Below are 71,909 nucleotides of genomic sequence, written 5' to 3'. Positions count from 1 at the left end.
TGAAGTTGGAATTAATTAGAGAATCCCTGGTCTGTGACAGTCACCCTGTTTTCTCTGGACATTCACTGGTTTTGGGAAGATAATGGTTATTGGCACACACAGGGTGCAATAGACCCATAACCAGGTTTTTCCACTTTCTCCAGAAATGAACACTGTGCTGCAGCAGTGCAGGGCACTGAAATATGGAGAAGCCCCAGGAATGTGGATGGGACATTTTTCAGAATGGGGGGAACAGCTGGACTTGGTGACCTTTGAGGTCTTTTCCAAACACAGGTAAGCACAGAAAGGTCACCTGTGATCAGAACTCAGACCCTGCCCAAGCCCTGCTCCTCCAGCTAACATTAAACACATAAAGTCCCTTCTGGGAAAGGGAATTACCAAACCTGAAATAGTTGTGCAGCTCAGCTTTCAGGTACCATTTCCCTTTGCATCCCTAATAATCCCTGAAGCTGTTGTCTTGGTAATAATCTAGCAATTAAAGGAAAATATTGGTATTTAATTAAATTTGTCAATCAACCAGGAATGAGCTTTCCTTATCAAGAGTAGCTGGATTTGATTTTGCCACTTAGAACTGAATGTTAAAGACTCTTGTAGAGTAAAACTTTAATTAGGAGAGGAGATTTGGATTAGCATGGAAGGCAGAGAGAGAACGAAAGGTCCTCAAAAATCATCTGAGTATGATTCACAGGAAGAGAGGAACCTAAATATGGGAACAGATTTTTTTTTTTTTTTTTTTTTTTTTTTAAGAAAAGAGCAGCTATATGGTGCTAAATCCCATGGGTAGAAGAGGAACAGGAGGGATTTTGATGAGGCTAGGATATCTCTATTCAATCCACTTTCCTGATCTTAATATTTAGTCATTTCAGATATTCAGAATGTACACACATACACTGCATTAGAAAATCCTCAGGATTTGAATGCCTGACTCTCATAAATTTAGATTGCAGAGGAACAAATGTCTCTTCTGAGAGATTTGAAAAAGGTGATTTTTTGTCACTATCTGGGGTGTTGGTAACACAGAGGATGCTGCCCACCTGCACCTCCCTCCCAAACCCACAGAGCCCTGGTCCTGCTGGCATATCCACACCAGGATCTGCACCAGGTGACTGCACCCTGATAAATCCTAATCTGCTAAACCCAGTGCTCAGCTCTTTGTTTTTTTCAGACTTGTTCCCAAGAAATACTGAATTTCATGGCATTGTCTCCTGATCCTTGGATGGTTTCTTCATTCCTTCACAGGTATGTCTCCAAAGCTTGGTGCCTCAGGGATTCATAGTAAAATTATTTGCATTTTTCTTTTCTTTTGGGTCCTTTTATTTTATTTTGGGTTTCATGGGAAGGAGGAAAAAATTGAAAATGCACTCAGAAAAATCATAATTCGTGAAAGTCTGCTCTGCACACTGAGTCAGAACCAGGCTGGATGCAGGGAGGTGTTGCCTGGAGGATAGCAGTGCTGCTTACTGTGTAAACTGGAAAACAGCTCTGCTGTCACTCCAGGATTCTTCCAACTGGGGGATGTTGAAATCCATGTTCTGAATTCTTGGGTATTGCTGCAATGTGCCCAAAAATACAGTTTTCCACAGAGCAAACTGGCAAATATCATAAGGCAAGATGAAATCCCATAGGAATGTACTGAGTGGCCATTGTAAATGGAAATGTACTTCATACATTGCCAGAGATATTTCCAGGCAGAACAAAAGCCCAAGCCCCACTTCCCAAAAGAATTACTTCCCACTGCTTGGAGTTCTTTAGCTCTTCCCTCTGAAAACAAGTGCAGGAATCAGACCCCAAGGATGTAATGAATCCCATTAGCAATCTGGGGGGATGCTGCTGGAGCAGGCAGGGGTAGTGTAGGAAGGTGTGACTGCTCCCCCAGTAACTGAGCAGTGTGGGGCTGGGCTGCAAGGTTTCTGCCATGTTAAGGATGTTTTTAAACTTTCATCAAGTACTCTCCTGCTCAGTCATTGGTTTCTCCATTGAGCACATTACCTCCTAAAATATGATTTTTAAATCAGCCTGCCTGGACATGCTTCTGGATATTTGTATTCTATCACCTGTGATCACTGTAAAATTTGCCTGTTCCAAAAACTACGGGAAATATTCAGTTTTATAGCTGAGAAAAAAATGTCTGTCACTTGTGTGATCTAACCTGAAAGAAATTTGCCCTGAAGAAATTTTGCTTAAAAGTCTGACAAAATATTTTAATGGCATTAGTGGAGACCTCATGCCAGGGCTGCCTCAGCAGGACAAGCAGCTTGCTCCTTGAACACCTCTGGGCAGAGAGCTCGGGTTTGGGGAATGGAGGCTTTGGTTTTTTTCTCATTTTATCTGTGGTGCTCACAATTCACCTCTGCTAGGAGCTGTTCAATGCACCAAGATGCAGCAGGGCTCTGGGGCTGGACTTTTGAAGGTTCAGGCAATTCCCTCTGGTTCATCAGCCAACAAAACAGGGATGGGGAGAAGCTCTGCCCAGCCATAGGGAACAGCAGCTCCTCTCTGAATCTCAGCTGGAAAAGCAACACCCAACACTGTCTCCCTGGCCACTCATACATTCAGAATCACAGAATCATAAAGGTTGGAAAAGCTCTCAAAGATCATCTAGTCCAGCCATTAACCCAGCACTGCCAGGGCCACCAATAAACCATGTCCCCAGGTGCCACACTTACATAGTTTTTGAACACTTCCATGGACAGTGATTCCACCACTTCCCTGGTCAGTGCATTCTAATGCTTGACCACTCTTTCCACGAAGAAATTTTTCCCTAATATCCAATCTAAATGTCCCCTGGCACAACTGGAGTCCATTTTATCTTGTCCTATCTCTCATTACACGGGAGAAGAGCCCCATCCCCACTTGGCTACAGGCTCCTGTCAGGGAGTTGTAGAGAGGAAAGGTCCATCCTGAGCCTCCTTTCTCCAGGCTGAGCCCCCCCAGTTCCCTCAGCTGCTCCTCATCCCACTTGTGCTCCAGCCCCTTCCCACTGCCCTTCTCTGGACACACTCCCATTCCCATTGCTGCTTTGTTGCTTCTTCATCTGCAAAGCCTGGACTTCAACCCCACAGCCTGGACAAGATAGCCATTAATCTGCAGGCACATACAGACTTTCCTTCTTTCCTCACATTTGTTTTCCTTTGATGATTATTTTAGATACATCTGTGTTTGCTTTAGGACTCAGACCAGAGATATGTACTCTTCAGCAGACGCTGGGGCTTATCCTGAGGTCTTCCATGTGTTGTTTTCATTAGAATCCTGCTTGTATCCTGGTTGCAGAAAAAAAAAAATCAGTATTGGAAATACCATTTGGCCAACAGGATCACACATTCATATTATACAGCCCAGCAGTGGGGTTCCCTTTTTCTGGGAATTCTTTGTTCTGGAGAAGTAGTGCCAAGGCAGTGAGATTGATTTATGTCACCAATAGAAACCAAACACTCATTGCAACATTTGACAAACAGCAAACAGCTCCAAGGGCCTTGGTATGGAGGTGACTAATGCTGCTGTTCCTGAGCCCCACAGCTCATCCCTCTGCAACCAGACACAGGAACTAAATCTGGACACACCATGCTGCCAATTATAAAATCCTGCCTATAACCTGGGAAAGCAAACTGGGGGCACACACTCACCTTGTTCCTGCAGTCAGGTCTGTGGTCCTCAGGCTGCAGGTGACCACAGGCTCCCAGGGTACTTAAACACTCAGTGCCCCACTGCAGCCTTCCTTACATTTTTACATTAATCCATTTGTCTTACTGCCAGGATGAAATACATTTCCCCATCCTGATTTTCCTTATCCTGGCTATTCCACCCTCAGCCTGTTTGAATCCCTCTTTTAGTCCCTATGTTCTTTATCTATATGATGGGACTCATGCAAGGCTTTCAGTGGTACTGCCTCCTACCATCTACCCCAATCCACACACCTGGGTAAACCCTCTGCAAGTCCAGTGTGGACATGGATTGCAGCAGATGGCCTTGGAGCACCAGAGAGGATCAGATCACAGGGCACATCCTGCTCCTGTGAGTTCATGCACCAGGTACAGACACTGAGCTCTGCCTGACTCACTCAAGGTGTGGTGCCTGCATCCTGACCCCTGAGAGCACCACATATGTTTGCTGTATTTAATAAAATCACAGCTTATAATATTAGGGGTCAGAATATTTTAGGTGATCCTGGAGCAGCACAAGGAAGCTGTTTGCTCCTGGGTTCCCTCTGTGCAGTGTCTGTTGTGTGGCCAGGTCTGATCCCCAGATGGAGGGGGCGGGCAGGGCTGCTGGATCAAAGCACCTCTGAGCATCCCTCCTGCACCAGGCACTGGGGCTGCCTGCCCTTGGCCACCACAGAAGGCAGCACAACCCAGCTGCACATCTCAGCATCAGGAAGCTGTGCTTGGGATGGAAAACATAAGGATTTAACTAACAGGTGTTGGCTGGGGAAGCATTATACCAGCAAAGCTTGAGAACACAGAGAAGCACCTTTCCTCTGTTGGTATTGAAATTCCTGCAAGGTTTTCTACTTGAAACACAAAAAGGAAGAAGAACAGTGCCTAAACAATGAATTTGTTTGCTTTGCAAACAAAAGCAGAGGTCAAGGAAATGTCACAATGTGATCTAATTCACTGGCTGGCGTGACTTCCACAGCTATAATAAATATCATATAATGCCAGAAGTGGATGTAAGCTATTTACCATGCTGAGGTAGGAAATCCAGGGATCAGGAGCTAAGTGACTATATTAAACATTTTATTTGAGATTCAGATGTCTCATGGAAGAACACAGAGCCTTGAAATGAGATCCAGACCAGCTGATGGCTTGGATGGGCCAGGCTGGATGCAGCTCTGGGCAATCTGATCTAGTGGGTGTCATCCCTGCCCAGGGCAGGTGTTTCAATCTTTAAGGTCCCTTCCAACCCAAACTGCTCTGTGATTCTGTGAAGACACCAGTTTGCACACCACTGGAACCACTCTTATTGCTCCAACAGGGAATGTGGCACTTACAGCTGTGGGTGCAGGAAAGGAAAATAAGTGTTTCAAGAGATGCATCTTCAGCATTTCTGATGAGAACAGAGTGAAAACAACAGATTTCCTCTCACACACCAGCCTGAAGAGAACTAGGTGTCTTTTGCACAGTGCTCACCAAGAAGTCTCCAGAGAGAAGTCCAGCTCAAGAGGAATTCCACACAGGACAATTATGAGCCAGTCAAGGGCAAAGGGATGATAAGAGGAAGGTGTGTTTGAGCAGTGTTCACAAGTAATGGGACTGGCAGTGTTGCACACTCATGTGCCAGAGGCTTTTCTTCCCTACTGAGGCAGCAAAAGAATAGTTTTAGCATATTCTGCCATTAATTGAAAATGCATTCGTGGCTGAAAGCAAACATTAGCTCTTGGTCTTGAGAAATTTCCTTTGTCACAAGCATAATTGTAATAAAAACTGAAACACCAAAATAAATGTTAGAACGCTTAAAAATCATAAAGCCTTCCCTATTTCCACTTTTCTTCTGCAATAAATTAAAAGCATGAGAAATTTCCCCTGCAGACACAAACATTAGGAAATCATTTGGTAAATGACTTTTTTTCAAGCCTGGCATCTCTAGCCTGGGGAGAGCTTGGAAAGGTCAGGAAGATTTGTCCCATGCACAGCCTGTGTTCAAGCCTGGGGGGTAAATCTGTGGATCTGGGGCACTGTGATGTTGGCCTGGCAAGGACAGCAGGGCAGATTGTGGGAATGATGCCTGTTCTTTGCCAGGTGAGCTGTGCCACCTCCTCACCTTTATCATGTGCATAGGTACCTTTGCTCCAGGAGGCACCTGAGCTGTGTGTACAAGTCTCATTTCAGAGGAATGTTAGTCCTTTCCTAGAGATCTTCCCTGAACAGCAGCCAGGAGTGATGACACAGGTTGCTGTGCTGCCTTGGGCAGAGACAGGAGCAGCCTGTGAGTGCCAGGACTGACACTGCCAGCAAGTCTGGACACACAGGCTGCTGTGCCCTGAGGATGGACAGACTCTGCCCAGCAGGTCAGGAGGAGGCAGCAGGTTTCACACAACCCACAGATCTCAGCACCAGCCTTGGCATGTTCCCCTTCACCAGGAAAGAATGGGAAATGCAGGACTGACAACAATGAAGATACTCCAAGCTCACATTTGGCATGCTACCTGCAGATCTCATGATCTCAGTGGTCTCCTCTTCAGGTGCTTGAGTTTAAAAACCCAGCCTCTCTGTGTGTACAATAATTTTTTCTGGCAATAAAGTCCCCTTTGTTTCATTCTGTGTGCTCTGTGTCAGAGGGACCTGCGCACATTCTGCATCTTGGTGTCTCTAAATTGTTTCTCTCTCACAATAAACATGGGGATGTGCAGACACATTTTTGTCTTTACTTCTCATTGTACCCTTCTTGTGGCTGGCTCTTTGTTATTGCTGCCAGATTTAAAATGCTGCTGAGTTTCTACCCTGTTCAGGATTGGTGTCCCTCAGAGTCCTAAATGTGGAGTTCCCTCTGTAAAGTGAATTTTTATGGGGAAAGTATTAAGAAGAATTCTTATGTGTACAGCCATCAGAAAGAATATTCTATGTCCAGAATCAAAGAAGGGCCATTTCAAAGGAATGATTACCCAACTTTGTATCATCCATAATCCCACACATTCTCCATGGGATGTGGGTGGAACTGCAATCCCCCAAGAGTGACAAGCGTGGCCTTCCCTTAGCCAGCAAACATGGCTCCAGGTTTCCTAGAAGCCATCTGTTTATGACTGAGCTAGAAAAACTGTTGGAACAAGCTGTTTCCACCCCTGGGACAATGCTTTCTCCTACCATGTGGCTGGGGAGGGTGGCCCCTGTCAGGCTGGCAGCCAGCTGGGTGGCACCACAGCTCCCAGAGAGGCCACCAAGCAAAGCAGCAAGGTGGAATATCTTCCCATGACCCTCAGGTTTGGGGATCCTTTCCCATTTACCTGCCGGGCAGCAGCTGTAATTTCAGCATGTCCCACTGGATTAACACGTGGAACTCCCCTCCCCAGCAGAGGAGGTCCAGGGTGATTCAGTCCAGGTGTGACGTGGACTTTGAAGACTCCTGGCTTAGGAGCACCTCCTTTCTTGCCTAAACAGAAGAACAAACTGAAGCAAAACTAAAAAAAACACTAGTCCTCAATGCAGGAAAAAGGGAAGTGTCACAGACCCATGGGACATTGCAAAAAATGGAAAAATAAATAAAAGACCCAAAGATGACTTTTATGTTATGGTGGATCAAGACAGAATCAAAGTGTCTCTGTAACTGGAGGGAAATGACATTTGAGCAAAAGTTAATTTTATATCCAGGCTAAAGAAAGGATTTGAGTTCAGCCAAGGTCTTCTTCTGGCTCTCTAACAGTGCTGACTTCCACTCAGGGGGAACAAATGCATCTTTGCCCATGTAACAATAATAATATCTTGGTCTTTTCCTGAGCGACTTTGCCACATATTAGCCAGGGGGAGAGAGCTAAAGCTTGTGATAGAAATAACTCTCATGAGGAACAAGTCCTCAAGGGGCTTAGAAATGTGATTTTATTAACTTTCTGTCAGTTTTCAGTGCAGGATAAATGCCCACTTAAGAGCATTAGCAATACATTCCCTCAGAAGGGATATTTACAGGACTTGTTCTTCCCAAGCTGCTTGACTTGCTTTGAAAGGGTGAAAGAACAAGCAGATGGAAGGATGGAAAGATGGAAGGATAGACGGATGGAAGAATGGAAGGATGGAATAATGGAAGGATGGAAGGATGGAAGGATGGAAGGATGGAAGGATGGAAGTGGGGCAACCTGCACCACACTGCCCAAGGCTGCATTTCACCTCCTTTGGCACCAGGTCCTCAGCAGGCAGGGCAAGGAGGGGCTGTGGGAAGTCCCAGTGTGTGGATACTGAGAGCTAGGGAAAAAGAAGCTTGAGTCTGTCTCAAGCTACTCAGAGGGAAACAGAAGGGAAATAATTAATAGCAGAGATTAGCAGCTGCAGAGTTCATGAGCCATGTGATATTTTGGTAAAAGCATGTTTACCAGGGTGTCACCTTCCTTGGACCAGTCAGCTTGATTCTATCCTGGTTCTGTGATCTAGTCTATAAAAGTGTGGTGGATTCTTTAACAAATGGCTTTTCTTCTGCCTCTGAAGGAAGTTGTGTGTTGCTGTATTCTTTCACCACATCCTAGCCCAACAGCAGCACCAGTGACAAACAGGTACCCACCTGCCAGTCCCAAGTGCTAGCTGTGGGAAGGAAGCAGGAGCCTTGTGTGCACAAGGGCTGCAGCATCTCACAAACAGCAGTGCAGGCTGTGGCACAGCACAGACAGAGGTGGCTCCCACCTGCAGGAAACAGAGTCAGGTGTGATGGAAAAATGCTTTTAACAGGCTAAGCTTAATAGTGCTGAGTTAGAGCATGTGTCTAAGCTCACTGACAGCCTGAACACTGAAAAAGAGTCTGTTCATTTATTGTACACTTAATTGATTGTTCCCTGGCTGAAGACAGAACAAAATGGGACCTGAACCTCACTTGGAGCTTCTGGGTGCTGGGACTGACCTCAACATTCAGGACTGTCAGCTCATAAACTGTGATATCACTCTGTAAAATTTACATTTAATTAAGCTTAATTCTTCCCCACTTTGGCCAGACAAAAAGACTTGTTGATGTCCCAGGAGCAAGGGTGAAATATTTCCTCACAGCATCTTTGGAAGCAGGATCTGGAAGAAAATGTCAATGCACCTGATGTCTCCTGTCCCACAGTCAGGAGATCTTCTCTTGGCACTGACTCCAGCTACTCTCAACAATGAGGTTTTGTATTCTCAGATTCCCATCTAGGAAATCCACCTTTGTTAAGTTTCCAGAGCATCCAGCAGACTCTCTGGTTCCTAATGCCAGAGTACAGAGAAATATGGGAGAGTGCCATGCCAAGCCATGGAATCTGTTAAGACCCCCCCAGAGATTCCAAAATTTAGCAGGAGGGGAAGTCCATGAGCTCACTGTGCTGGGAGCACCAGGCCTCTGGGGAGAGCACAATCCATGGCACAGGGATCACTGAGGGAGGGGAGAGCTGAAACACCCCAAATCCCCTCTCCCCAGTTAAACACCCTGTTTTTGAAATACTATTCTGACATTCAAACCCCTTCATGTTTGTTTTTAACAGCTAACATTTTCTGAATTTAAATGTCATCTCAGCTGTATTCCCAGAGCTTAAATCATTCTGGTCCTAAAGCCATTCTTTTATGCTTATAGCATATATTTTGAATTAGCTAAATTAGATTTCACTCTGTTGTCAGTGACTGTCAGTTGTGATGATTTTGACTTTCAGTTGCAAAATGTGTGGAGGTTCAAGAGGCAGCAGAGTAAGCAGATATTTGAAGCATGAATTAGACTTTTAATAGATTAAAAAAGTTAGGAAGATGGAACTCATAAATTACTTATGGCCACAATTATTACATGCATTTGATTTCTGTATACATATATAGGGATTTTTAGGAGGCTGGTTGCTATAGTAACTACTGCATGGTCCATATGTTGCTTCTGAAATTCTTTTTCCTCAGTGGAAAATTATACCCACGGACATGGATGGCATTTTTAAATCTGCTAAAAAAGCAGTAATTTTCCTTTTCTTCCTAAATGTCATTGACTGTGTAATGGAAGTCTTTGAAGTTCAATTCTCCTCGTTGTCAGTTCACCAAGCAAGAGACGTGAACTGCATCCAAACCTTCCCTCTCTGCCCCCAAACCTTGCCTTGCCTTGCTGGAAGGCTGACTGATAGTAAATGTCCTGACTTTGCCATGGGTGAGGGTGAACTCATCTCTGTAGATAGGAATGGTTTGGGGCTGGATCTTCTCTGCTCTGGAGCCAGGCTGGGAGAACTGGGGGTGCTCAGCCTGGAGAAGAGAAGGTTCCAGGGAGACCTGAGAGCCCCTTCCAGTGCCTAAAGGGCTCCAAGAGTGCTGGAGAGGGACTTTGGACAAGAGCCTGGAGTGAGAGAACAGGGGGAATGGCTTAAAACAGACCACAGGTAGGATTAGATTGGATATTAGGAAGAATTTCTTCCATGTGAGAGTGGTGAGGCACCAGGATGGGGCTGCCCATCCCTGCAAGTGTTCCAGGGCAGGCTGGATGGGGCTCTGAGCAACCTGGGCCATGGGAGGTGTCCCTGCCCATGGTGGGGAGGTTGGAACAACATGATTTTTAGGGTCCCTTTCTACCCAAACCATTCTGTGCAAGGAATTCAGTATTTCTGGCTGCAGAATGAAAACTGGTTCTAAAAATTGTTGCAGAGCAGAATTGTTGCCTTCCCTGTGGCTCAGGACGTCACTGCTGTACAAAGCCAAAGAGCTGGAGCTCAGAACCAGCTGAGCCCCAGGTGTGTGCACAGCTGGGAACACCAAGTGCCTTTGGGGGCTGCACTGTGCTCTGCTCTCAGGGGACTCAGAGCAGCAATTAGAGCCATCCATAGGCACACCAGCACTTTTTGGTGTGTTTTCTGTTGGCTCTGAACCTTCCAACAGTTCTCCTAAGGCTGTAGCATTTCTCTATGGAATAAACACCCCAAACCCAAATACCTGCACTGTTGCAATCTATTGCTTTGTCTGGTCTGGTTTTGAAGTTTAAATTAAGGGATTAGAAATCCCCAATAGAAAAGTCCAGCACTGAGGCTGAAGGAGCAATTCCCTAAACCAAGAGCCAGACTGGTTTGTCTGATGTGTCCATGCTCAGGCTGTGCCTCAGCATTTCATTGCTGCCATCAGCCCAGCACATCTGTAAAATATGGATTTTGGTGAGATTGGATTAGGGGTGGATTTAACTTTGTGTATCTGAAGTTTACCTAAAATCCAGAGACACTTAGATGTATTTTTTTGCAGCAATTCTGATTAATGACTGTGGCTTGGAAGCCACCACCTTTAAAAACCTGAAGGATCTGTGAAGGTTTGCTTTGCAGAAACCTTTCCTGGTGCCTTACACAGCTGCACTTCTGTTTTACATTGGAAAGGTTTGACACCTCAGCAGTATAAAGTTATAGGTTTTATCCCTAAAACTTCCCAAATGCAGTTTCCATTATTAACACAATTGTGACAGCTATAGTTTGTTTATATTGCTTCACCTGGGGCACATAAACTTAAAGGACTGAAAATACCTCCATGCAATAAAAGAATTTTATATAATTGCTACCTCTTGCTGTAAGGGACAGCTGGCCTTTGAAAGTTGGGAACACATTTACGTCATTGAAGTAAAATGTAAGCCTGGGGTTTAAATGACTGTAATTTATGCTTCTGAAGCTCAAAACAAAAATATGGCTGTCCAAAGGGCAAATACCTTTCCAAACAAACTAATACTCATAATTCATCTTGGAGAGTCTACAGTTCCTTCTAGAAGGCTTTCAATGGCAGTCGCTGTTTTCTTTTGATATTTATTCTCTATTACCTCTGCTTTGCTATCCCAGATCTTGAAATGTCTATTGACACTTTGCTAATTCAGCTGTTTTTAGTGTTTCCTGATGTGCTGTGCAAGGCTGTTCCACATCCCTGCAGTCACCAGGGACACTTCCCAAAGCTGTCACGGGAGGCTCTGACCATCTACCAGGGTGGATGTGGAAGAGGCTGGGTCACCAAAGCCCCTTGAAAGCACTGCAAGTTACTGATTTTATGTGCCTGGACAAAAACACTGCCCTGTGAGCAGAACAGTTATTAATGACCCTGCAGTTCTTGTGCTGAACATTTTCTTGTCACAGTCTCTCAGCATGTGTCTGAACATCATTTATAGATTTTGGGTTCAGGGCCCCATTCCAAACAGCTGTTGCTTGTTTAGTTTTTTTAAATTTTTTTCCCCCTTGTTTTTAATTTATAATAATGAAAATCTCTCTGGCATGGGCTGACACCAAAAATGTTTGTTCTAGTCCTTGGATGAAAGTACCCACCCATGGTCCCTGCTTTTATGATTTACAAATTCACCAACATTTATTGTGGTATTGCAGAACAACAGCAGCAATAAGAAACTCAACCACAGCTCCCTCACAGCAAATTCCAGGCCCAGAGCTCCTCTGCAATCTTGCCCATCATCAAGGGGAAGCCTGCATCCATTTAGATGGTTTATTTCCAAATCTCATTTGGGGTGTGATCATGCTCTGCCTTGGCTCCATCCCACGTTTGTCATTTGCTTTTAATATATGTCCAGATATACCCATGACTTAAAAAGGATTAATCTCTTTTTCATACTTTTGAAAGAGTTTAGTTGGGCTGCCCAGTACAGTTCAGCAGAGAAGAGCAAATGGCAGATTTATTCAGTCTTGGGTTGTAGAAGTGTGAACACTGAAATTTCTAGAGCAAGAAGACCATGACAGGTCAATCCAAATTCCAAATCTTGATTCCTTCCTTAAAAACATCTTTTTGGGCAAAAGGGAGCATGACTGCAGGCAAAGTACATTCAGTTGAAATGAGGCTGGATGTTCAGCTCCTGCTCTACCTGCCCTCATCACATGAGGAGAGTGACCCTGAACTGCCGGGAAGGAGAGGACACAGCCAGTGCTGCCCAGCTGATCCACTCTGCCTCATTTACACCTCGTGTGGGCTGCCACCACTGCCAGGCTGCACCAGAGATCCTCCCTGCACTCCCTGCAGCTTTCTTTAATGTGCTAGCCTGGTGTTTGGGGATGCTGTGGCTCACTGGGGACAAAATTCCCCTTTTCCATAGAGGTTTTCCCCTGGCATGGGGAGATGTGGGTGCACACACACAAATAACATGACACAGCAGTTTGCACACAGCTCAGCAGTTTGCAGGCTGACCCTTGATGATGGTTTATTTTCCTCCTCTCCTCTCCTCTCCTCTCCTCTCCTCTCCTCTCCTCTCCTCTCCTCTCCTCTCCTCTCCTCTCCTCTCCTCTCCTCTCCTCTCCTCTCCTCTCCTCTCCTCTCCTCTCCTCTCCTCTCCTCTCCTCTCCTCTCCTCTCCTCTCCTCTCCTCTCCTCTCCACAGCTGCAGATGCTGAGAATTTAGAGTAGCCCTTAAGATCTAACATAGTTGAAATGTCTATAAACACCTTGAGTCTCTTTAGAGAACTCTGTGCCTGCCAAGCTGTGCGGCTTAGTAGGATGTCTCATTATCCGTGGTGCTTCCCCCTCCTGCAGTCCATGATTATGTGAGAACTGCTGGAAAAGTACCTTTAAACACTTCAGTACATCCTCAATGCCTGAATTGAAAAAGTAGCCAAGGAAACTAACTTAATTAAAAAGTTGAAAACTTTTAATATTATTTTAGATGACCTCAAGACTTGGAGCTTGTCTGCAGCTTTTTTTTCCAGCATTGGCAGGTAACAATATTGAAATATTGTCAGAGTATTTTTTTCCTTATTTCTTTGTATTAATAACCCAAAAGCACAGATTGCTCAGATGAAATCTGTTGAACATTAATCACCAGATTCTGTTTTATGACTGAAATAAATCTGACTAGAAAACAGAAAAAAACCTAGTAAAACCAGTGGCATGATTCACCATGATAGAGATTCACTGATGGAAATAGGCTCCTTATAGAAGTCAAATTTTGGTTTTGAGTAGCACAGCTGACCAGGGATCAACTAAAATGGCTCCAGGCTATTAATCAGCAGTTACCTTCCCTGCATATGTGTATGTTAGGAGGATGAGAAGATAATTGATGTAGAAGAGCTCAAAGGATATACAAGAGGTAATATTTTCTTGCACATTGACTAAAAAAGAAATTTCATTTTCTCTTCCTTCTCAGGGCTGGGTCTCCCCCAGTGTTGTCTGGGGGCTGCAGAGTTGCAGAGCATCACCCATCACAGCAATGTCCCCCCAACAGGAAGGTGCTGTACCCAGGTGTATCTGTGTAAGGTTTGTCAGTAGGGTCAGAATGTGGAAGCAAATCTCCCCTCTGGGCAGTTTGGTTAGTGCCATGGTGTGGAGCTGAGCACATGAACTGGATGGGTCACTCAAACCCTTCAGTGCTGGCAGCAATCCCCTGAAACAGCCAGCATGGGCACTGGCAGAGCAGTGCTGATGGAGCCACCCACCCCCTGCCCACCACCGTGCCAACAGCACAACCACCCCCAGCTCGTCACTGGGGTTATTGCTGTCAATGCCAAACACGATTTTAGGGACTTTCCACCATTCATCTCACTGCCTCTCTCCTCCCCACAGCTGTACACTTGATGCAGTCACTTTTCTCCAGGGGAAGAACCAGTTTTCCTGGTGGACAGGAATGATGAACCCATCTGCCTTCTGCTTCAAGCATCCATCAAACCCAGCCTCTGTGTCCCCTGGAGACAGAGATCAATTTTCCTCTTGACAGCAAAGACAAATGGCTCCCCCAGGGCTGTTTGCTCATGTCTACTCAAGGTTTCTGTGACATTTCTTAGATGACCTGTTTTTTAAACAGACAATGAGTTTTCTTTCCACTTCCACCTACCACTGTGAAGGTAGAGATAGATTTGCTTTAAGAAAACCTAATGGTGTCAATCTCTGACACATCCTCCCTCTCTGCTTTCTGCTTTCGGCTTCTTCTTTTTCCCAGATGTTGCCAGCTGTAACTTTTCAGTATTTGGGGTTGTCCTACACAGATAAAGCAATATTTCAATGAGATGCACCAACCAAAAGAAAATATATTTTAATTTTTTTTTTTTTCAGTCCAAGTTTTCCCAAACTCACCCCAGAATCCACCTTTTGGGTTCCCCAACACCATATCCCCAGCTCCTATATGGTGGGGAGTATTCCTGTGGGGAATATTCTCCTGTCTCTAGGATTATCCCACTCTCTCTGACTTTTCTGAGTACACAGCACAAGAAGTTGGGAGCTGTTGTTTGAGTCATCAAACCAGAGGAAAGGGGTATTTTGTGTTGTTTAACAAAATGGTTCAACTGGAGTGTTCCAGGTGATGAAACAAACATTACACTGGGAACATTTGCTGTTGAGACAGCACATAGGAATCACCAACTTTGCCAAAAGACATTTGGATGATTAATCTCCCTCCTATGTTTTACTTTTAGGCTTTTAATAGATTTTTAAGACTCTTTTTTTTTTTTTTTTTTTTTTTTTTTTTTTTTTTTTTTTTTTTTTGCTTCTTCATTTAACAGATATTGATTTCCCTCTTCCCAGAAAAATTGCCCTGCAGTGTCATACATGGGGTAGCCAAGTCCTGCACTGGAAATACCGAACACCCAGATTTGCAAGGAGCCCTGCCAGCCCTAGTTATTATTAAACCTCATAAAAAAAATGAAGGGACTCTGGCCTGATCCATCTGGATGCTGAAAGAGAGAGGAATGTAATTGCCACTTGCCAGTTTCCCTTGGCACAAGGATTTTCCATCCTGAGGATAGGAAATGGGGCTGGACCACCTGTGTGCTGGTTGTGCTCAGTGGCCAGCACATCCCTCCAGCACCAGCATTTCCAAACACAGCCCTGAGGTTACACAAAGTCTTTTTGATCCCACCTCAGTGACCCCAAGGCTACAAATGCTGCCATGGGACCTTGCTTGGATTGGAAGGAGGTCCTTGTTCCCATAAATCACAGAATCATAGAATAGTTTGGGTTGGAAGGGACCTTTAAAGGTCATCTAATCCAACCCCCAAATGGAAATATTGTAATTTGGGCACTCTACCATGCAAACTCTCCTTGGCTGTTGAACAATAATCACACTCTGGATAGCTGTGAGTTACAATGCAAAGGGAAAAGGCCTCTCTCAAACCCCCTGCTTTGTCCTTTTACCATTTGTGTATGTAGCTGCTTAATATATATGGAATAATTTAAACAATCCACATGCCATAACATGCCCCCAAATATTTTGTTGGGTGTCCCCAGATTTGTTTTGCATGTTTATCCTTCCATTCGTTAGGAACATAAACGTTCTTTGACTTCACCCTGTGCCTTTCAGCATTATTTTATGGAAATTCTGATTTCCTGCACTGAAAGAAGCCCTGATGATAATGAGAGGCTTGAAGCATATCAAACAAAGAAAAAGCAGATTGAGTCAATTCTTCATTTTGTTGTTAATCAAAACTGGTTGTGTGTATTTGCATTGACAATGAGCTCAGCACACAATGCTCCATATGGGCTGGGCTGCTGGCATTCACTGAATGGCAGAAGCCACTGAAAAAGCTCCCTGCTTTTCAAAGATTTAGGGATGGCCTTGCAAAAGTGTCATTTGTCACTGCCTTCCTTGTCCAGAATTGCTAGGAAAATCCCTGGAAACAGGCTGTGGAATTGCAGAGCCCAGCTCTCACAGGCCAAAGCAGCACAGCAGCACTTGCCTACAGGGAAACAGTGAGAAATGAGAAACTGGAAGCTTTTAATGGAGCCCCAAAATATTCCTTTTTGTGATTCTTTCTCTGGATATTGCTCTTCTACTTCAGATGTTACTCATTTTTCAGGCACACTATTAGACCAAGTCTACCATAAATATAAATAAACAAGCCATTAATCTGGACACTTATTTACAAAGTGTCTAAAACACTTGGAAACAACCCACAAACTTTTACTGTTCTGCAGTTCAGACCTGATCTTGCAGAACCCCCTTCATGCTAATTTCAGTCCAGTTACACCCAAGAGGTGTCCAAATATGTGCCAGCTTAGGACCAGGTCCTCATTTTTGAGCATATTAACAGCCCCCAGCAGGGCTGTGGTGCACAGAATTTGCAGGTTTGTTCTGCAGAGCATGAACAATTAGAAGAAAGAGGGATGGTGAGTCACACAGGCATCCCTGGTTGTGCTGTCGTGAGTGGCTTGACAAGTTCTGCTCAGGAAGGATTATTTTTACTCATTTTGGTCTGTGGCTGTGAGAGACTTGCAAAACCTTTCACCTTCTTTCCCTGGAGTCAAGTATATTTTATGAGAAATTTAAGAATTACCTCTTATTAAAATGGGGATAGTGTAATTACCAATAAAAAGCAGATGTTATGGCATGACTAATGCTTGAAAATGTGTATGTAGCAAGTACAACACACGAGCACATCCAGACTTTTCACGGAGACAATAAAAATTGTCCTTGTTGAAACAAATTGGCCACGTCACAGAGGTCTGAAGTCACAGGGAAATCATTGCAGAAAACACTGAAAGGCTCCACAAAAGAGCAGCTTTACTCCACTGATCTCAGCAGCAAAATGGAAGAGCAGGAGGCTGAGACAGAGAACTCCCATGGCTGTGTCAGGAGGTGTTTGGAAAGGTGTCCTGTCAAAGCCCCCAAACTCACTGCTGGGGACATCCTTCCCCTCCATGCTGTAATGAGCTGCAATTAGTGAGCTCCCTGACACCTCCAGCACCTCTCAGGGGTCCACAGCCCACCTGCAACAGCCAAGATCATTCCCTTGGATCCCTCCCAAGTATTTTGGCAAGGCGTATCAGGAGCAATCCACACAGGCTGACTTTTGAAACAGGAATGTGCAAATAGCATGCAAATGGAGTTGTTCAACAAATCTGTTCAGGCAGTCCCAGGGTTCAGGAATTTCTGCTGAGCTCAAAACTTCCTCTCTTCCTTTCCTGAAAATTGCATTTATTGCTCTCTACAGATACCTGAAGGGAGATTGTGGCAAGGTGAGGGTTGGCCTTTTCTGCCAAGGAGCTAGAGATAAGACAAAGGGAAATGGCCTCAAGTTGCACCAGAGGATGTTCACATTGGATATAACAAAAATTTGTTCATGAAAGAGAGGTTAAACATTGAAAGAGGCTGCGCAGTGAAATGGAGGAGCCATCCTCCCTGGAAGTGTTAAAAAAATAAGTAAACGTGGCACTCACAGTATGGTTTTGTGGCTATTCAGTCAAAGGTTGGACTTTATGATCTTGAAGGTCTTTTCCAATCTTAATGATTCAATAATTCTATTGCCTTTTCCATAAAGAATTTTCAAAGATGCACTCATTTTGCAAAGAGCCTTTGCAGGGTGTGTGTGGATGTCAGCCTGTGGGTGTAAACTTGGGGGCACAGGAAGGTCTGTGCTTTGGCCAGGGTGGGAGCTCAGCACCCAGGGGTGCAGCAGGGCCTGGAACCCCACAGAGCTGTGGGCTGGTGCTCACCCTGACCACTCATCTCCAAATTCCAAGTCTTTGAGTTGTTCTCTGTCCCAAAGCCCATGCCCTGCCCAAAGCCCAGTGATTCAGGATGCACTGGGGGCAGCAGAGATCTCCCCACTTTTTCCCTAAGTCCCTCCTATATTCAGTCATCATTTTCTCTGCACACAAATTCCATATTTCAATTTCAAGGCAGAAAAGCACATCCAAATCCCCAGACTATTCTTGGCCCTGCCAGGGTGTTAACTCACTGGAGGAACCTCCAGAGCTGTGCTGCAGGCTGGAGGGGTTTGTTCCTGCTGAACATTAGCTCTGTCATTCTCTGAAATGAAACTAAGACGTGCCTAAGCAGCCTTGACAGCAATTAGTTCTGGCAGAATCTTTGTGGTAATGAATTTCAATGATGGTGGGGTTTTGGGTGCCTGAACACTTCATTAGCTGCCAGTATATCAGACTGCTGCAGCTGAGAAATCACATTATAATAAACTACTTTTTACTGCAGGCAGCAAACAAGATAATATATGGGATGAATAGTAATAGTCCATTCAAAATCATTCCTGTGCTTTAAAGCTTTGGAATTTCAGTAAATAGATCAAATACTATGCAGAAATGAATCTTATTCACAATTTCTCCATTACCCAGCTATTTATGAACATTTTTCAATGTATTGTCAGAGAACTTGCTCCACTCTATTACACCTGCCAGCTAAACTCTGAAATACATACATGTTGATGCAGTAATAAGAAAAAATCATCTCTAATGTAGCAAAATGTATTCTCAGTTTAAATGGAGAAAAATACATGATAACTATTCCAGTGTGAAATACCATCCAGTCTGTCTCTTTCTTTTTATTTATAACATAAATTCTTTATTTTTAAAGTTTGGAAATACATGATTCAGAAATACCTTAAAAGGCACATTTGAGGCATTCTCATGCTTTCTTCTATGTTTGTAAACCAGAAATGGATTATTATAAGGACAGATACTGGGAGAACAGCTTTGTGCACAGGCCAATAGTGATAGGACAAGGGGGAAAGGTTTTTAACTAAAAAAGGAGAGATTTAGGGTTAAAGTTAGGAAGAAGTTCTTTACTCAGAGGGTGGTGAGGCCCTGGCACAGGTTACCCAGAGCTGTGGCTGCCCCATCCTTTGGCATGACCTGTTTGGATGGGGCTTAGAGCAATTTGGGATAGTAGAAGGTGTCCCTGCCCATGGCAGGGGGTTGAAACAAGATGAAATTTAAGGTTCCTTCCAACCAAAACCACTCTGTAATTCTGTGATTATGTTGCAATAAAATGGAATGTTATCACTATCTTTTCAATAATTATCTTAAAAAAACCCCTAATTAAATTAAATTGAAGTCACTCCTAATAAAATTTATCCTTTTGAATGTGTCACTGTAGCTGCTGGTCATATGGTTGGAAGTTCATCAATGTTCTCTCCTACACCAGAGCAGAAGGAGGCAAAGGAAGGTGATGTCTGGTTTATCAGGGCTTGTCTCAGCAGCTCATTACCTCACTGGCAGGGCTAAAAGCAGCTGATGCTTCTCTAGAAAGTAGCCAGGCCGTCTGCAATAGTCCCAGTAAAGCCAGGCTGGCCACAGGACTGTACTGGGGAGGAGGAAAGGGATGGAGTGGGGTGGGTGGGGTGTTCTCCCTCTGTGATGCTCCCCTGGAACCCATCACCATGGCAGCCAGAGATGCAGGATGAAGATTCCCTCCCTGCTGGCTTTCCCCTTCCTGGATTCTTCTTGAGTATGTGGTAACTACAAAAACATCCTTTGCCTCACCCTGGTGAGCAGGTGGTTCACAGGCAGTTACATTTCCCAATTCAGGCCTATTAGAATGAGAAATTTGTAAGGTATCCTTAAAGTGCAAAAACCCTTGGAGACAGGGCATTAGGTAAGAAAAAAGCAGGAGAAAGTCAGTGTGGATGGGGAAATAGCAGTACCAGAGTAGCAAACAGCCAGGAAGCAGACAAATTTTCTAGTGCAAAAAATAATTGTGTTTACCTGTAACATCAAGATTTTTCCCCCCAATAAAATAGTGCCTTATATAGCAATGATCTGTTAAATTAGCTATTCAAATAAAGACAGAGATAGAAGATTAATTAATTTGAAACTTTAAACTGCCTTAAAGACATGAATTGCATATGCCCATTTTGGTTGTAGAGAAAATTCAAAAAGAATTTATCTGGAGGAAAGGAGGATTCTACAGTATTCTTTTTCAGGCTCTACTAAAATTTCAATGTTCTTTCATTTCCAGAATGTTCATAGCCACTGCTGATCTACAAAGATTTTTCAGGAGACCATAAATCACCCTAAATAGCCAGGTTGTGGGAGTTCTTTTCTTTGGCTTGGAATCTTCCATGAAATCTGATGTAAGTTTAACCTCAAATGAGGTAAAAATACTCTCCCTGCCATGGTTTCATACAGTGCTGAACAGCAGCCTGTGAAAAATCAGGTGGTGACACTGGGGGTTGTTTTTTGAGCTTTGTTATTGCAGTTCTTAATCAACAAGGACAAAACACCAAATTCCATATTTTTCCTGTGTGAATTAGTAAAGACTGCTTGAGAGTATAGGAACCATGTTGTTATTTACATTTAATTGAAAACCCTACATGAGAAAACATTTCAAGACTCAAGAAGAAAGAGCTGAAAGACAATGCCAAATCCTTGCACTCCTCAGTGTCTGACTGGCCTGATTGTCCCAGCAGTGCCATGGCCCAGGTGTGCAGCAGGACAGACCAACACTGGGCACTGACTTTGCTTGTGGCCCTTTTACTGATGGCACAATTTTATCAAGTTCAATCAAATACCAATTTATTTCAGGATGTGGAGGCAGAACAGCGCTGCAGCCCCTCCATCCTGCCCAGCAGGTTTGGAAAACCCTCTGCTGACCAGAGACAGTCCTGCAGACTTGAACCCCAGCCTCCTGCTGTGCAGTGAGCAGCCTGGCCCAGGTTCCCAGGTGCTGGACCTTGGGTACCTGCCCTACTACAGGACATCCCACATCTGTGTCTGCCCTGCAGCTCACATCTGCACAGAAAGAGAAGAAAGCTCCCATGCAGGCAAGGCTGACACCAAGGAGGAGAAAGTGAGTTATTCAGCCACTCCACAGGATATCTTCCACACTGCAGGACTTCTGAAGAGCTTCTTGGCCAACCACTCACTCATACAGATTACATATTTGGTTAAATCGGGTTAAATACCTGAAAATTAGGTTCAGAGCAACTTACCTTGTATGTTTCTAAAAGGGATGGGAAGGGAAGAAGAGAGGCAGGCCCATCTCACATCAAGCTGTCACTCAAAATTAGGCCCTTAGGAACAAAATGATGACTTGTGCTCTGAAAACACAAAGCAGGAGCAGAGCTATCTGCAAGAATGAGATCCCTGAGGCAGCCCTTGGAAGGTCCCTCTCCCTTGAAACAACCTGTGAACCTCAGGGTGCTGCTGTGAGGGCAGCTCTGGGTGGGATCTGTCCCTCTGCTGCAGGGTCCTGCTGTGCCCCCAGAGGCAGCATTGCTCTAACACCCCATATCTGACACCCTGAGGGACACTGTTAGCTCTGGGTGGGACCTGTCCCTATGCTGCAGGGTCCTGCTGTGCTCCCAGAGGCAGCAATGCTCTAACACCCCATATCTGACACCCTGAGGGACACTGTTAGCTCTGGGTGGGACCTGTCCACTATTGCAGGGTCCTGCTGTGCTCCCAGAGGCAGCAATGCTCTAACACCCCATATCTGACACCCTGAGGGACACTGTTAGCTCTGGGTGGGACCTGTCCACTATTGCAGGGTCCTGCTGTGCTCCCAGAGGCAGCACTGCTCTAACACCCCATATCTGACACCTCAGCTCTTGGTCCTGTACATGTTTTTTCAGAGCCTCCTGCCCAGTTTGGAGCTGAGCAAGAAGACAATCTCTCCTGCAGGCAGGGAAGAGCCCCCAGCCCAGGAGCTCCTGGGAGCCATCAGCTCTGCCCTGTGCCTGCCCACAGCCTCCATCCCACACCTCAACCAGCCCTGCACTGGGTACTTCCCGTTCTACAGGACAGAGGGAGGCATTTGCACTGGCACACTTCAAAGAAAAGGGTCCCTCACCAGGATAGAAGGTCTGGAGACCAAAGAGGGAGGACAACAGGGAGGATCAAGTGTTTGGAATCTCCGTGGCATCTGCTTGGTGTCCTGAGAAGAAAGAAGGGGTTTGTGAATGCAGATGAGAAGGAGAAACTCTTGAAACCTATGGCAACATGAAAATCTGCATGAATTTAAATAAAATGAAAATATTCCTTCTCATAAAAACCCAACAAGTAGATATCCCAGACTGTGTAGTGGAAGCAGAAAGAGCAGGAGCTTGGGAAATCCAATAAAATTCCTCTAGATGTGCTTCTCTGTAACTAATCCCAAAGGCAAGATGCTCACACAAGGGATGTACAGCTATGGGAAATGGCCAATGGGAAAAAAATAAGAACTATTTAAATCTAAGTTGCTTGGAGGAATTAAAAAGAGACATAATTTCCAGTTGGGATTGGGAAATACATTTCCTTTCCCCCTCACTACAATCCTTCCATTGTATTACTGGCATCTGTTAGACCTGTGCACAACAGCCATACACAGGAGAAAAGAAAAACATTTTTATTTACATTCTTTGTCACTATGATTTTTTGAACACATTTCCATTATGTCTGTCTTCATTTCACTTGCCCAGTCAGTAATGAAAATACTCTTGATTACTTTAATATGTGCAACTAGGAGCTTCTATAAACATCAGTTTTGATGCTGGAAAACTGGGAAACAGCATCCAGAAAAATTTTGGCATTGATGAATCTTGACTGATTTACACCAGATGAGGATCTAACCAAAAAAGGTCAGCTCAGTATTTTCTTTGCAATTGTGAAATCTTGCAACATCCTCTCCTTGCTGCCAACTGTGTCACCTCCTTGAGACACCACATCAGTTGATGAAACACGGCTCTTTCCCCTCCCTGCACTGTGCACAGACCATTTCTGCTCAAAACAGATGAGTTTACTCCAACCAGTTAGTAAATTTTCAAGAGTTTCTGTAATGATTACACACTGGTCTGACAGTGTATTGACAGGCTGTCTAAATGTACCAATGTTACCTATTTTAAGGATTGAAGAAGGAAAACACATCACATTGCATTGTTACACATCTTCATAGGTAGACTGATTTTCCCTGTGGTGTGACACTAAGACCAGTGTAAGCCATAATTATTATTAAAAGCCAGAATTATTATTAAAACCATCATAAGCCATGCAAGGCAGAAATAATAATTTCTGCTTACACTGCACTTCAGTGGTTTTTGACCAGGTGGGAAGGGATTTTGGTGAGATGCTGAAAACCAGCAGAGCTCCCAGACAGGAGCTTTGATCCCAGTCTTTCTTCTAGGCAGTGCTCAGGATGAAGAAGTGCCTCACCCCCAGGTTTTTAATAAAAAAGCTGGGGTGAGCCAGACTGGTGAAAATTCATCCCAATGTCCTCACACAGCTGCCCCAGCTGGAACCAGGAATGCACCAAGAGTGCCTCCTGCATCCCTGCACTCCCAGGGGCACCTCAGTGCCTCCCTGCCACCTTCCCACTGGAAAACAAGGCAAATCAGATTCCAGATGAACTAAGACTATGAAACAGTTTCTGGTTTTAAGCACAAAGAAGGCTGACATCTTGGGTGTGTTGAGAGAAAGCCATGAAAAATAGAGAGAGATTATCCAAACTCAAGGGATCAGGCAGGGGAGGGAAGGAATTCTGTCTGTGAATATTAAATTCAGCATTTCCATAAATTTGGCATATTAAAATACTTTGAACAATGTAGTATCAAATCCTCAAATCTGCCTGATTTTAACTAGATAGAAATTAGCTGCTTTCCATTGGCTGTACTTGATAATTTATAGGAACAGTGAACATCAGAAATCAAAGATTTGGGAGATGAGAGTATTACAAGCATTATGCTCATGGATCAGAGAAGCCTAATTTTAATCAAAAGCTGGGAAATTTCATATGTTGCCATCTTGAAATTGAAGCTGAGCAAAACTCACGATTCTAATGTATTTTCCAGACAGCCTTGCTCAGAGGTAAAAAGGAAAGGATGGAGGGCAGTACTGGAAGCTTCTGTGTTTCTCTAGAAGGTTTATGCTGCTTTATTACTTTTCCACAGTTAACATCCTGTACACAGGCAGCAAATGGTTTTTCTCAAACTGCTCCATGGATCTGATTCCTGCCTTAGTGAGGACATCATGTGCCTTCATCCCAAGAGTGGTCCCAGTCACACAGTTTTGTTCATCCTTGTGTACTGATAATGTATTTCCTTTCATCTCCCTATTTGAAAAATCCATAATTCAGTTCTTCAACACTAGCAGTCCTCTGGAGTTTGAAAAACAATCCACAATTACTTTGATGCATGCTGTGCAGTCTTCATTGATCCTGTTTAAGCTTTTAATCTCATGAATTCACAAAGTAAATTCATAAAACAAACCAAACAAACCATGGCAAAGCATGCCCTTTAATAACAAAAGTGGTGATGATTATGATGTCTTTGGGGATTTCTGATAATGCAAGGTCTTCTCTCTCAACAGTTGATGTCAGATTTCATTTGGAAAAGAGGGACAAGACTCGAGCCACAGTATTTGTTACCTCTTGGGAAAAACCTACTTCAAAGTCAATAAAAAGACTCACAGAGACATGGCAGGGCACGGAATTTGGCTCCAAAATCAGGTACAAGAGACTTGTTTTAGTAAAATACTGCAGGCCTTGAGATCTAGACTGAAAGATTCCTGAAATCAGTGAGAGAACTCCATCAGCCTCAGCAAGGTGGAACTTGGGCCTCCAGTCTGCCCATGTGGAACAGAGCAGCACATTCCTTATATAAACCTGAACCCCACTAAATGCTGCTTTAGGGAGAAAATTATCTCCCCAACATTTAAATGTATTGATGTGCACCCTGCCCCAGGGGCACTGGCAGGGCTCTCCTTTCTCTCCCAAATCTGGATTGTGTCAGTGGATACGACTTAATAACTTTATTTTGAGCTCTGTTAGAAAGGAAGCTTTTGGCAAGGAGCATTTATCTCAGAAGAGCAGAACTCAGCATGAGACAAAGAAGCTTAAGCAGGTCCCTGCCCAGCAACACGATGGGAAAGAATGGAAGTGAGTAAATAATAGGGAACAACTTGGCTTCCTTTCAGAACTGTAGTGATGGTGAGTGACTAGAGAATACTTTGAATATTCACCTCTCTGCAAATAGAAGAACATGCACATCACTGGGTAAGCCCTGGGTAAGCACAGCTCTCCTGCTGGGACAGCCTAACCCAGGATTCAGTTCTGCCAGTGCAATTTAGGAACCCCATCAGAGATGAGGGAGTGTGCTCTGCAGAGCAGGGATGGGTTGAAGGTGGTGCCTGAGGGCTGTGCTCAACGCTGATCAGCAGCAGGAACCTGAAGGAATGAAGAAGGGGTTGCAAGGTCTGGTATCCACTGGGAAGCTGATGTAACAGGAGGGGAAGCAGCTGTGCTTCTGGCACACCTGGGCCTGAATGGATTCCATTAGTCTGTCCTGACACAGACATGTTTCTGTATCTACCTCTAGCTATATCCTAAATCCCACCAGAATATGTTTGGACCCAAGTGAGGTACCTGCCCAAAATAAACCTGTTCCCCAAAATGTGAAAAGGTGAGCTGGGGTGAAAGCACAGGCTGGCCCAGTCTGAAACCCTTTCTCAGTTAATGATGCAGGTGGGAAGGGATGGTGAAAAAGCAAACAGCCTGCTGACCTACAGAATCCCCCATAAATCTATCTGTCCCTACCCCAGTGCTACCAGTTCCCATTAACTCCTCCCAGGCTCCTGGGGGCACTTTTGCCTTTCCCAGGAACACAAGTTGATGGGATTTGCAGGTGTGGGCAAGGCAGAAATACCAGCACCTGATCCAAATTATGTAGTCCTTGACTTCTGCAGCAATCATTAGAGTTTCACATATGGAAAAATGCATGTGCTGTGTATTTCAGTTTGCAGCCTTTTGTCAAAGCTGGTGTCCTTGGGCTAATTTCTGCTACTGGCAAATACAAATGGAGAAATGCATCCCAAAGGGCTGCTGAACATCAGGATCACCTGAGCTGTGGGCTCCTCCAAACTCGTGCTTGGAATACATCCACTGTGCAGGGGAATGAGTGTGCTCTGCTTTTCTGAGCATCCACCTCTGCATGAGGAAGAACTTCTGTACTGGGAGTTGACTGAGCACTGGGACAGAGAGGCTCTGGAGTCTCTGGAGATATCAAAAGCCACCTGGACACAATCCTGAGTAATGTGGTCTAGGGATCCTGCTTGAGCAGGAGGCTGGACAGGTGAGTTCCAGTGGTCCCTTCAATGTGAACCATTCCCTGGCTCCTGTGCACATGAACTGCATGAGGCACAGCCCCCTGCCTGGCCATAGCCTGCAGCCTGGGGCAGACTGGGCCACCTTCTCATGTCTTTGAATGAGAAAAAATAATGCCAAAGCCTAGAGGTGCACAGACCTGCTTCTGTTGCAGTTACACCAAAGAGCAAGCACACACTCCATGGTGGCTTGTACTGAGCAAAAGTATCAAAGGCAAACAGATAAAATGGAAATTCTTGCAGGAGCAAGACCTGAAGGAAACGGGCAGCACAAGCAATGTGAAGGGAGTGTGGTGGAGAGTGAGGAGTTAAGCCTGCCTGGCCAGAGCTGTGAAAATAGACACCAACCTGCCTGGGAGGAGACAGTGAACTCTTTCCCATTCCAGAGCTCTGCAATGGCTGAGACATCAAACCCTACACAACATAAACCTAACAACAGGGTCTGACAGCTGCACAGTGTTTGAACAATGCCTCAGATGGGAAGTTTGGGAAATCCTCTATATCCCACTGGAGCATGATGCTGCAGCTTTTCCTGGTTTCCCTGGCTGTACTTTCCCTTAAACCAGAGATTGTGCCCCTGGTCTCACCACATCCCTTCAGTGACCCAACTCACCCACAGCCACCAGCTTTGATTTACTTCCAGAATACATTTCCTCTGGCAGCAGAGTGCTGATCCTTTCCTTGGAGAGCTCATTCTCTTATGGCATCCTCATGAATGGGTACTCTGGGTAAACATGAGGGGGTCTCAGCACCTTCCCCCTTAGCACCTGATGATGGCTAATAATAATGATTAATGAATTTTAATCTTCCTGTCACAATTCTCTTTCATTAATATTTGTATCTGCCAGATGTACCCCCAAGGGATAACTTGAGCTGCTAAGTATTAGTCTGCTATGTACAGCTGGTATTTTCTCCAGAAACTTTGAGGACATTCTTTGAAAGAGCATATTATGTGCAATTTTATTTTCAATTGTTAAAGCTGTCATGTGTTAGCAAAGAGAAGAATGTTTATTTTAGGCCTCCTCATCTGAGGAAGTAAAAAACTCCCTTACCAACATTTTCATGAAAAAAGGATCTGATGTAAAGGAATGATTACACACTTAAACAACTGGCATTATCACAGAGGTCAAGCTCAGCTATGGATACACCACTAAGCCTCCTAATTACAGCAGGGTGTAATTTAAAGCATCTTTAGCTGTCAGTGATTTAAACATGTACCATTTTCCAGTTAGAAATGTATTTGTTCAGCTGCTAAAAACAAGTCTTGTGAAGCATTTTTGGAAGCATAAACATTCAATTAAATTATCTAGTTGAGTCCTCATAATTGGGATGAAGTCTCTTTATATGACACAACATAATTAGCCAAATGATTAATTGGCAATTACTCTATGAAAACAAGTTAATCATTGTGTTTCCCAAATCAAGATCCTCTCTCTACACCATTTTAAACCATTTGGCTCTGGTCTGTGACTGTCTTGATTTATTTCTTCATCCATCTATGTCCTGGCTATGAAATTTGGAGGAATCTCTTCCCTGCTCTCAGCAATGCACTGACAGCTGTAGCAACAGGCAGCATCAAAAACATTTTCCCTTTTTTTAGCATTTTATTACCCTCCCCAGACGTGCCTGAGCTGTAGCTGGCTGGATATTGCTTCTTTGATGGTGCTCTCACTTGAAAGTGGGAAGGAGAATCTTGCAATTATGTTCATATAAAGACTAAGAAAATGAGCAGATGAGGATGTGAAATACAGTCATCCTTTGTGTCTGAAAGAGTTCTCAGCCCACAGGGGCTCCAACCTTAGGGTTTCTGGAATGAATTGTTAAACCATGTTGGCACAGGGAAAGCACCAACAGGTTGTATAAGAAAAAAGCAAAATCTGCTTGCACAGTTGTGAGTTTTCTCTAGGAATTGGTGGGAACGCTCTAGGCTTTGGGAAGTGTGGCTCACCATGTCCAGCAGGGAGGGACAACTGAGCTCACCCGTCAGAGGGGTCTGGGGACAGTGGGATGGAGCTTCACAGTCAGAACAGCCTCAAAACAGATACAGAGAGCAATTTGGGTGGGAAAAGCCCTCTGAGACCATCGAGTCCACCCCTTACCCCAGCACTGCCAAGTCCACCACTAACCCACATCTCTAAGTGCCACATCCACGTGTCTTCTAAACCCTGCAGGGGTGATGACTCCATCACTTCCCTAGAAAGTGTCATGTATTCCAATACCTGACAACCCTTCTGGTGCAGAAATTTTCCTTATCAGCCACCCTGAACAGCCCCTGTGCAACCCAAGGCTGTTTCTTCTTGTCCTAGATTACAAAAACAGAAAAATAAACCTTCAAGTGGCTGAAAAACACTTTTATCTTTGCTTGTTCTCAGAAAGAGAAGTAAAATCTGAAATGCTTTAAGAGAAAGTGCACAGGCAGAAAGGGGAGCTGAGCTCTCAGGGTACGTGCTGGTCATCTGGAGAAGAAAAGAGAGAATGCATTAGCAGGGAGCACAAAAATCCTGAAACTCACCAGAATTGAAGGTTGTTCAGAGTTTCCTGAGAAAAGATCTCAAAAGACATGCTTAAACAAGCAGGGCAGGCAGATGGGGTGTAACAGCACCCATGGGAGTGGCTGGATTGACTCGAGTGCAGTGGAGATGGATCGTGCTGGTGCCACAGTGAGCTGGCAGCCCCTGCAAAGCACTGTGCTGACTTCAGATTACAGCCAAGGTTAACCACACAGCTCCTGCTGGCTGGTGGGCCATTTGCCAAATAGTCCCTGAGGAACCAAAATCAGATCTACCTGAAGCCCTTTGACACCAAGTCAGATTTCCAGTGCCAGTTTTTTCCAGCTTTTGAGACACTATGAAGTTGATTTCTGTAGCAGCCAGAAACTGGGTATGGTGGTGACTCTGGGTGGTGACTCCAGGACAGCACTCCAAGTAATTTTTATTGAAAAGGAAGCTGACATTGCTAGGTGACACAGAAGACATCAGATTCTTCGTGCTCCAGGTATGATTCACAGCAGTTTTAGCATTTTAGCAGGGCAATAGCTTCAGTGATGTGCTAGAAAGGAGGGCTGAGCCTGTTTTTCAGCTCGGGTGCCCCAGGGACCCTGTGCCGATTGCCAGATTGCTTCCTGGATGAGAGCATAACTCAGCCATCAAACATTGCTTTACCCTTTGCATTCAGCTTTATGTACCCAAAGCTGTTCCTAATGAGGTGCAGATGTTTCTCAGACTGAGTTGTCACACAGAATGGGCAGGGGAAGGAACTAACGAAAACTTCAGCAGAAACGAAGGGAAATCGCGGCACTCGTGAATCACCAGCAGTGAAAGAGTTGGAGAGAAAAACCACAACCTTTTCTGTTTATTCACATCATTGCTGCTATCTCATGTGAGTCTGTGCTGGAGTGAGCTACAGGGAGAGCAGCAGCTTGGGCAGCTCAATCCTGGCCCCAGTGCTGCTAATTGCATTAATTGCAATTAGCTAATTGCACTAGCTGTGAGATTTCAGGGATAGCAGCAAACAGCCCCAGCACTACCTGCTGCTGCTATTTCCCTCCAGGCCCCCCAGGATCTGCTGATGAAGAACAGGATGCCTGAGAAGGGACAGGGATGAAGTCACAGCACATCCAGGTGTGGTGCCTACAGCCTTGAGATTTGGTTCACACCAACTAAAGAAAACTCCATGCAGCAGCAAGCAGCTGTGGGGTAATAAAACAAGCTGAAAGTTACTGCTTGTCTTCATGTACATCAAGTCTGGACTAGTTTTATTTATATGATTTTTCCACTGAGCAGCAGCAGTAATGGATGGAACGGAATGATCTCGGGATAATTTGAGAACAAATCTTCTGACACTTCTTCTAAGTCCCTCACTGAGAACATTTTTCTCCCTTCTGTCATTTTTTCTCTGTTTTACAAGCAAAATGCTGTGGTTTGAGAGGCAGGGCTGATGGGCTGGATGCCACATGCCCTGCTGAGGGGCATGCTGAGGCTGGAAACAGGAGCTTTCTGCCTTCTCCCTGCACAGTCCCAGCCTGCCCTCGGGAGGACTCTCACTCTGCAGTGCCTGTTCCTCACCACATGCTCACACAGCAGTAGTAACAAAAATTCAGTCAGCTTTGGACTGACTCCTCCTCCTGAAAGGGATAGGCAGAAAACTGGAAAAATGATGCTGAAACTATTATTTAAAAAATCTCAAATAAAAACAAACCCAGAAATCCTGAGCAAAATAATATTCCATCTGTAAAAATGTCACAGCCACAACTTGAAAGGTCACCATTACCTTTGGCCCATTCAGTCCAGTCTGCTGGCTGCATCTATTAGCTGGCACCAGTGTGTACCCTCTGAATGGAAAATAATTGAATAGGTGATGAGTCAAATGCTGAAAATCACGGTCCTCAAGGTGGTCTGGAGGAGTGGGGGAGATGCAGCTGCATTTGCTAGAGAGGCAGGATTAGAGGAAACCCAAGAGCAACCAGGAGCAAAACCATGGCAGGAATCTCAAGGGAAGAAAACAGCTTTCTAAACCATTGGGATGTTGATGATGAGAAAGGAAAATGCATTTAATGCTGAAATGAAATGGATTTAAAAGCCATCATGAAAAAATGATGCCAGCTGCTGAGTCCTGTAAAAGATCCTCAGGATGTCCCATGGTTGGAGAGGGCTCCCCACCATCACCTGCCACCTGCATCTGTCTCCTCATCCCTGCCCCATCCTGGTTTTCCCTGAAAGCAGCACAGTGAAACCTGTGTCATGCTCCTCTGAAACAGAGAAAATCAAAAGAAAGGGCAGAAAGTATCATTTGGTAGTAGGAGCATAGCCTGGTTTTATCATTATTTAGGGCGAGGAGCTGCCTTTGAAAACAGAAGATGAAGTTTTGAATGATAGCAAAGGAGTGGATTACTGACTGCTGATGTGATGCTGCAGGAGAGCTCCAGCTCTCAGCCCCAAGGGCAGGACTGGCAGCCTAGCTGTGCCTGGACCATCCCTCAGGAACAACTGGCACGTTTTCAGCCTGGTAAAACAAATCACAGCCCATGCCAAATGCTGGGAGGAGACAAAGATCCTTAAGACTGTGATAAAAGACTATTTTTAACTTATTCAATGCAGGGAGGCCAAGTAGTGGTTTCCTCATCATCAGATTAAAAAGAAATAGGGATATAGATCCTTCCCCCACAGCAAGGAAAACACAGCTTGTGCAAAGCTCACTGATCCTTCCTGCTCTCTCCAAGCTGGTCCCACTGAACTCCTTTTCTGGCATTTTCCCCCTCAGGCACACCAGTCTGGGGACACCAGGGTGTGCTGAGGCCCAGCAAGAGCTGCAGGATCCTGCTATTCTACAAATCCAAACAGATGTTTTATCCAAGGTACCAAAGCAAGGCACCTGGTGGGATGTGCTTTTCTCTGTCATACTCAATCAAAGTCTTCAGATGCAGATGTAGCACTCAGGTCTGTGCAGAGCCTGAACTGAACTGACATCCTAGCAGGAAAATTCCTTCCCACCCCCCTGAATGGCAGGGTCTGTCCTGCTGTGCAGAGTCCATCTCAGTGCTGGCATGTGCAGGTGAACAGCACCCTCTGCAGCCACCCCTGCTGCCAGAGCTGCAAAAACCAGCCTGGAAAAGCACTTAACCCATCTTCTTCTGCAAATGGAGATCGTGAATTCTTGTTAAATTGAGATAAACCTGCAGTTGTGATACCAGCTTCATGTAAAGCCCATCAGATAGGCTTACTTTAGCAAAGTCAGCTACAGCAATGGATGTTTTAAAGATCTGGGCAAACCCCAATATGTTTAATTTCTTGGCATAGTGCCTGCTTGGAAACAAAATGATAAAATTATTCAAGTTAACCACAAGTGAATAAAATGTTATTTTGTAGGATATGGGGAATGTGTTTTCTAAAACAGAGAATAAAATTTCTCTATGTGCTGCAATTTAGCAGTCAAACAATTTTACAGAGCTGGAAATATCTTTAGCTGTTAAAAAGACACTCTCATGGCTAAATCAGTAATTTCTCTTCCCTGGTGCCTCAGGAGGGCTGTTTCTTACACAGATGTGTGGAGGAAGGGGTAGAGCAGAGATCTGGAGGGAGGACAGTCAGAGAAACTGCATCAAGAACACCATCAGGAGGCATTTCTAGATGGGTAGTTTATCCCATTTCCTTTTGGTGGCACTGTAGGCCCAAATATTATCAAACATCAGGCCTAGGTCCCTGGGGGTCTGGCGCTCTCAAGGAACCAAAATCTGGCTCTCAGTGGCTGTGGGAAGCTCATTGCAGCAATTTGTTTCTGCTGCTTTCATGGGTTTTGGAGGAAAAGTGTTTCTATATGCAACAAGGTAATTACTCAGCATTGCATCTGTGACAAATACCCAGGCTGGACCTGAAGTCTGTGTGCATGAGTTCCTTTTGGTTGTGGCCACACTGTCTCTGGAATGACAGCAAGGATGCACAGGAATGAGCACTGGCAAAATAACACATGTGGAAGAATAAACATTTCCTTGAGTTTTGGACAGCCACCACAGGAGCACAACTCAGACCAGATCTGGGCTCTGATCCACAGACTCCCAGAGTGAAAAGCTCTGGAATTTGCACCCAAGGACCCAGCTCCTGCTCAGCCCAGCAGCCTGAGCTGTGTGGAGCCCAGCATGGGGACACGGGTGCTGAGACATCCCTGTGTCCCATGGAACACCAACACAGTGAGAGATGCTCTCCTGCAGGGAATCACCCTTCACAGCAGCCAGAGGCTGGCTTTTCCTACCCAAGCCCTTCTCAGCTTGATGCTCTCATGATTTTTCCTTCACTACAGTGATGCTGTAAAACCTTCCAGAAGGGATGAACACAAATTCTTCCTGTAGACCCCACAGTGAATTAATGGGGCTTAAACAGGACTGTGTGAGCAGGGAATCAGTGAGACTGAACAAAAGGATGCTTCTCCATTAACACAAATGAGAAACTGTCTCACTGTGCCTGTTCAATCAAAGCATTGCCCACAAAGCAGTGGTGTTTGCGTCTCATGTAAATTTTCCTGCAGCTTTCAAGCACCATGATTGGTATTTGCAACTTTGAAATCTCCAGTTAACTGTTTTGTTTGCAATTCCTCTTCCTGGTGTTATTGATTGCAGAGATGTTTCCAACCAAAAAGGGTGTTCACCCTGTAAAGTTAGCCTGCTCCTTTTCTCCCCGTTACAATTTTCTAGCCCAGCCCAGCTGTGCCTGGCAACCTACACAAAATCCCTTTTCTGCAACAGAATAGTAAAAAGGTGGAAGAATGTTTGGAGGGGTAAATACAGAAGAAACTTTTTTCAGTGAAGACAGTAATAAATATGCACACACACACACACACCCCTCACACCATTTTAATTTGATTTTAGAATAGAATATTTTAATTACTCAGAATTACTGAGATTTTCAAGAAGATTTACAAAATCCAAGGTCCAATTTGCCAGTTATTTTTCTAAAGACATCCAGCTTCCCCAAGCTGAAAAGAAGGGTTTATTCTAATTTACAGTTGCCAGTGGGGTCTGTGTGAGATACTGTGCATTCACCTGCTGGTACTCCAGATGTGGAATTTAGCAAATGCATGTCAGAAGGGTTTTGGTCACATGAAGCTGGAGCTCAAACTGAACACCTCTCCCCTGAAGAGTCTGCCTGGTGTCTGACCTGACACAGGACCTGGAAAGCAGGAGTGGGGATTATTTTAGCTAACTGTGTGTGTCTGCCCTGAGGTTCCCCCTGGATGAGGAGCCACAGCTCGTCTCAGATGCCCAAGGGGCTGCCATGGCCAGCTGTCCAGAGTGACTTTGTGATCTTGAATTGTACCCCCATTCATCTGTTCAGCCCAGAAATAAATTTTGTACTTTAAGGTTGGATTTGAGAGTGAAGGGGGGGAAGGAGAAGCAGTGGAATGTGTGAGGGGCTTGTTTACAGAACACAGAGATGGGAGTTCCATCACTTCTCTCCTGGACTGTGTTGCTGTGGTGGACAGCAGGAGTGAGCTCCCCTTTGCTTTCAGCTAGTTTTTGACTAACTAAAGTAGAGAAACTCCCCAGACAGTTTTTTTTCCTTTTTTCCTGGAACTATTTGAACCTGCTCTAGGCTGGGGACCCAGGGGTAGCACCAGGAGCTGGCACCTGTGGCCACCAGAGCCTGGCCTGGGCACTGGCATTTTCCAGCACTGGAGGGACTGAGAACAGACTGAACCACCAACCACAAGAAAAAGACTTTCTAAATTTGTCATCTCTTCAAAGCACCAAAAAGTTTTTTTGTTCAGTATTTTTCATTTTTTGTGCTAGGCAGTGCTTTGCCTGTTAAAGTTTTTCCACTTCTCTCTGAAACAAATTTCTTCCCATACAAATTAAAAGAAAAGCCACTTAAGTTTGCTCGCTAGGGGGTCATCCTTTAAAAGTTTTCTCCCAAATTTGCCCTGAACCAGAAAAAATACACCAGCCCAGGCAGAGAACTGAGAAGGGAAATGTAAAACTTAGAGGAATAAAATCATGTGTTGAGAAGATTCCTCCTGGCCACCAGCCCTTTTCCTGAGACCTTCTCAGACTTCACTGTGAGGCTGTAACAGGCTGCCCAGACAAGGTGTGGCTGCCCCATCCTTGGGAGGGTTCAAGGCCAGGCTGGATGGAGCCCTGAGCAATCCAATCCAGTGGAAGGTGTCCTGCCCACGGCAGGAGGGTGGAATGAGAGGATCTTTGAGTCTCTTCCAACCCACACCATTCTGTTGGCTCCATGACATGCCCAAGAAGTAGGAGGGGCTGAGCTGAGCACCATGAGCTGCTGAAGGAACAACCAAAACTCAGAAACCTGTTCATGGCTGTGGGCAAAGTGCTCACTCAGGCTCATGAGCAGTACAACCACATGTTGCCTCCCCAGCTGCTTCTGCCAGGGAAGCTTCCTGCTCTTTCCAGGTCTTATCAATAGCTGCTGTGTGGAAAATGAGCTCAGGCAATGGGAGCAAGGAGCTCGAGTCACAGCTGGCTGTCTCCTTGGCCAGGACAGAGAAGAACACCTTTCTGCCATGCTGTATTTGGATTCTGCAGCTTTGCTCTGCTCTCAGCTTCAAGCATGTCCTGGTGAGCTGGCTCATCTCAGCTAACACCTCCTGAGCTTGTGGAACAGTCAGCCTTGCCTGGGTGGGAGTGTGGCTGCAGCTCAGCCAGCTCCAGACACTGCTGCTTCTGCTGCTCTCCAAAACTGGGGAAGAGGAGGAGCTCAGTACAGGGACAGGGCTGCTCAATGCTCTCGAGAAAAGGTGGTGGATGTGTTTGAGAGCTGCTCATGGAATGTCTGCCCTGACTGCTGGCTGCTGCTCAGCCAGGCTGGGATCTGGGGGATGTGTTGGATATGTTAGATATGTTGGATACGTTGGATATGTTGGATATGTTAGATATGGTAGATATGTTAGATATGTTGGATATGTTAGATATGTTAAATATGTTAGATGTGTTAGATGCCTGGTGCTGGAGGCTGAGGGCAGGTGGTCCCAGGTCTGTGCAGCACCATGGAAGTGCATCAGCTGCATCTTGCCTGTAGGTCTGGAGAGAGATCTTCTCATGGGATATCAGCTACTTCAGGCATTCATCACAAGAGTTCCCTAAATAAAAAGAAATAGATACAGAGATTGATATGATATGATATGATATGATATGATATGATATGATATGATATGATATATGTTATGACATTATGATATAGATACAGATGATGAAAAGACCAGAGGATTCCCTTCACTCTCCAGTTCTTCCTGGAGTGCTTCTCCCCCAGTAAACCCTACCCAGGTCCTGGGCAAGGAAGGGCACAGAAGAGCTTTTCAGCTGTTCACAGTGGGGCCTTCCATGCCTGTTTCTGGTGTGTTTGTAGCCTCTAATTCATCTGCCATGCACATTCCTGCAGAGCAAGCACTCATGTTTTGCTGTCTACAGAAACAGGCTTGTTTGGTAGCTCCTGGAGAGGAAAGCTATTTCTGCTATGTGCCCCCTGACATGTCTTCCCACAGCCTGGATCTGTCTGGTTGCTCTAGCCATGAAGTTGTCCTCCTATCACCACTTACACATTGCTTCAGACTGTTTGTACATTGCTTTTTAATTTACTGGGCTCTGCTCATGTGACTCAGCCCCTCAAAGAGGGGTCTGAAACCCCTAAACCAAGCACAGAGTCTGGTACCTGAGGCTGCAGCTGCAGCAGTAAAGCTTAATGTACTTGTACCTTGTCCAGCAGCTTAAGCCATTATTTGTTACTAACAGGTTAATATTTTAAAGGAATTTGAAAGTGAATTTAGAATGAAATGCATCCTAGCCCAGAAATCGTTTACAGATGGATATGAAGTTAATTTCTATCTCTAACATATTCTGTCCCTGATGAGTTGATTTAGTTGCCAGAGTAGTTAAATGTGAATCTACCACAAGATTCTGAATCTGTCCCAGTTCCTTCACTGCAATGCTCTCACAGAGAAAATACACAGGTAAGATGGTTGGAAATTCCTTCCTCCTCATTGGTAGCATTATAAACCTGCTGTGGAAACTATATCAACTGGTCAAAAGAGAGTAGTACCACAAAAAAAAAAAAAAAAAAAAGGGTTTGTGGTTGAGAAGGAGGCAGAATCTAGAGTGTTCAGGATGACACAATCTCCCTGTTCCCCCTCTTGGCAGGGGGAAGAGAATTCCTCATGCCTAATCAAAACCACACTTGTCTTCTCTGACCAGCACTTGTGAGTGGCTACAAGCCCAGGCTGGGACTCAGAGCAGCAGAAAGGATGGATCCCTTCCCAGTTTTCCATACATCACTGCTGCCTGTTACCAGTAAAAGGAGAAGTCCTGCCAGCTGGGAGATGGAGGTGTGTGCACAGGTGACAACAAACAGCCCTGTATTTGACAGCAGCAAGTGGAGAGAAGAGCCCTGAGCCTCTGAGCCCTGGGAGGACATGGCAGCATGCTGAAAAGTACCTGAGAGCAAAGATGGCCCTGCCAGTGCCACTGCCCAAAAGCAGCTTTGCTTTAGTGGTCCCAGCTCAGCCCAGTTTGGCAAAACTCACAGAATCATAGAATGCTACAACAGTTTGGGTTGGGTGGGACATTAAAACCCATCCAATTCCAACCTGCCATGGGCAGGGACACCTCCCACAAGGCCAGGCTGCTCAGAGCAGCAGGAGCTGCAGCACAGGTTCACCTGTGCATAACCAGAGAGGTGCCTCAGCCTGGCTGGGAGTGACTCCCAGTCCACAGCTGGCACTAAGGATAAACAATTGTGGGTGGCAGGCACTGTGCTTCAGGGACAAACACCCTCACAAACCACGAAGAGCAGGGCACTGAGGGGCTGAGCAGACATGGACAGTCCAGGCTTGCACATCCCTGGCCACTCTGGGATCACCCACAGGTTTGTGGAACTGCTGTCAGCAAGAGCCTCGAGTGTCCTGCACCCCTGGGTGTGTCCACAGGGACAGCTGCAAGGGCATCTCCCTCCTCTGGGCCAGCAGCTGTTTAGAGCAAACTCTCCATAACACTTGGTTTCAGTTCCAGGTTCAGTGTTGTACAAAGACCATGTCCAGCATTCTCCCTGAGTCAGCAGATGTTCTGAATTTGGCATGGAAATGTGTTACTCCCAGTTAAAGAGAATTCACATGATTAATGATTAATGCTGCTATCTGAATAATTACCTCATTCAGCCAGCTTTTCTTCTGGTTTTGCAAGAAAATGTGCATAAAAATGAGGACAAAACCCTTTTTCTGTGTTAATGTATATGTGGAATAACATTTCTTCTAAAAAGAAGAAAGCAAGCTTGAGAAATATAACTGGTAAGTTTCCACAGTGCTTGTGCACACATGTTCTCTCCAACATTTATCCAGGACCACAGTCCCCCTCAAAATCCATTAGAGACCTGGTGCTTGAGGAAAACCTTCCTCATGAAGAATGAGCATTGTTATATGCATTGAAAAATCTAAAGTTTCAGGTGTAGATTATCTGTGCTGATAACCATGCACACAATATTAAATTTCTAGAAGCAATTTCTAGACAAAAGTCTCCTTCAGCCAACTTGGTGATAAGGTTTCCTGTGTATATGTGCATGTACATAAGGGAACATTGTTTTAAGGCCTTTTTGTGGAATATATTAATTTAGCAGTGGAAATGCCAACTTTTTAAGGAAAAAAATTGAATATTTATATTTTCAGCCAGTATTTTGGCATTCAGGATTTCTTGCTCATGAGCTACCAACATTTTCTGTAGTTACTAGAACACGAAGATATACTACATTTCAAGAAAATCCAATCTTGTATTTAAAGAAGACAATGTAGCAAACCTGACGCCAATCTTGTCAGAAAGCATCTAAAACTGAAGCAAGGAACTGCCACCTACAGAAATCTAGCCTAGACAGAATAAAATTTGCTTTGGGCTGTAGTATAAACCTCAGCCAGATGTGTATGTGCACAGAGACCAAGGGCTAAGACATCTTTTTCACAGCAGTCATACCCCTGAAGTCCAAGAGGACATTTCTGATGGAATTGGTGAGCATAAGGAGAGCTAGTTGAGGATGGTGAGTGGCCAGGTGATGTTCAGGTGTAAGACATCAGATTTAGTATTTGAAAGTGCCACAGAGGAGGCACAACAGCCAGGCTGGGCTCAAGAATCATTCATTATTCAAGAGAGGGAGCCCAGCCTTCAGCCCCAATCAGAAAGGCATGTTAGGAATCCCCAGAAAAGAGTTTGAGATCAAAACAGAAGATATTCTGCTGAGTGATTCTTTCCTATCACTTGTGGTTCTGGCTGCACGGTTGAAAGATTTTAAACAAAAATGATTGAGGAGGGTGAAAAGGAACATCTTGCATAAAAGGGGAATAAACCAGATCTGGAATCCTGACTCTGGGAAAGACAGGGCAGAGGGAGTAGCATGCAACATATGTATAAGAGAATTGTAGAAAGAATGGTTTGGGGGGGCAATTGTTAATTGCTTCCCAAAATACAGAAATTTGGGTTATCTCCTAAAAAGATTATACAGAAATTGGGGGTATCTCCTCAAACGATGATACAGTCATTTCAACGAAGGGAACTGAGATATTTTTCAAGCTATTAAGGGTGTAATACTCTTTATCTCTGTACTTACATCTTCAATTCGCGACTGTAAACGATCTTCCCCACACCCCCACCTCTTCCCCCTTCAGGCTGAGCCCCGTTCCCGGCGCCGCCGCCGCCCCGCCCGCACCGCGACCCTGCCCGCCCCGGCCGGGCGGTGTCTGCGCGGGGTGTGTGATGATATCGGGCCGTGTGTGATATCACAGCCGTGTGTGAGGTGATATCACAGCGCTTGGGAGCCGCGGGCGCGGAACGCGGAGCGCACGGAGCGCACGGAGCGCACGGAGCGCTGCCCGGAGCGCACGGAGCGCTGCCCGGAGCTCACGGAGCGCTGCCCGGAGCGCACGGAGAGCGCACGGAGCGCTCCCCGGAGCGCTGCCCGCGGCACCCCCAGCCCCGCGGGACGCGCTCGGAGGCGCAGCATGGGAAGCGTGCAGCTGCAGGACTTCGTGGCGGGCTTGGTGGGCGGTGAGTGATGCCGTGAGCGCGGTGCGGAGGCGGCGAGGGGCGCACGGCGGTTCCCGGGGGTAAAGCCACCCGTCCGTGCCTCCGCCCGGCGTGTCCTGCCGTTCGCTTCGGCGTGCGAGCGCGGTTTGATCCCGCTGCCGGGGGCGGGATAGCTAGAATTCAAGTTGAGAAGGTGTGATGCTGTGCGGGGCCGACTTGCAGAAGCCCCGCTTGGCCCCGGCTCCGCCGGCTCTGCCGTCCTTGTCCCGGGGCTGGAAGCGCCGCCGGGCTCGGAGGGACTGGCAGCTTCAGCCCGGGGTCCCCGTGTCCCCATCCCCGGGAGAGGCACTGCCGGGGTCCCACCCTGCCGCCCCACCGTGGCCAATGTCACCGGGGAATTCCGATGGCAAACACCGGGAAACTGGCAACAGAAAGAAAAAGATGCCAAACGACACGTAGAGACAGCAGTAATGGGACAAGGTTTACAGAACTGATAGATGCCCACTGGGTTTGCCAGATGTGAGGGTGACCAGCTCTGCTGCCCCCAGGGCTGCAGCAGGACAGAGGGTCCACTGTGGCACCAGCCTCTGCTCAGGTGACCCTTCAGACCCGACACAGCAGCAGGATGTGAGGTGCCTCACAGGTGTCCTGCCACATTAGGTTAATTCACTAGCAGACTAAAAAACCCAAAACTTCTGCCAACAATTTGTGTGAGCAGCTGGTGTTTGGATCTCTGTAGGCCGTGGTTGCTCTCTCTGCCCCACTGCCCTGTGCTGTTGCTGCACACCCCCAGCAATGGGTCAGGATGTGTGGGAGGTGAACAGCCAGCGCTCAGCAATGGTGGCAACTGAGAGTTTTCATGCAAAGCACTAGACCATGAGTGCTCCCAGGTCTATCATGGGAGGGGACATTTTTAAACACGTTTTTAGAAAAGTCAAAATGTGTTGACCAGGGATGTGATGCTCTTTTCAGTACTAATCCACTATGAGTGAGAAATTGCATGTAGTCCCCAAGGCACCTGTGGGCACTGGCTTGCACAGAGATTTGCTGGTGAGGAAGCATCACAATTTATCCACTCTCCACAAAACCTAAAACCTGCCAGTGTTGTTTGCAACAAACCCACAAAACCATGGCATACAGGTGTTCCATTCTCCTGGAGAACAGGGAAACCAATCTGTGCTCTGTGCTGACACCACAGCTCCTGGCAGTGAGTGGTGTGAGTAGGTGGGTGAGTGGTAACAGAATTTCTCCCCAGAGAAGCATGGGGAGGAAGGCAGGAGAGATCTATGCAGAGCAGGATCCTCTGTATCTGAATCCTCTCTGACAGGTATCTCTATAAACAGCTCTTAAAACAAGGGATGAGGAATTTGCAGGTCCCATTAGCAGTCAGCTAGGACCTCACTCAGAGCCAGGACAAAGCATTGCCTTGTGTTGAACAGGAATCTCACCACCCTGAGGCTAAAAATTTGTGTGAGCTTACAGGAGTGCAAAAGGGGTTGGTCCTGGACAGAATATACAGATATGACTTCTCCTTCTCTGCTGCCTTTGAGATGAAAAGCTGAAGGAGTCCAGGAGACTGTACATGGAAAAGTGTTTAGCTCAGCTTTTAGCTGTTGTCAGGGACAGGGCATCATGCTGGTCATTGCTCTGGCTAGCCCCTTACAACTGTTCCTATGGAAATCTTTTCTCTCCTCTAAACACATTGCATCCTTCCAGTCACAAAAGCTTCAATGTTTTGCATAATACTTTGCTTTCATCCCCAGGAATTGCCAGTGTGGTTGCGGGCCATCCCCTGGACACAGTCAAGGTAAAACACTTTGGGCAGTGTTCATATGTCACCACCCAAACCTCCACCAATTCAGACCTTCTCTCTAGCTGATGCCTTGAAGGACCTTCACTTTATCCCAAAGGGGAATTTGGAATGTTTTCACAGATTTTCTTCCTCTCCAATACTCATTTTGAATGAGAAACTAAAACAACTGACTGATACATGCAAGTTCCTTTGTGGAGAATTAATGCTGAAAATTAACCTGGCCTTACTTAATGTGTGGTTCACTGAACAGTTCTGCCAATGTTTTATTGAACTTTGCCACAGACTAGTATTCAAAGGGCACTGAGGAAACTGTATTTGTTTTGCTGCAGGCACATTTTTATGTGTTTTCCTAGTGCTGGTAACACTGGAAGGGCAGAGTTCTGAAATTATTGTTGTGACACACAGTGTTTATGATTCCCTAATGATATTTATTCCTTCAACTGAAGGATTTAGAGAAGTAAGAAGGTATTTGTCAGCATGATGCAGACAAGCCCATGCACACGCCAGTGCATCCTGACTCAACCAAGCTGACCATCCCTACTGATGCAGAGATAGGAGGCAGATCTTGTTCCTTTCTTTTTTTGCCCAGACAATTCTGGGCAGCTTTCATCACTTTAGCTTCCCTACCCTTGGTGGGGTTGCTCAGCCTGAAGAATAGAAGGCTCCATAGAAATCTTATTGTGGTCTTCTAGTCTTGAAGGGGGTCTAAAAAAAAGACAGAATTTTTAGCAGGGCCCATTGGGATAGGACAAGGGGTACTGGTTTTAAACAGAAAGAGAATAGGTTTGGATTAGATATAGATAGGTTTAGATTACATATAAGGAAGTCCTATATAAAAAAAGGTGGTAAAACACAGGCACAGGCTGCCCAAGAAGGTGGGGGGATGACCATCCCTGGAAACATTCAAGGATGGATGGGGCTCTGAGCAACCTGGCCTAGCTGGAGATGTCACTGCTCACTGCACGGAGGTTGAACCAGGTGACCTTAAAAGATCTTTTTCAACTCGAGCTATTGTACAGTTCTGTGACTGTGATCCCCACTCTGGCTCAAGCCTGGCTCTGGCAGCAGGCAGGGCTGCAGTTGTGGCAAACCAAAAAGCCACTGGTCGTGTCTGCACCTTAAAGACCTTTGGGGGTGGTGCCAGGGAGGCAGAGCCCAGCAGGGCCCACACCCCACGCCCTCCCCAGCCATCACAGCCATCCCCTTGCACACACCAGGCTCTCCTGGGATCAGGACATGCCTGGCCAGCCCTGCTCTTTCTGAGCTGCTGACGTGGTAGCAGCCCCAGGGCATCCCAGTGCGAAGGTGGGTGCAGAGCCCAGGCAGGAGGAGCCTCGAGCTGCCCACACCACCCAGCCATGGGCAGGGCACAGGCAGCACAGGCACATCCCCATCTCAGGCTGGTGCTCAGGGCATCATTGCCTGCTTTGAGGGAGTTTGGCCATGAGAAACTACCCGGAAACATGGAGTTTCTGGATGCCAGGAAAGAGCAAGCCCATCCTTCAGTGGTTATAAAGACAACTGTCAGGCTGCCCCCTCTGCTGCTCTCGGCTTTAGGCAAGGCTTTGCCTTGGGAATACCAAGTAGGCAGACTTGTTTTGTTCCAAATTCAGGAGCAGGAAAGTGGAAAACAGAGTTCTTACACAGCACCGGGGCTGTTCAGCAGCATCTGCAGCCTCCAGGGGATCAGGGGTCTTTCCCCATCTGAGGGAGGCAGGACTGAATATAAGGCTCTGTGGGTAAGTGGCATCTACACCACAATGGTGGCTCCCATCAAGCCACCTCATCTGCCTTCAGCTTTCCCATCATCTCAGCTTCATCAAACCCCAGCAGCTGCTTTTTCCTGTCATTGCAAAGCTCTAGTAGTTGTGCTTTTACTTTTCATCCTACCCATTGCATTAATTTCCCCAGAACTTTCTTCAGCTTCTGGGTGTCAAAACATAACAAAAAGGAGAACTTTCCAGAGGTAGATCCATACTGGTAGCAGTTGATTTTGTTAGAGATGCTAGCAGGCACTTCAGTGCTGGGTGTTAACAGATTAGCTAAGGGACATGTGTGTGAGAACCAGATTGTGAGAACACTCAGTTGCCCCCAGTTACACAAAAAGTATATTAACTTGGACCTCTAAATACCTGGTTACTGGGTAAAGGAGAAAAATCCAAGCCCATGGAGGCAAAGTGGAAATGCCTGGTCTAAGATGAAGCCAGGAGGGAACTCAGGGCTGGGCACTGGGGTCACCTTGTCCTGGGTCACTCAGGGTGCAGCCACCTTCCCCTGGTCCCCCCAGCCCTGCTGTCCCCAGAGTGAGTCAGGGTGTGCACCCAAGGCCTGCCCACGTTGCACAAGGTGTGCTGTGTGAGCCATGGCAGCATCTGCATGTACCAGCTTGTTCTGAGTGCTCAGTACTCATCCTGCTTTTGCTGCTGCTTCTCTGCAGCCTCTGGCCAGGCCTGGAGTGGAGCAGGGATGCTCCATGTGTGCAAACAGCTGCATGGAGCCACCCTGGGGAGGGTGAGCCTGGGCTGAGGGGTGGACACTGACTTTGGTCCCTCCTGCTCCTGCCAGGGTCCCATGGTGGCACTGGCAGCCACTTGCAGGCTCTGGGCTAAATGATTGTGCCATCCAACCTGCTGTTTGCCATCCAGAAGCTCCCACCAGTAACTCTGGCAGGCACACATTCCTTTGGGCTTTAAATTCCCAAAGAACTCCCTGCTTCACCCTGGTGTAAATGGGGGCTGAGCCAGTGGAGGGGGTTGGACACCACCCCTCTAGTGCAGGCTGGCAGTGTCCCTTCAGACATCATTGCTAGCAGCAGTGCTGATAAACACAGTCAGAAATGTTGTCCCCATTTCCTAAAAACATTCCTGATGGAGCATGTGTGTCTTTCTATTAAAAAATGAGCTCTGGCCTCAGCCAAGATGAAGCCTGAGGTGCTGTGAAGTGAACAGTGTTTCCATTTCCTTGCACACCTCTAAGCCCAAAAAATCCACCCCTTGTTAGGATGTTTCTAGCACAACCTTGTGAGCAGCTTGAATGAAAGATGATATAAATATATACATATGAGAAGGGGAAATGTTTAATCCTGTAAGCCTTGTTATGACTTACCTGCCATTTCTTAGATATGTTGGAAGGTGTATAACCAATTTGCTTGCCAGAAATAAAATGTCTTTTTTTGAAATTATATGAAGCTGTGTTTTTGAGTGAAGCATGGAGAATTTCTGAGATGGTGCTGAATTATTTTAGCTCCAATCAGTATCTCTGTGTCTTAAAATTCACCTTGGAGCAGAAGGGCCTCAGAAGTCTCCCAGGGGAGCTCACCTCTCCTCTCTCTGCAACACATCCCAGCCTCCCCTGAGAGTCTCCAAATGGAGAAGACCACACCACTCTCCAATTTCCCCATAAATCAGGCCCTTGCCAATGACAGCACTGCACACCAGCAGCCTGCTGTGCTGGGGCAGGGTGGCTGCTCCAGACTGGAGAGCAATTTGACAGTCATTGATTCCAGATGTTGCAGAGAGCTCCAGCCTGTGAGATCCTGCTTAGCCTTGCTTCTGGCGAAGTTCAGGAGGGTGGATATATCTTATTTTATTGCTCAGCTCTCTTTATGACTAAGGAAGGACTTGCTCTCAAAGCAAAGTACACATTGTTTACGTACCATGAGCCTCCATTAGGCTGGAAGCATAAGAATTTAATCACATTTTACAAATGTCTTTTGCAGACTCGCATGCAAGCTGGACAAGGATATGGAAATACACTCAAGTGTATTCTCACTGTGTACAGAAATGAGTCTGTAAGTACTTCATTGTACTTTAAGTGTGCTGGTAGAAAGTGCAAGTCAATAAATAGATAAATACATAAAGTAATTCTACAAAATACTGTTGACACCAGCAGTTATATAAAGACCAATAAAGTTTATGCAATTGAGCCTGCAAATCCCTACAGCCTTCTCTTGCTTAACTCTGAGGTAACCCACTTGGTGACTCCCACAGGGAACAGAGAGATCCCTGACATGGAATGATCAGTGTCTCCATATGGGTTGCATCCACAGTGAATCTTTTGCCCGATCCCACTGGCAAAGGACTCCCAGAGGGATTTTGCTGACTTTGGTGAACAAACACTGTCTAGATGAGGCACTTCTACGTGGGTTCCTGTGCTTTCAACCATATCCTGTCTTCTGCACCATCTTTATAAGCCTTTAGTAGCATGAACCAATTTCCTTTGCTCAGCATGTGCAAACAGTTGGTTCCAGGAGACATCTGCTACTTGGATTTGCATTTCACCCCTGACTATGGCAGGGCATTGGAACGAGATGACTTTCAGAGTCCTTTCCAACCCAAGCCACGCGCGAGTCTGTGATTTCTAACCTGCTAGACAAGTTGTGGTTTACGCTGCTGAGTCCTGCTCAGTCTCCTAAGCCCTGCTCCCTTTCCCGGGTAGCTGGCCGGCTTCTTCAAGGGCATGTCGTTCCCGCTGGCCAGCATCGGCGTGTACAGCTCGGTGGTGTTCGGGGTGTTCAGCGGCACGCAGCGCTGGCTGGCCCGGCGGCGCCACGGGGACGCGCCCGCCGCGCCCGCGCTCGCCGACGTGGCGCTGGCCAGCGTGGTGGCCGGCGGCGTCTCCGTGGGCATCGGCACCCCCGTGGAGCTGGTCAAGATCAGGCTGCAGATGCAAACACAGCCCTACGCCAAAGGTAGGGAAACGGAGTTTCTTCTTCCTGTCTCTTTGGTGCGTGCACGGAGCTTTATAGCTTTGTTCAGGGTCGAGCTTTCTGCCCTGTGCTGCTGCAGCTGGGCTAAAGATTCCCCCTTTTGCCTGGGGATGGACCCCATCCTGCTCAGCTCGAGGGTAGGGCATTTATCAAGGGCATTTCCAGCCAGTTGGGATCCAAAAGGAACGTGAGGCAGGTCTGCTCAAGACCAGAAGCTGCAGAAACTGTGAGTCCCTGGGAATCGTCCCTGGGGATTCCAGCAGCTGCCAGCAGCACTGCCAGCTCCCCATCTCCCCGTGCACACTCTCAGCCCCATATTTATTTGCCCATAAACCTCTGTTTTTCCACCCTTCTCTGTTCAAAAGCAGAAGTTTCCCATTTGCATTTAAGAAGCGCTGACCCATTTCACAGAGGGTGCCAGGATGGGTCAGGAGGGGACACCAGCAGGATGGCGGTGGGTGGCTGTTCCCTGTCCACAAGCTGCAGGCAGAAGGAGCTGCTTCAGCTCCAGACAGCAGCTGAATTCCATTGCAGGCTGCCAGCATGGAGCAAACCCCACCAGAGTACATGCAACAGCCAAAGGGAGACATGGAGCAGCTTCAGAGCTGAACAGCTTGGATTTCAGCATTTCACCTTTCTCCCAATCACAGTCACAGTGTTTAACTGGGAAATGCTGGCATTTTTCTGTTGCTTTGATAAAACAATATTATGTCCATTTTTAAAACCTCCATGTGGCTTAGCAACCTAATGCCTTTTACAAAAACAACTTGGTGTGCATGGGAAGGGCCAGACTCTGAAGATGTTAAGGTTTTGAAAGATGTGACTTGGGATAAGTTGAAGTTAAGATCCATGAAAATTTGGCACATTGCCTTAAACTTATTTGGAAGTCTCACTTGGCACATACCTATTGGGAGGTATGCCATGCATCTAAGAAAAATCTGCCTTGAAGTGTCTAAATGTGTTCTGAAAATGGACCTAAATGCTCTTCCCTAAAACTTTTCCCTATGCTATCTGTTGACCCCAGCAGAAGAAACTGGATGGCAGTGATTTCTAATCAATGACAATGGGCTTTGGAGAGGAGTTTTGTGATAATATATCTATTCTAACATTTATGTATTTTTTTTTTAATTTTTTCTTTTTTTTCTGTAGAAAAAGTTCAGCTAAATTCCACAGCTCCTGGATCTCCTGTGTACCGAGGCCCAATCCACTGCTTAAGGACAATCCTAGAGAAGGAGGGGATAGCAGGGATATACCGAGGCAATGTAGCAATGCTCCTGAGGGATATCCCCGGGTACTGCGCCTATTTCATCCCCTATGCAATGTTCTGTGACTGGATAACCCCTGATGGAAGCCTTTCTCCTAATGCCTTCACTATCTGGATGGCAGGGGGTGTAGCAGGTGAGCACCTTTACTTCCTCACAGCGCTGGCACAACAAGAACAGGAAGGTTCTCAGGGCAGATTAGGGTGACTCAAGGGCCACTGCATCCTCCTGCACACCAGCAGAGGACATGGCACTGAATGACCTTCCTTCCCCAGGGCTGGGCTCCCTGGCACCACAGCTGCACTTTATGGCTTGACAAACTTTATGGAATCGTGTTATCAGACCTTCACTGGGCTCATTGTCAGTGCAGAACAGACAGTGCCTTCATTTCCCTGGATGCCTCAGGGCAGCCTGCCAACCACATTGCCAGGGATATGTGAAGACAAGATGCCTTCAGAAGAGGACTTCAACCTGTTGGCTATCCACCAGCAGGGTGTGCAGCACCCAGTTGACTGTTACTGATCTTTTTTCCATGTGTACACTTGCCAGCAAAACTGGCATGTGCATCTCCCACCATGTGGAAAGTCACCCCTACTCCCACTCCCCACTCCCCACTTCCTGGCCATTTCTAAATTGCAGATCCACAAAGGCAAGTCAGTCCTTAGCTTAGGTAATGATAACAAAATGCCTTCTTCATTTCTCCTCAAAAAAAGAGGCCCTGGGTGCCTCTGGATAGCTTTTCTAGTGTGCCCCAACACTCATGTAGGTCCAGACAAACTCTTGTCTGTCCAGCTGGGCCTTGGATTGCAGTCATGATCTTTCCATAGGGAAACCATCCCACTCAGCTGCAGGCTGATCAATGGAAATTGGCATTTCTTTAGAGGGATGACAGGGTATCTCACTGCATGGAGCTAATCCTGGCAGCCTGAGATGCACCTGCCAGTCATTTGTACCCTCAGCTCAAACTCTGCTTTACAATGGAATTATCAGAAAACCCCATTTTTTCTGAAATTGTCCCAAGTGGCAGCTCAGGCTCTCCTCCACCAGAAGCACAGTAGAACATGTATTTGCACCTGGAGAAGCCCCTCTTGGGTTGCCTGCATCTGATCAGGAGCATCTGAGCACTCCTTCCAGAAATATGGAACTTTCTTCCAGAAATACTGTTCCTGTGCCTGAGCAGGGTGAATGCCCTGGCATGAAAATGGCATGAATATGATGTGCTAGATGTGAATTTCTGAGATCACTGACCTGTGAGCAAGGAAATACAGGGAAGGAATTATTCAAATACTTCTGTATTTTTCCAGGAGCTGTTTCCTGGGCAGTAAGTACTCCAATGGATGTTGTGAAAAGTAGACTTCAGGCAGATGGAGTTTATTCAAACCAGTACAAAGGGACCCTTGACTGCATGCTGCAGAGCTACCAGAACGAGGGCTTGAAAGTAAGTGCCATTTGAAGTTAAATCTGGTTATTAGGTATTTAACTGTCAATTGGAAAATACTGTAAAAAAACCTATCTGAAGAGTTGAGAGACAACTAAAGCCAGTTAGTGCTAAATTATTAAAATGGTAGTAGGTAATTATAGTGTAGATTCCTTCTAAATCAAAATAGTGAGAGTAATTATGCATGTTACATAATGAAGAAATGAATGACTGAGGGTCACACACTGCTGGTGTAATTAACTTCAAACAACATTTCATGTTAGTGCACTGAATCATGGATATAATTTGACTTATCATAAATCAGAGGTAGAAAGTCTGTAATTCTCCTGCATAATCCAGAGGTCAAATGTTTCCCGTTGACTTTGGTGTCAATGAACTGATTCTGGTGGGACTGTCCTGGCACTCTGGGTGTGTCTGGTCACTGTGGGCAGTGCTTTGGTGGAACTAAAGCTGCTTTTGCACTGCTTGCCCTCATTTTGCACCAAGATAGAGTTGACTGTCAGCATTCTAAAATCAGAATTGCTTTAGTTTCAAACACGAAGAAGGGCTGCATGCCAAACAACTTATCTCCCTTTTCTGACTTCATCTTTTAGTGTAATAAAAGATACATGCAAGCTTTTTGCAACCTTGATACCTGCAAACTTTGCCTCAGTTAAATGTGAATGGCAGAAAATGAGGGTTTGCAGCTTTATTGTGTTGCCAAGGCATGGTTGTGGAAGCAACATCTTCTGATATTGAAATAAATCTGTATTTATCATTGGAACAGCATATAGCCTGAGCTCCAAAAAAGCTGTCAGTAGAACTGAGTAACTAGTTGATAGCAAGACTGGGTCCTGCTCTTGTAAGGAAAATGTTTTTAAATATTGGGAGACTCACAGCTGACAAATGGCAAATGCAGGGCTGGATATTTTTATTATGTGACAAAGGAACAGCATTCTCAGAGCTGGAAATAACTGCTTGATGTACACAAAGAAACACAACTATACCCTTGTCTTTCTCCATAGCCAGGTGTGCTCAGTCTGATATGAAAAATTTATTTCTCTGGACTTTTCATCCTAAATTTTCATTATTATTTAACTTGGGTCTCTTGTGTTACTTTATGGATAATGCAAAAACATTGAATTTCCTCCCAGAAATTTCTATGTCCTAACAAAATAAAACATCCCAATAAATCAAATAATATCCTAAATGTCCCAACACTGCAATTTCACATTGCAAGCTTTATCTAAACTATGTGAACATACTTTGATTCTGTCTCAAACAAGTCAGCACCATGCTTAGGATTTATTGGACACAAGTCATGATGATGTTCAGTAGAGTTCAGTAATTTCAGGGGGAAACTTGGTTTTATGCTTAAATCTAAGGGCTTCTGATCTCAGGGCAGCATTTTTCATGTTTTTTCACAGTAGCTGTGGGAACTTTGCTGTTATAAAGCTGGAAAGGGGTTTGATTGCTGATGTTCCTTTTCACATCTATTCTGAACTTGTGGTGTTTAGATTAGTGACTTGTGATGAGCCTTAGTGGTTGACAGAGTGATTTTGTGGGAAATAGGCCAGCAGAGAGACCCCCTGGAACCATCATACTGTGAGCAGACTCATCCCAAAGTGAGCAGTTTGTGCAAGTCCTTGCACACTCCAGGGACCAGAGTGTGGTGTGAGAAGAGAAGGGGGTCAAAGAGAGACCAGTCAAGGCCAGGAGTCAGGACACAAGGCTTTTTCAAAGGTCCTTTACTGTTCAAGCATTTAAAAGCCATATAATCTTTCTCTCTTGTATGAGCCAGCATCTTTTAAAAGTATATATATATATTGATCAGAAAAAGGAAATCTCGGTTATATATGGGTACTGAAGTTTGATCTTAGGAAGACTCATGGGAAAATATCAGCTTCTATCAAATATTTTTCCCAAAGGCAGTAGTGAGAGAGCTCTCAGCAAGGTACAAAGGAAGCCTGGTTTTCAGTTGATTGAGAAATTCCTTCTATGCTCAAAGGTGAAACCTGAGAAATTGTCTCTGTGGCACAGTGCCCACACTGCTGGGCCAGCTCACAGCCACACTGTCCCTCTCTGCTTGCCAAGCACCTTGTGTGCCCACAGACCCAGCCCTGGGGCCAGAGCATTTCCTGCAGAAATGGAAACAGAGCCTTCTTTGCCCTGGGGCTTGTGTGATCCCCATGTTGCTGCATGCCAAGGGCAGGAAGGCAGGATGGATGAGGCTTGGAGCAGTGGGGGAGTGTCCCTGCCCATGGTGGGGTTAGAACCAGGTGAGCCTGAAGGTCCCTTCCAGCCCAGAGCACTCTGCTTCTGTCACCCTGTGGCTGCAGCTAGGTGGGATGACACTGCAGGACATTTTACATTTCCTGTTCTCTGTTCCACACCTGTTCCACGAGGCCAGTTTTCACCCTTTACCTCTTTAACTGGTATCTACAGATGGGGGTCCAGGGGGAGCACAGAGCACAGTGATGCCAAACCAGTGACTTCTGCCACTGTGCCCCCCTTCCCCAGTGCAGACCTCAGCTGAGACCAGCAGTGGGAGCAAACCAAGCAAACCCAAAAGATTTGGTTTGTCAGAATCCCACCACGACTTCATTCAGTGTTTTCCTCCTATTCTTATAACATCTCTTCCTGTCTCTAACCTTGCTCCATTCCCAACAGGTGTTTTGTAGGGGCCTCATGGTCAATACAGTGCGAGGATTCCCTTCGAGTGCAGCCATGTTTCTTGGCTATGAACTTTCTCTCAAAGCAATGAAAAGATGCCAAAGTGAGACCAATCCCTAACTTCCAGGTCAGCACATACAGATGCTCTAGCTTCATTAAAATTACAGAATTAATCTTTGAATCAAATAGAGTTGCAATTGTATAGATCCTTTGAAAGTCGTATAACTTACATAGTACCAACACCTGAATAGCCAAACACAATTTGGGCCTGTGGGATTCAGAGCAGACTGCAAATGTGCCAATGGATTTTAGTTTCAGTCCACATCTCCTGGAGCTTCTCTGTAATCTGCTCTGATTGTTGTGATTATTTTAATTTGTATCAATCAGAAATAAAAATTTAAAAGGAGATTATTCTCCAATAGTTTGTAGGTTTTGAAAGATCATTTTTATGAAGTCCCTGCTCAGTATTCCTCACTTGTTTCACCCCCAAAGGTGTGAAATTAAGCTCTTTCAAAGTGCCTTGATTATCAAGTCACTGTTTCACTCTTCCCCTCATTAACTCAGAGCTGCATAAAGAAGCAGCATTAAAATCATCTGATTAAAGAAACTTTTTTAGCAGCTAGATACTCAGGTTTTTTCTTGTCCATCTTTGCTGTTTTCTGTGGTACTTCATAAATCTCCCTCTCTCTTATTTCAGAAGTGTTGCCAAGAAGACAAGAAAGTCTCCTGCTTTCCTGAGCCAGCCCAGCAGTGTGGTGTTGGTGAGCTCAGCTGCTCTGACCAAAGACTCCATCCTGCACCTGCAGCAGCTGCTGTGGGCTCGTGGCCCATGGACTCCACAAATTGCACCAGTGCCATCAAATCCAAAGACTGTTTTACTTCAAATTTTTCCTTGTTGACTAAGAACACCTTAATAACTCCAGTGGTGGTGGTGGGCTTCTTCAGCAATGACATTTTTTCCTGTGGAACCAGGAAGACAATTTACTTCCCTTTCCCAAGGGATGTACCCAGACCCAGCCCACTCCAAATCACCAGGGAGAGTCTTTTGTACAGCACAGCATTATAACACTCATCCTCCTCAGTGAGCAAGGAAAGGAGGAAATGTGGTGGGTACACAGGTGCTTCTTCTGTAGGAAGGTAGATTCCCACCAAATCCTAGCTTGCTTTCAGGTTCAAAGAAGTGGGTGACTCCTCCCATACAAACACTTGTGTTCCACAACAGAGTTTGTCTCAATTTAACACATTTTCATGAAAAACATAAAGGCTTCAACAACTTCAGTCTGTTATCCAAGGCATAAATTAAATTGGGAAACAGGAGGATGTTAAATTCAGAGACTAAGCTGCTTTTTTTAATACAGAAAACAATAAACCAAGCCTGCATTTCATATAGAAGGCTGCCTATTACCTTACACAGCTTGCCTGGTGCAGTCCTCCAGGGACTGGCTTGATCTATCTCATTAGACCTCCTGAGCCCCCTGACATGACTTGCCAGCTGCCAAAACCTGCAGACATCACTTTGCAGCCGTGAGCAGACCATCACCAAAGGAAGTCTTCAGGACTCAGTACACTTCAGACCTCCAGCTCTGCTGGAATCCCACTGAGACCACCAGGTCTCTCTTTGCTCTACCTCAGCCTCTCATTTATGTCAAGATCTTTTACACCATGATTATTATTTCTCTTTATGCTGTTAAATATCCTTATGATTTATTTTCTAAGCATGGAGCTTTTGGTGCCAAAGCCCAAGATGAACCAGCTTTGCTGTGACAAGAGGACTCTGGTGGCACTGGCAGGAGAGCCAAGGAAGCTCACATGCAGAGGGGCACTCGACATGGGGAATAAGCTAGGACAGCCCTTCATCTGGGAAACATTCTAGAGGAACAGCTCTTCCCTGGAGAAGAGCTCTGGGGGAAAAGCCAGTGATTGCAGTTTCAGTAGATGCCCTCAGAAGAAAAGTTTCTGAAGACAATGTGGAGCAGGTATCCAGCTTTCCTCCATAAAACGAGGAGAAGGAAAGAGAAACTCTTATGTCCTCTTCCTGGATCAATGGGGGAATTGCTCACAACACTTGAAGATCTCAGCAGAAAGTGCCTAAAACTTTGGGTCTGGAGCAGTACTTGGAAATGGAGCAGTGGGGCCCAGATTAAAAACAGAAGTGTGGGTGCTCCCAGGACTGGCCTTAAAATGGGAAAGAAACAGCTGGTGTTGCTTCATCTCAGGACTTCACTGTGAGAAGGCTCACAGCACTTTTGACCTTCTTTGGGACACATGGAACTGGTTTTGGTAAACAATATGGAAAAAAGTGATGAGCCTTCACACAAGTATTTGTTGCTGGCTGCATTTAAGGGTTCATCCTTTTCATGTTTCCTATTCTAATGCATGTATGTAAAACATGTTTTTTAGATGGATAATATCATGTGTCTCCAGGGATAATATTTGGGCAGACTATTTTTTTAATGCAAATAAATGGTGTGTTCATCTGCCCACATAATATAAAATGGATCATGAATGAATTAAACTGATGAGTTCACAACCAGCTCTGTATCTGCATGATCCTGCCCTCATGGTGGCCAGGTTTGATCCATTCAGTGCTCTTTGGGTGTACAGCCCTGACACCCATGTTGGAGTTGCATGGTGATATTTCATGATACTATTCATCCAATTAAACCAAATTTGAGTTTGGAGCCCAGGATTTGCCTGGACAAAAGTCTCGTGTAGCACACACCTGCCAGAAGGAGCTGTCAGTGAGAGCCATGGGCAACTTGGTGTGGAAAGGGAGCACAGGGCAGAAAGCTACTCTAAATAATATAAATATATATTATATAAATATATATATCATAAATATCATGTAGATCAAGTGAGAAGTGACTATAAACTTTGGCCACTTGATGGCATCCTCATCCCACAGCAGGATTTGTTGCTCACTGGAGCCGCCAAGCAGCCCCTCTGTGACTTGTCCACTCAACCCACCAGCACACATTCCCTTCCCCATGGGCAAACCCACACTGCACAGCCTCTAGGTGATTTTGGGGAGACCAAAGGCTCTGCCAAAGGCTGCCCTGGTCTGGCAGCACTGCAGGCACCCCTGGACACAGTGGTTAATCAGTGCATCACCCCAGTAGCATTCACAGACAAACCACAGAAGCAAAGCAGCTCTGAGCTACAGCACAAGGGTTTCAAGGGTGACTGTGAAGGAGATGTGGCTGCCTCTGGGCCACTGCTGGTGACAAGGACACCTGAGGGCTGGGACAAGCAGCTCTTGAGGCACAGCACTCTGTGACACCCCTGGCTGTGACTGGTTTTACCCCTGGGAACTGGACAGGGCCCTGTTTAGTGGAAGGTGTCCCTGCCACGGTAAGTGGGTTGGAAGGAGATGAGCTTTAAGGTCCTTTGCAACCCAAACCCTTCCATGACTCTCTGATCCCTGCACATGGACACTGATAGACAGTTTAGTCTTGCTTTTGCACTAGTGAATGTGTGGGGCTGTGTCACCACTGAAAGAGGTCCAGTGATGCTGGGGTTGTGTGACACCACATGTCCCAAAGATGAGGGATGGCAATTAAAATTTATACACACAGAGACTTGACAGGTCTGTGTCTTGTGAATAATTTTCTGTACCTTATATCAGATGCATTAATTTTCGGAAATAATATCAGTATCATTATACATGGATAGAAATTAGAATATCCAAAGAATTTTTCAGGGACCTGGTGATAGGAGTTTAACACAGCCTTTCCTGGGAGGCAGACAGACAGACACACAGCTGATTCAGTGGGGCACTGATTACATAACTTGGTGATTTTGTCTCTGAATTAAAAGAAAGAAAATCCATGTGTCAACTGAATACAGAATAGGGACTCAGCTCCTGTACTGACCTGCCATCAGTGGCATGTTCCACACACATGCTGCAGTGGTAGGAGCCATCTGCTTGGTAGGTTGTTCAAGGTATTTACAGAGCCCCTCATTTCTAAAATAAATGCGGTAAATCCTGAAATTGTCAAAAAATGAGAAAGGAGGCCAGAAGAACCAGGGATAGATACTTCTATGTGTTTGTTGCCTGGATTATGAAAGCATATTCAGACCTGTCATCCTTCAAGTAAGTCTGTAATTGCCCAACTTTCATGTCTCTGGTGGCATTCCAGCTCTTACAACAGCCTTTATTACTTAATGAGATGTAGGCTGTTTTTCACACTCTATAAACTATTTAGTGCTGTGAAAGGAAAAAGTGCTGCCAGCAGCTTATTTCCTTCATTGAAAAAATCCCAATCAAACAGGAACCAATTTCCCAGTGAAAATCTTTTTCTAGAACACAGCCCTGACCTGGATGGAGGTCTTTGGGGCTGGGAGGAGCTTCATGATGTCTGTGGTGCACAGAGAGGGGAGAGGCTGGCTCTGCCCAGCAGTTTTAGCACCTACTGAAACCCTGCCTCTAAAGGTCTCTTCCAAACTAAATGATTTTATGATGGCTCCAGGCCAGGCTGAGATTTTCTCACGCCTCGGAGTCCCTGCCTGGTGTTTCCCCACCACAAGGGAAGGCAAGATCACAGTCCACATCTCAGTTTCTCTTTTTCTGAGACAGAGGAGTAGGTGACGTCTTTTCAGGCATTAAGATATATCTCTTTGGTTTATCTGAAGTTCTGTCATAGAGGCTGTCACAGTAGAGAGTCTTCTCCTAGGTGTGGCATCCATGTCAAGCAAGAAGGCCCCTGCCTGCCTTGTGCTTGGGAAGAAAAGAGTAAAGTGTAGAGCCAGAAAAATTATGAGATCCAAGGAGACAAGTAGGAAGGAGTTCAAGTGCTAAACTGAATGCAAACTGCACAAGACCAGCTTGCTCTCTCTAAAGCCATCTTCTCCTATGTATGCTCCTTCAGTAATGCACAGACTGATCACTTCCAGCTTAGATAAGCAGGATGTAGAGTATCCTTCCAGAGACAGGCTCCAAAAGGAATAAAGCCATGAAGTGATGGGAAATTAAAATAGTCACACTGATTTTCAAGGCAGTTTTCCTGAACTGTAGATCCTGTGACAGCTCCAGAATCAGACACAAGTAGAATAACCAGTTAGGAGCCACCCATGCAGCAGAAGTGTATTTTTAAAGGGATTTTAGAGGTCCCATGTGCCATTTCACTGTAAGATATAAAGTGCTGGATACATCAAGAAATCCTTGCTTAGTAAGGGTGAAATTCTAAAGCTACTGGGCTGTACAACACCCAGTCTCTGAAGAAAATACAAAGGTCTTCTTTGAGTGATGGAGAAAGCAAAGGATAACCTTGAGTCACAAGGAGAAAGACTTGGAGAAACCAGAACCTTTCAAGGGGGAAAAACGACATTGAGACTGCCCTGCCACCAACACCTGCTGCACCAGCTGGCACTGCATGGGCCCACCTGCAGGCACCAGGACTTAGCTGATCTTCCTGGACTGCCCTCTTCTCCAGTGTTTCAAAACATTCTAGCACTGATGTAGCCTGCTTCACACACAGTATAGAAACACATGGTATAGAAATCCTGCCAATTCTCATGGATAAGGGCCAGCTTTTTCACACTTATGCAATCAGGTGGGAACCAATATCTGTCCCTGCTAATTATTGCTTGATTATCCATCAAGCAGCCTGCAGGTGGATTTTCAACGCTTCCAGCATGAAAAGTGAGCTGCAAGGTGGAGCTGGCTGGGGAAGAGCTCTGCCACAGCCATGGAGTGAATGCCTTGTGCTGTCTGTCTGTCCTGCACGCTCAGCCTCCCTCTGCATGCTGTGCTGAGCAGGAAATCCAGCCACAGGGTCATCACACAGTGGGACAAGCATTGAAGGGTGAGTGGACTTCTGATATGAGAGCACTCAATGTTTCTCTTTCCTGGTATGAAAGCTGTCAGGCCACAATAGAAGACACTAGAAGAAGACACTAGGAAAAAAATCTTTAAAATACAAGAGAACTGGTGATCTCTATGGTCAATTCTTGCTGTCTTCTGCCTGCTTTTAGAGATGGTTGCTTGTGGGAAGCATTTTCAATATGCATGACACACAGCATGGCTGCCCTGTTTGCTGTCAGGGCTTTTTGCTTTTAGATGTTTCAGCTCTTGCTAAATATCATTGCAATATGGAAAGCTTGGCTCAACCCAGGCTGGCTCTGGGGACTTTACTGTTGTGTGAAACAAGGAGGACTTGCAGCTCTGAAGGTCCCTCTCATGTGCTCTCCCCTCTCAGAGCTCCTGAGTGCCACTAGTGTTTGTTAATAAGCTTAAATAGTTTCAAATTAATTAAAACCCCCTGAAAATAATGAGAGCTCCATTACCTACAGAAGGTAATGTGAGTCCTGAGGACATCCTGTGGTCCCTCTGCTAGGGCAGGGCACAGCATGTGGCTCCCAGGGGGTGCACTTCCCTCTTGGACTGGATTGAATCCAAAATGTCCATTAGGAATTGATGCCTTTCTGTTATAAGCAATCTTGCTATTACTATGCTATGGTTTACCCTTTCACAAAGGTAGAATGCCCCTATTTTCCTTGATTTCTGCTTTAGTATGTCATCTTTATCTAAGAGAAAGGGAAAAAAATACTCCAAGCCACCTTATCTCTGGAAAATGAAACTATGAACAGCATCTCTTCATTTGTGGTCTCTGCATCTCTTCTATCTTGATCAGTGCACGCAGCAAACGTAAAACAAACTGCTTTGTTTTTCCTCTGCAGGGAATTGGTTTTTTTCTACATTAGAAAACCCAAACTGTGTAAAGATTCTTAGAAATTCTACAGTGGGATAAAATATTCTCTCATGAGAACTCATAAACTCTGGAGATTTACGCTAACCAGGTTAAAATATCAATCTGGAAATTTGATGTTTTGTGCAGCATTTTTGATCAATTAACCTAGCATCAAAGAAAAGGCATTGTAAGAAAATATATATCTCAAAGTATTTACACATAAACCAAAAATGTGCAGGGCATTAGAGTTTCCAAAGGAGACAGAACTTTAATATTGGTGATATTTATTCCATTTTTTTGAGCAATGGATGAAAAACTTTTATTTCCTCTCTGCATTTTGGTCTGTGTTGCTGAAAGAGAGAAGAAAGAAGAGTGGATGATCAGCTACCTAGACACGAAAATTAACCAGCAAATGACAACCAATTTGTGAAAATATGTTGCTATAGCTTGTCATCATTATGAATATTTTTAAAATATCAAAGCTAAATGTTTGAAGATTCTATTAAAAAGTTAGTCTTTTTGCTTTGATGGCACCAGATATTAATTTCTACAGCCTTGAATCAGCCTATAAATGCCAGAAAAGAACCTAAACTCTCTAAAGAGAAGCTGCAACTGGTGCCACTCGCTCCTGTGCCTCATCCACCTCGGCTCTAGCCAATACATGGAAAGAACTTTCACTGCAGTTTGACTTCTGCTGATTTCTCTTTCACAGTAGATTGAATGCAGCTTCTCTGAGGACTCATTTAGCCTGGAGCAACAACAGTTTGAGACACATCTCACTAAGCAATCAAACAGAAATGCAAAGATGTAGAGATAGTGCTGGCACTGCTGGCAGAGAGTGACCTTGGGGTGTGGGAGCAGGTTGGATGCAGCTCTGGAAGCTCTGCCATTCTGATTTCCACTTGGGAACAAAAATACAGACCTTGCCTTTTGGGCTATAGGCATGGGAAGAACTTATCTGGTCTGCTCACTGCCCAATGTCCATAATTGCATCTTGTGTCTGGAAAGGTGCTAATTATGTATCTTGCATACAATTTATACCAATATTGCTTCATAGAGCATGGCAGCTACACTGAGATACCATTCCTTAGGTAATGAGGCTCTAGAGACCCTGCTAAGTCCATCAGATTTTGTAAAATCCTTGCAAAGACAGCATAGCAGTTGCTGGGAAAAATGGGATTTCTAATGAACATATTTGCCTTAAAAACAGACACAGCAGAACTTCCTGGTTGTCACAAGGAGCCCCTTGCCCTTCTCTTCCATGACTTTTTACCATCTTCTTTGCACAACCTTGGCTAAATCAAATATGTTTTTGAGCTCTTTCCTTTAAAGAATGTAAAATAATTTTTTCAACCACCTGAGAAGCTAAGTGTCTCACAAATGTTGCACACAATTAATTTCCTTCAGGGATTCATGCTTTACTCTAAGTGGGGCTTTACTGGCTGTACAAACAGAGACCACATGACCACTGCTTTGCTTGGGCAAAGAGCAGTTTCCTCACAGGTGATGTACCTGTAACAGAAGTCTCTTTATTGCTTTTTAGGGAATCACTGGCTCTCAATCACAAATCAATGATTTTATTCAATCTCTGACTGCCCTGAAAGATGCCACTGCCCATCTCAAGGATGCCAGCCATCCCCAGGGTATATTTACACACCTGTTGATCACTACACAGCCTGCTGCCAGCTTCAGCTTGCCAAGGGAGGGTCTCTGGCTTTTGCTAGGTGTTTCCTGGGGCCTGTGTGCAAGCTGGACCTGCCCAATGGGCTCTGTACACCTTCCACACTGAATCACCTAAGAACAAATTTCAGTGCAAAGGCAGGAAACTTCCAGCCCAGCCCAGAGGAATGCTGGTGTGCAGGCAGGGAGGCAGGGGCAGGAGCAGCAGCTCAGAGCCACACTCAGCCAGGTGAACCCGTTTGCTGGTTGGCAAATGCCAGAGAAAAACCAGCTAATTGCAGCTCAGTGTTTTCTCTTTCCAGGACAGCTTCCAGAGGGATCACACTCACCCTTCAGCCAGACTGACCTGAAGAAGTCTCAAGCTTTTGGAGGAGACCTTTAAGGCATAATGGGACTTAAGGCAAAGAGAAGGGATGTTTAGAAGTCAAACCTGGGGATTTAAAAGAAATCTGAAGGGCTATTACTTGCTCTGCCAAGGTGTACAACTTGCAAAAGGAAAATTTCCATGGCCAGGGAGTGCTCTCACCAACACTCAGCTGTATTTGGAGAGGCCACCTGAGAGAATTTCCAAGTCAATACCATTTGGGCTCACTAGGACTACTTTTGCATCCAGTCCTTTCACTCAGAAGGCAATGGGTGGGATGCAAGCCTGTTTGCACCCTGAGGGCCCCACGCTCAGCTGCACACTGGTGCCTGTGCACTCAGCAGAGGGGAGATCATGGCCAAGGACTGTGGGATTGCTCCCTGGATGCAGCAGCTGTCATTCCGTGTGACAGGCACTGCTCCATCACTCCATCCATCTGTCTGTCTGCTCCAGACCCCTGCAGTGTCACCAGCTGGCTTTGAGCAAGGTCCTGCTCTGAACCTGGGGGAAGCCACACATCAGTTTGCTTTCTCAGGAACTTTGGCAACGCTGAAGCATTATTGTCTTTTTGCTTTCACGTAACTACAATTTACATAAGTACAGCAGGCAAACCCACATCTGGGAAAAAAAAAAAAAATAAAAAAAGATTTTGTAGATTTTTTTAACCATTGTTTCCTGCTGGGGTGTGATATCATAATATTCGAATTAATCACTTCTGAGGAGCATCTGTGAATTTCCGCAGCACTAAAGTCACTGAAGTAGGTGACTCAATTCCACGTTTGATTTGTTTAAAATGCTGTCCAAACCATGGGAAAAATAGTGGGCACCTGGTATCAGTTTTATAATTGGGTTTTTCCATATTAGAATGGGAATTTTGTGAAGACCCAATTAAAAGGAGTGCCCTCCTGTTCTTCTGTCACCCATCAGACTGAGCTGACATGAATGCCAGCATGCTGCCATACATCCTCTTCTCTTGTCTGCTGCTCTCTGTGCACACAGAGTCCTGTGCTGTCCGGGAAATTATCGTCCATACACAGCGCCTGCTTGTAAGTGGCTGTTCAGCACCTTCATTCTGAAAAATGCAGGGGATGATAATAAATACTGACTTCTCACTTGCTCTTCTTCCAGGGCAGTAGTTCTGTGAGCTGCCCATGTAGGCAGACAGCTATCAGTGTGAGTACTTTTGAGAATATAAGGAGACTAAAAAATCTGTACTTGTACATTGAATGCTGGATGTTAACACTCACTCTTTCTGTTTTCAGTCATGTTCGTGTCTCCCCATTCCTGAGGTGAGTATATCTCTTTTTAAACTCTTGTAGATGTTAAAGAAGTTTGGTATTAACTGAGTTTAATTTTTCACTTTGCTCCTTATGTAACCTTTGCTTTCCATTACAAGGAAGATTTTAATATACCAATAGCAGCAAAACTGAGTTTGATGAATAGTGGTGGGGAGGGAAACAGAAGCCTTCCCACTACAGAGCAGTCAGATTCAGGCAAGCCCAGATTCAGGAAAAAGTCCTCTGTAGGCTTGACCTGCATATCAAGAGATACAGCCTCTTGCTTTGAAAATCTCTGCAAGGCTTTGTTTTATGGCTGGGTGCCTAAAGAGAACCTGGGCTAGAGATGTCAGGCCTCAGACTTAGCTCTAGGTGTATCCAGCACTATTTTATTGTTCTAAGCCTCCTCAGATGTGGTGAAGCCCCAGCATTAGCTGAAGCTATGCCTCAAAGAAGTAAATTTACAGTCTGAGGTTTTCTGAGAGATGGGACAGTCATTTCTTATGACTTACATGAAAATTCAGTGTTTTACCACAAAGGTCTTTTACCAGTTTTCAATACACTGCAAAAAAAGTTGCATTTGACTGTGACATGCTGCCACATTCAGGAATACAAACTTCTGCTTTCTGTGGATAAACACAAAATGCATTCTAGGTTTTTCTAATGCCTTCTTTGTTGAACAGCGTGGCCATGAACTGGCATGCTTTGTGGATGGAACCAAACACCTGATGGAAAACAATGAATCTTCCAAACCAATAATTGAAAGGCTTTACAAGACCTTCCAGTCTCTATTGGATAGAGAACTCTGTAAAGTAAGAGTTTCTTACTTTTCTACAGATCTTTTCTTGTCTTTTACAAATGAAAGGATTTTTTAAATATAATTTAAGCATTTGTAGATAAGTGTTTCATCAATTTCAGATGTGTTTTTATTACTCATTGTGCAGGAGCCAGATAAAACTGTAACATGTGAGGCAGTGAAAAGCTTTTTAGTTGGCAGAGGAAGAAGTGGGATGGGCTCTGCCCCACTGTGTCCTTTCTCTTCTCCAAACCCTCTGAATACAGATCTCTGGGAGAGCAGATTTATTTAAATTGCTTTTCTATTCTCCTTTCTCAAAATGTGTTTTGGCATTAAATAATAATAACCTACCACTGGGGAATGGATGTGCAGGAGTTGCATGGCTGGGGCCAGCTGGGCAAAATCTTCACTGATTCTTGGCTGTGAAATACAGCTGTGACCTCCAGCATCTTGCAGCTTGTGGTGGTGCTCAGGAAGGCTCTTGGGTCCTCCCTCAGTGAAACATCCTTTATTTACACATGTAGCAAAGCTCTTGTGTGATTCAATGAGACACACAAGATGCTGACAGTGCAGTGTCTCCAGCTCCTCTAAGCTGCCTTCAAACCTGCAAGGAGGAATAGTTAGGGTGGCCTTGGGACACTGACACTGGCCCTTGTCCCAGTCCTACCAAGCTCCTCATGGTATCTGCACTTCTGGGTTGAAACAGCCTAGTTTAAATTCAAATTTAAATTCAGCTATAACTGAATGGATATAATTATATGACAATCCACCTGCCACCTTCCTAGTCACCATGAAAAGCCACTCTTACTGCTAATGGAACAATTCTCTAGGAAATGATTTTGTAATCCTTGTGTAGCTCCAAACAATGTATATTTTCACTGGTTCGTCTAAATTCTTTATTTTGTTTCAAAATCTTTGCTAACCCAATCTTTGTTCTTTGTTTCACAGAGACTGGCACATGGCAATCAATGCAAGTATGAGACCAAGGGAAATGTGACAGAATTTCTGGAAAAAGTCCTGAAAACCTATCAAGAAATTGTTAAATTCCAATCTTAATGTTTGTTGGGTTTTTTTAATATTTTTAAAAATCCAAAGTCTTTGAACAGAACAGAAGAGTTATTTATTGTATTTATTGTCCTCCTGGAATATAGAAGATAGAAATAACCATTATTAAACCAATAAAATTATAATTTACCTGAGCACAAAATGTATTTGAGTCTTCATTTTATGTTCTGTACTTGGTGAAAGGTTTGAACATCCTGTTATCATACCAGCAGGTGTCAAAATGCTTCTGCAAAGCTCCAGTCTAACAATTTCACCAATATGAGTTGCTCCAGCAAAATTCACACTTTGTCCACTGTACAGCACAAGAAATATTTCTGGGCTTGAGATGGAAACAAAAAATCTGTCTTTTCTTTCTGCATCACTTATTTTTTGACACAGCATGAACAAGTCACTTCACTTCTTCCTTGCAAGGCTGCAGGTTTTCCTGCCATAGCCACTTTTTTTCTTCTAAATATTCAGTAGTAGACAACTCACCAACATCTTAACTTACAAAAACAAACCAAATCCAGCATTAATTACAAGCTCTTAATGGGGTTGTGCATTTGGAATGTGTTGTGGACAACTGTTTCTTTCTCAGTATTTAATGCTGGTTTTTTTCTACATTGCCATGAGCTCAGAAATGCTTCTCTATCACTTCTCTACTCAGCTCAACAGAAGAGTAAAAAATGGAGCTTTGTTGGAAAAAGAAACCAATCAATGTGTAAGAGTAGATGCTTATCTCAGCCACTTATGCCAACCTTACCAACACCTTACTTACATCTCTTCAAAGTAGGGAAAATCCCAAATCCCAGATTTCATCTCTGTTGTGGCTCAGAGAGGAACAAAAGCAACATATCAGGGCCTTTGAAATACCTTAAAATATCTCCAAGGACTCATATCTTCACCACCTCCAATTTCGTGGTGTGGATTTTTCCACCAGAACCTCCAGAAAGAGACACAAAGCTTATAATTTCCTTTCCTTATTTCATTGATGGAATTGACATAAAGAAATAACAAATACTAAAATAGAAAAGACTATTCTCTGTTAACACCTACAAAGATGAAATCAAGAAATAAAACAGTTTGTTCATCTTTCTCACATTTTCATATCTTCCTACATTTTCTCTACCATTCAGCTCAGACAGCTTTTCCCTAAATAACCACTTGGTTTCTTGCATTCTAGTGCAAAGAAAAATCATCCACATCTCTGATGAATCAGCACAATGCTTATCTATGCTCCTGGTCCTTAGCAGAAGAAAAAGGTTCCTTAACATCCATATTGAATCCATCATGCTAGATCTCAAAATTCTAAGTATCATGCCCACAGAACTGATATTCAGTCTTGTTAATATTTTCCAAGTGCAAATCCAAGCTATTCCAGTCTTCTTGTGATGTTTTGCTTTGTGTGTGAAGCTCACCAGCACTGTCTAGACACACAATGTAGCAAGAGGGAAATCTGAAAGAAGCTGATTAATTTTTATAGATGAGCAAAAGACTTCCCAAGTCATAGGACTGCAGACAGCAAGGAAAAATAAAATTATTTGTCTAATACTTATTTATTCCCAAATAAATACTTATAAATACTTGCATTACTACAAATACAACTTATATTATTACAAATAAATACTTATTTATTCTAATATTTATTCCCAAAATTACCTCATTAAATTTATGAAATACAGGAAGGGTGAAATCCTGACACAAGAATAAATTCAGCTTTGTCTAGCATAAGGCTGGCAAGAGTGGAATATAGTCAGTCAACTTCCAGTCAAAAGACAGTAATAGGAAACTCTTGCACAGAACTTGAAAACTGCAGAAGATACATCTGCAAAATATTGACTATCTGACACCTCAGTTTGCACCTGTGTGAGAGAAATGATCCCTGTGTGCTCAAACCATTGAGAGCAGGATTGTGCAACCTGAAACAAGAGCTGCACTGCCACCTCCCCCTGACCCCCGTGAGCTGCTGCAAAGTGTTTGCTGGCACTGGTGACCCCCCAGGCTCCTCAGAGTCCAGGAATGGGACAGTCCTTCATCCTCCAATATTCTGACCCTCTGCAGGCATATTCAGCTCTTGTCCCTGGAGCTCTTACACCCTGCAAGGCTTTGCAAGCCCCAGGGCAGGCTGGGGTGGATGGATGTCTCTTGGCAGCCCAGAACATCCCTTCAGCTGACCCTGGGCTGGATCCTGGGGGATTTGGGACCCAGCAGATGCCCATGGGTCTCTTCTCTCTGTGTCTGGCTCTCAACAGGATTGGAAACCTACACATGAAAACAAAAGGCAACTAATCCATCGAGTTAATTACTGCAACAAGTACCTTACTCTGTTATCTCTGTTATCTCTCTGTTGCTGCTCTCTAGCAGAATGTGTCATATCATGCTCTGATAGAAAGGATGTGGCCTAGGGCAGGGGGCACAGGGGAGGTGAAGAAGGTCAGACATTCCATATGCAAGATAACTTGTCTGCACAAGACAATTATATTGTGGAATAGATTGACAATTATTAATTGATAATCAACAGTGCCTTTGGGAAACAGCCCTCCTTCCAGCAATTCAAACCTGCCCATGGCAGGGCTCGTGCTTGTTTTCAAGTATGCACAGCTCCACACTTGCCTTGTTTCCACACTCACATCAGATATGAGAAACTCGGAGACAAGGTGGACAATTTGCTTTATGATTTCAGAGAGAAAAACACTTGGTAACTGAGGATGCAGGGTAGGAGTGGCTACTTTCTGCAAACTGGAAAGCAGCACCATTATCTGTGTACAAAGCACCTCCCTTCAGGAATGCCTGCTCAGGAGAGTTCTGTGCTGGACATAAGCAGACCAGTTCCATATCATGTACCACCACAACTGTAGTATTTTCCTCATTAGCATGAAGTAATGCAAAATTGTATGCTATGAGTGATCCAAAAGCTCTCGAGAATCTACTTTGCTCTTCAGCAAAGAGGAATTCTCCCAAACCTGCTACAGCAGCCAGCACACAACTTTTTCTTTGAAAAGTCAGCCAGAAGCCCATTCACAAAATCTGCAGTTCCACAGTGGAATTTTCTTAGTTCAGGCATCTACATAGCAGCATGGATACTGTAGAACTTCTAGTGTTATCTTCAGAAACATGGTGTTTTGTGCTGGAGTCTCTGCTAGGACATTTACCAGGGCAGAAGTACAGCAGCAGAGCCAAAGCTTTTGTGCTCCAGTCTGTTACCCCTGATTTTACTTAACTCCATCACCTGCTGCAGGACAAGCCCAAGCCCTAAGCACTGCCAATAGTCTAAGAAAAATCTGTCTCCAACGACAAATAAATGAAAACTATGAAAACTGGTTTTGAAGATATTTCTGGAGGCACTAGAACTGCCCCAGGGCATCTGGCATGCTGCTGTTCCCTTAATCTCCTGCACCCCTGTAAGAACAAGTCTGGTATATGCCATGCTATGGGAAGGAGAGGCACAGGCTACTGTCAAATGCTTCCCAGCCATAACTCATACTTCCTATATAAAAGCAGCTTTGCATCCTTGTAAAAGAAAGCTGATCTTATCTGGGTTATCCTCACAACACCCTCCTGAGGCACGTGGACAAGCCTCACTCTTCAAGTTTTACAGAAAAGTAAGGAAATTAATTGGTTAAGATGGAGAATTAATTTCTCTGCATTCTACAGTTTTCTGAAGACTGATAGTGTTTGCTTGTAAAGCTCAACACACACCAGGGTTTACTATTGCCAAGACTCAATAATATCACATAAGTTATATCATATTAATGATATCAGGGGGTGGTACTGGGAAAACTAAAGCCAAAGGAACTACAGTCCCCAGTCCCAGATAAACCTCTGCCTGCCCATAGATGGTTGCAGCTCCCTTCCCATCCTTTCTATTGGTCTCCCACTTTTGATTCAGTCAACTGAAAAATCTCCAAAAGTGAGAACTAAAGGTTCTTCAGGACCTCTATGTGTACCTGGTCTATGTGGTGATCGATAAATTGCAGCATCTTCATGGACACACTCCATAGCACAAGTTGCACATCTTCAAAGAATAAATCTTTTGTCATCTTCCATGAACTTCTGTAAATATGTAAATAATCCTGAATTTTTACATCACTGTTATGAGATACAAGATAAATGCTGTCTTCTTCCTGTTGGGATATAGAGTGGGTTATAGTTCAGGTAACAAAGGAGTGAAAGAGCTGGAAAGAGAGGGCAAAAAGCTTCAGTAACACAATGCCATGATTGCAATTTTTTTTTTTTTTGTGAATCACATACAAAAAATCAAACATGCCTATTATGAATGAGCAATGTGTCTACATTGCTTCTGCTATCTTAAATCTCATAGTGAATTAACACATGATACAATCCTAAGCTTATATCTGGTTATAATCGAGAAAAAACATCAATAGGTATGAAACTACCTTAAAGATAATTTTTTGTGTATAATACCAGTGATGTCTCTTTTTACTCATGTTAGAAACAGCATCATCAAGAGACTTCACAAGAAAACAGATGCCCTTGATTTTTTCATTGTGTTCCTATTGCTAATTTTTAATTTGATAAATTTCAGACTAAATAAGTATTTCCCAGTAAGTCAACAAAAAGCCCAGGAGAGAGGGGAGTTCCCCCTGACTCCCCACAAACTGGAATTGTAGAAGAGCAAAAGAAGAGGGAAACCATGACTTAAGAGATTCAGATAATGATCAGCCTAGTTCTTACTTTGCAAGCAGCCTGTGGGAGAGGAGAGATATATTCTGTCTGACATTGACTTCAGGCAGGATATAAATCAGTCATTGAGATATAAGATTGTTCCACAGTGGCACAAAGTTTCTCACTCTCATGTTGCCATACCTCCAATATGCCTGACATCATGCAATTAAGTAGAATGGAATAGAAAGGACTGAAGATCCCTGCTGGCCATGCAATATAGTGCACTTTGCAAGAGAGACTGTGGCATTCAAAGAGAAGGAAAAGTGCAAACATGCATTTAATTGTTGTCACCTACTCAGAAGCAAGTACCCTATAGATCATTTGCTTTAGCACATCTCAGGAGGGTTTAAGAGAACAGGCATTTAGGGCCCAATGAACCCTTCACTGATGGCTCACTGAGGCAGCAAAAGTTGTAAAACTTTCCCTCCCTGAGGAATGGAGAAGAGAAATTTATGAGCTTTAAAGTACAGTCCCTCTGTTCCTCACACACTCTGTGATACTGAGGGCAAGATGTGCAAGTGAAGGATAATTTAATTCAGCTTTCACCATTCCAATAATCCTCTTACTGATTTTTGTGGAATTAAGAAGAAGTCTGAGCACAGCACATATTCTGTATATTTCAATATAATGCCTTCATTAACACAGAGCACAGAGATGAGAAAAAATAAGGAAACTCATAGAACTGTTTGAGTTGGTAGGGACCTAGAGCTCATTTCGTACCAACCCCTGCCATGGGCAGAGATACCTTCCATGAGTCCAAGTTGCTCAGGTCCCTGTCCAACCTGACCCTGAACACCTCCAGGGATGAATCAAACAGACTTTTTGGGTTAAGTGGGAGCTGCCATTCCAAGCTGCTGTTGGAATGTTGCTGTTCCTGCCAGCTTAGCTGTGCCAAACCCTGCAACAGACTGGAAGGCCAGAACATCCCAATGACTGCTGAAAACTTTGTTCCTTGCTAATTACCTCCAACAGATGCCCAGTAGGTAGAGATAGCTTGGGCACAGGAACAAATTGATTGTAGGGATCCAGAGATTCCCAGGTTCTGAAAATTCCCATGAGGGGAAATCACAAGGGAAGTGGGGCAGTGTGGATGAAGCAGAAGGAAGAGGTGCAGAAATGCTCTGCTGCCAACCCCACAACTGCTGACAGCAAGGCAAAACCAGCTACAGAAATGAACAGAGAATGTTGTATTACTCTCATTTTATACTTATTTAACATAAGAAAGAAGGACCATTACAAAGTTCAAAAGGAAAACTTCTGCCTGGGTGTATGGATGAGAGATGCATCAGGCAGTAGCCAGTGGAGGCATACAGAAGCCTAGTACTGGTTTGATACTGGAGATGTTTATCAAATGACATCTCCTAGGAATGGTCATGCTCTGTGAATACAAACATTTTATGAAGTAATTTAGAATATACTCAGCCAAAATACAGACAGAATTCCTGCTATAAACAAAGTATCTGAAGTTATTGGAAGTAGGTTGACTATAATACCAAAACAGAAGCTCCAAAGATTCTCCAGGGAAGCAGTGATTAGAAGATACTGACCAGCAAGTGACACCTTTGCTACTACTGACCCCAGGAGGTGATGGGGCAACTACAAAATGCCTGGGAGTTTGGAACTAGGTGGCTGTACCTAAAGAGTTTTGTATGCAGGAAACATGGCTGTGTGGGACAGACAACTGACCCACCTAAAAATAATTGTTCATTTTCCATCCGACTCTTCACACAGGAGGGAGAGGGCAAAGAGGAATGAGACTGCACCCTCACTGGGTGCCCTCAGTTAAGCAAGTGTACTTTGAAAACAGATGAGGCATATTATTAAATTATACTTGGGCAAGTTGTCAGTTTTTCTGTTTACAAAGGCCAACTCCAAGTACATTCACTGAAGGGATCTTTTCAATCAATACCTAGGTAAGTACTTGTGGCAGCAAGTTTTATCCATTTAGATTTCAGTAATGAAAGGAATCTGGCAGAATTATCATTCTTTTTAAGTCTTGTCTGACCTAGTAAACATAATGGATGGATCTGTGATGAATCCTTTCATCCTAAATGTCTGTGTCTCAGAACAAAAGTATTTTCAAGCAACACAAATCTGTTCTTACTGGAAAACTATATTCTCACTGGAAAACTTTCAGAAAAGTTGTTAATTTTCAGCAACTGAAAACTAAGGAAAAAGTCCCATTTTTCAATGAGGTGTACTGAGAAAATCTTAAGAGAATTAATAATGTAGAGTACATGCTTTTTGTTCCCATTCAAAATTTCCTCGAAGGTTCTTGGAATCAAGCAAACCTGTCACATGGTTCTTCAGCTGGCACTCCTCTGGCTCCACTTTGAAATGAAGCTCAGTTATTGCTGTGCTTTGGTTATACTTCACATTAAAAATTTGCCATACCAAAATTCCTGACCAAGCTGGAAAACCAGTTATTGCAGATTAATCCACATGGATTAGATTAGCTAGAACCCAGATTCACTCTTTTCCAAGGAGGACCATCCAGGGCTGCAATTTGGCTGTATCTATTACAAAAAGACACACCAGTAAAGGGCATCTAAAAGTATATCAAGATACAAACCAACTCCAGAATCAGCAGAACACAAAAATATAGCAGTTAAAAGATACAGCCTGGAGAGGGTTTTTCTTCCCTTTTCTTACAGTGTGTTTGTGCCCACATCCAGGCTGTGGTACCACACACAGAATTGCAGAATCCCAGAATCACTTAAGTTAGAAAAGAACCTCTGAAGTCCCTGAGTCCAACCTGTGACTGAACACCACCATGTCACCAGACCATGGCACGGAGTGCCATGTTCAGTTTTCCTTTAACACCTCCAGGGACTGTGACTCCATCACCTCCCTGGGCAGCCCATTCCAAAGTTTAATCACACCTTCTGGGAATAAATTCTTTCTAATGTCCAACCTAAGCCTCCCCTGAAGCAACTTAAGACAATATCCTCTCATCAGCTGGTTGTCTGGGAAAAGAGGCTGACCTCCACCTGGGTACACCCTCCTTTCAGAAGTTGTAGAGAGTGATAAGGTCACCCCTGAGCCTCCTCCTCTCCAGGCTAAAGGATTTGGTAAATTCTAACAGCATGAGACATGTTCTTCACTGCTGCACCTGGCTGAAGGTCTAAACTTATTGTTTGTAGTTTTCCTGGACTAATCCCAGTCTTTCAAGATTTTGAAAATTCGATTGTGCAAACTTTGTTATCCACAAAGTCAAGCTAACAGGATAATGGTATGTAGGTGTGGTGCAATTAAATAGATGATTAAACTGTTTAATAAATTAGATGTAGAGATTATAGATAATGATTACTTATGCATCATCTTCTCTGGTTTCAGAACCAGGAGCTGTATCATCTATTAAAACTGACAGGTATCAAGTGTGATTCATAGATCAGTAAGCAAGTTTAGGTTAGGAAAGCTGACTTCTATCCTTAGTGGCTCTCACTGAATAAACAAGAATCATTTAAACCTAATCAACTCTGGGCTTCCTGAATCCAAACATCTCTTCCAAGATCCCAAAATATGTAGTAGTTCTTCCAGGAGTCACCCTTTGGTGCAGGACACCTCACATCAGTGACATGCAGCCCAACATCCCCTGCACGTGCAGCAGTGTCTCCAGCCAAGGTGGGGATGC

The 71,909-nt window shown here is 44.8% G+C and overlaps 1 protein-coding gene across 2 annotated transcripts; it reads left to right on the top strand.

Moving 5' to 3' along the window:
• Positions 1-39,533: 39,533 nt before the first annotated feature.
• On the top strand, positions 39,534-54,270 carry SLC25A48 (solute carrier family 25 member 48). 2 transcript variants are annotated; one of them, XM_056502536.1, is made up of 8 exons: positions 39,534-39,887; positions 41,630-41,673; positions 45,398-45,469; positions 46,117-46,369; positions 47,537-47,785; positions 48,954-49,087; positions 51,737-51,866; positions 52,437-54,270. In XM_056502536.1, the coding sequence occupies exons 1-7, from the start codon at positions 39,842-39,844 to the stop codon at positions 51,857-51,859; spliced, it is 921 nt and encodes a 306-aa protein (XP_056358511.1). In that variant the 5' UTR covers positions 39,534-39,841; the 3' UTR covers positions 51,860-51,866; positions 52,437-54,270. The 2 variants fall into 2 exon arrangements, with proteins under 2 accessions (XP_056358511.1, XP_056358512.1); XM_056502537.1 differs by lacking the exon at positions 51,737-51,866 and having other exon boundaries at positions 39,568-39,887; positions 52,440-54,270.
• The last annotated feature ends 17,639 nt before the right edge of the window (positions 54,271-71,909 follow it).

This window comes from Oenanthe melanoleuca, chromosome 13 (genome assembly GCF_029582105.1).
Source record: "Oenanthe melanoleuca isolate GR-GAL-2019-014 chromosome 13, OMel1.0, whole genome shotgun sequence".
NCBI classification, from domain to species: Eukaryota; Metazoa; Chordata; class Aves; order Passeriformes; family Muscicapidae; genus Oenanthe; species Oenanthe melanoleuca.
The sequence above is the reverse complement of the archived record's forward strand: the minus strand, read 5'-3'. Positions and strand labels throughout refer to the sequence as shown.

Bases quoted from the DNA above. Each gene is read 5' to 3' on its own strand.
- SLC25A48 (XM_056502537.1), top strand. From the start codon at position 39,842: ATGGGAAGCGTGCAGCTGCAGGACTTCGTGGCGGGCTTGGTGGGCG. The intron at 45,470-46,116 runs GTAAGTACTTCA...TTTCCCGGGTAG, and splicing joins CTGTGTACAGAAATGAGTCT to CTGGCCGGCTTCTTCAAGGG. The intron at 47,786-48,953 runs GTGAGCACCTTT...GTATTTTTCCAG, and splicing joins GATGGCAGGGGGTGTAGCAG to GAGCTGTTTCCTGGGCAGTA.